Here is a 72089-nt window from a genome sequence, read left to right on the forward strand (position 1 = left end):
TGTCTTGTGCGGTCCCCGGGGAAAATTGATACCAGGCTGGAACATGAACTAGAAAAAGAGGGTGATTATTCTGCTACCTTCTTCTCTAAGCCTTTTTCCCCCTTTATTGCCACCCTCCGCCCCCGCTTTCCCCGTTGACTCCTGTGTATGTTCCCTGCTCACTCCTTTCATGCAGATAACCCACGCCCAGCCCCAGCCTTTGACAGCAGAGGTTTACAGCTGGCTCCTTTCTCTTCTCTTCCCACCTCTCCTCCCCAGGCAACCCCACTACCTGAGATGCTCGTCTGTCTTTGAGACCAAACCACTCTCCCTCCCAAGCTCCAGTCATCTCTACAAGAGACGGGGGTGAAGGCGGGGTGCCGAGGTCAGGAATTGGAGGCAACATAACCCAAAGGAGAAGCCAGAGGAGCTGTAGCTAAGAGTGCTGACGTGAAATCAAAACCAGAGGGATGGGGCTTCCCTGGTGGCGCAGTGGTTGGGGGTCCCCCTGCCGATGCAGGGGACGCGGGTTCACGCCCCGGTCCGGGAGGATCCCACATGCTGCGGAGCGGCTGGGCCCGTGAGCCATGGCCGCTGAGCCTGCGTGTCCAGAGCCTGTGCTCTGCAACGGGAGAGGCCACAGCAATGAGAGGCCCGTGTACCACAAAAAAAAACCCAAAAACAAAAAACCAGAGGGATGGAGAATAAGGTAAAAAAGATGAAATATGGTGCCAGGGAGCAGAGAGAAGTGGTTCGGGATGAAGACACAGGTGTCAAGGGTGGACTGGGTCCTCTTCTTTCCAAATGTCCCCTTCTCTTCCTGGATGCAAATTTTGTACCTGTTAATGTACCTGTAATTGTTTCTTGCTTAGCAGATAACAAGCTTCCTGAGGCTGGGGTATTATTAATTAGTCATTACTCATCCAAGTGTTCAGTACAATGCTGAATGCATACAAGGGTTGATGTATAAAATTTTTAAAACAAATATACCTTATCAAAAGCAGTCGTATAGCTTGAAAAATATCCTAACTTTATTTTTGTAGGTGCCCTGATGGCACTTTATATGTAAAAATCCTTTGATCAAAAACACAGTAGTAATCTAGAGCCTTAGAACAAACAGAAACCTCAGAACCCAAGGTCCCAGGACCTTTCGCTAAACCATGGCTTCGATGCCAATCTGAAAGGTATTCAACAGAGAACTTCTAAATCCATAGGCTGTTTCCATGCCATGCTGGGAATTACAGTAAAACATTTTAGCTAGTTCATATTTCTTGAATACTACTTATTACATCAAGAGCCTATTTCTAGAGTTTTGTATCCTATTTATAAAGTCCATAATTTCACCATTGAAAATTTGTTTCTGACTTTCATTATGCTAATTAGGAAAACATCTGGTGTTGAACAGAGTTAAAGATAACTAAAATCCCTAGTTGCCATCTGTGGAGGGTGTATTTCTGATTAAGACAAGAAGTAACTTCTACAGTTAGCTTAAACTATCATGTATATAATATCAAACTGTTCAAGATAAAGGATTCTAAAGAAAATCCCCGATATCCTAACACCTCTGGCTACTTAGGGCACCTGGAACTCTCTCTGGGCAGCTTTCTGGGTAACGAGCTAAAGCAATCTCCACTTGGTGGTCACAATTGTAATCCTTAAACATTTTAAGATACAAAGGTTCTAGACTTACCCCCTAAAGTGAGAAATAGCAACTTAGACCTTTAGAAGTATTATATAATGCAGAATTTCATTTTCTAAGGCAGTGATGGGGGGAAAGATGCTAAAGTTTCTGGACCCAGTTCCAATGTGGGGGAGGGGTTAGGAGGATTTCCACACCACTAAGTAGTTTTAGGGCACCAGTATGGTGTCCTTCAACTCAACTCAATGACGGTACCGTCTACCTGGAGAGAGCAGCAGATTCCATGGGTTAAGGGCTCAGTCCTACCAAACTGTCCCCACCCCCTGCAGACACCAATCACAAGTCCAGGTCATGCCCTGTGCTTCTGACAGACGCGCTTTAGATCAAAGAGGCACTGGTAAACTCACCTATGTATTCAGATGCATTCTTACGGGAAATGTCAATTTTTAGGAAAATAGAAGAGCTTTACAGTAGCAGTGGAGGTCCCGAACTGTGCTCGCTCACCACCTCCTACTACCCCCTAATTCCTGACTCCTTCCGTGGGGATCACTGAGGAACCTCCACAGCATCTTACAGCCCTTGAGAAGCCAATTAAACCCCTTTACTTTACAGTCAGATTTAGCAAAAAAGATAGTAAAATCGGTTGTAAACAGCAAGATGAGCCTATCTCACTGCCCTGAAGTCCTCCCAGCCCAGTGATGGCCTTTCTAACAAAGAGAAGGACAACAGTTGCTCATTGTCAGCTCTTCTAACAATGTTTGTGCACTTACTGTATGCTCCATACTGGGCTAAACTTTTATCTATATTATTTCTTTTAATCCTTACCACAGGCTTATAAGAAAGACTTTGTTAATGTGTCCAGCATGGAGATGAGAAAATAAGCTCAGAAAAGATAAATAATTTTCTGGAGTTTCTGCAGCTTGAAAGGTCGGAGCAAAGGCAGCCTGAGACCAGAGCCTGTGACTGTATAGACAGTGTGAGGCTGGGATAAAGTTGATGGCCGGTGTTTCCTCTCCTTAACAAATCTGCTGCTCAAGAACAAGACTTCAACTCTCACTCCTCACCATCCCTCACCTCCCCCAGTCCCTGAGGAATTACTCAAATGGTGGAAGGTTCTAGGGGTGGAAGGTTCTAGGGGAGTCCCTGAGGAATTACTCAAATGGTGGAAGGTTCTGGGCTGGAAGTTCATACAAAGACTCTTAGCCTTTGCTACAAGGATATTAGTGATTATCACCATTTCCATCCTCTTGGTTTTACGTACAAACAGTGGGAGCCCGGAGGGAAAGTGACTGAACCTGGGTCACGGGGGACTTTGTAACGTGTCAGAGCAGATCCCCCCTCTACATTTTCCATGCATGCTCTTGGGGAGTTCAGCTGTGATAAACGATGCCATTTCTACCATCAGACGAGAATAACAACCTTTTACATCAGAGCTGCGCCCTCCCTCAAGACTGGAAGTTTTCCGGAAAGGGTGATCAGGAGGCCTTTTTAACAGGAGCAGGACATTCGCAGAAATGCCAAGTGCTGACTTGTCTCCTCACACAAACTGAAGCAGCACCTTCCAAATATCAGCAGCTCAGGGAAAGACAATATTCAGTGGTATAAATTCAGTACCCACCTCCCTTAATGATAGTTGTTCAAAAGTATCTCAGTGAAAATGAGAGGTCGAGCTTATTTTCTTTTTCAACACCTGTTTGCCAGAGATGCTTGCTGTGTTTATCCAGGTCTGGATCCTTTAGGGGCTGGTTCCACTACGCTCATTATAAGCTGCTGTTGGACTTCAAAATACAGTAGTAGTTTGTCAGATGCTGGTGCTGAGGCTGGCTCATTGCTTTAGGAGCTACGCCAGGAAATCCCTAACTTTTAGACTTGATAATAAGATATGGTTTCTGTAGGTCAGGCTTGCAAGACTCTAAGATGTGATGTATGATTTAGATGCGGACGAAGTGAGAGAGATGACATAAGGACAATCTGAACCTCTGCTTCATTGGCTGGCTGTGCAGTCTGAGTAGAAATTCTGTCCTTCCTCTCTGAGCCATCCATGAAGAGAGGGGTAACATGCATCTCCAAGAGTTTTGTGCATATGTGTAGAATGTCCAGGGCACCTGCAGCATGCATTCAGTACTTAGCTGTAAAATGAGCATTTCCCTCTATTCTGTTTTGAATCTCTGTGTGAGAGAGACCAAGGTCCCAAGGTAAATCTCTCCAACTGATCACATTGAGTTGTCTGAACCTTAGTGCCTTGCCTCATGGTACAGGCATTTTGATGGTCAAGTCCCACAAAATGGTGAGGTCTGTATAATTAGAAGTATTTAAAAGTCACCACTTACATGTCACCATTTTAAGATTATTCCAGAAATTTTGGTCCCAGGTTGTGGGAAAACTACCAGCTGAGACCTGGGGGTCCATAAAGGGTGGTGCCAATCATTTTAGTAAATGGCCCTAGAAATGTGTGGAGGTGCATTATGTAGACTACATTCCGAAGCTCCAGGTAGACGTGACTTTTGGACGTGTAGACAATCCCCTACTGCGACTTTCTCTTAAATATAGGTAGAGTCATGTAGCGGCAGTTTGTGGGGTTTGGAGGGAAAAAATAGATTCCATCAACAGATGAGTGGATAAAGATGTGGCACATATATACAATGGAATATTACTCAGCCATAAAAAGGAACAAAACTGAGTTATTTGTAATGAGGTGGATGGACCTAGAGACTGTCATACAGAGTGAAGTAAGTCAGAAAGAGAAAAACAAATACTGTATGCTAACACATATATATGAAATCTAAAAAAAAAATGGTCATGAAGAACCTAGGGGCAAGATGGGAATAAAGACACAGACCTACTAGAGAATGGACTTGAGGACACGGGGTTGGGGAAGGGGAAGCTGGGACAAAGTGAGAGAGTGGCATGGACATATATACACTACCAAATGTAAAATAGATAGCTAGTGGGAAGCAGCTGCATAGCACAGGGAGCTCAGCTCGGTGCTTTGTGACCACCTAGAGGGGTGGGATAGGGAGGGTGGGAGGGAGATGCAAGAGGGAGGAGATATAAGGATGTATGTATACATATAGCTGATTCACTTTGTTATACAGCAGAAACTAACACAACATTGTAAAGCAATTATACTCCAATAAAGATGTTAAAAAAAAATAGCTTCGAGTTTAGGCTGTATGTGATTTTAGGCACATCCATATCTCTTAATCTTCTGGAGGCAGGAAGTGGACATTTAGTCTTTACTTTTGCTTTTATTTTTATTTATATGAGATGCAATAAAATGTTGGCTGAATACAGACATTTTGAGGATTAAATATAAAGTCAGTTTCACAAAAATGAGTGTTTTACCTGGCAGACACGTATGTGATGCTGAGGGACTAAATAATGATTGTCAACTGAAAGAGACACACGCCCACTACATAAGAGTTGTGAGTTTAAGTTTTATTCAGCGTTTTACAGAGGACTGTAGCCTGGGAGACAGGCAACCCCTCAGTATCTCTGAGTAAACTTCTCCAGAGAGGTAGGGGAGAAGCCAGTGCACGTGATTTGTGTCTGGGGAGTCTGTGCAGTCAAGTGTACATCTTGGTAAAAGATGCTCGTCACAAAGGACAGATATCTTTAAGTTAATGATTTTAGTGCTTTTCTATTTATGAGAAGATGCAAGAGTCTGGGTTCATCAACATTCTTTCCGAGATATACATTTACCTTTGTGACCACCTAGAGGCGTGGGAGAGGGAGGGTGGGAGGGAGGGAGATCTATGGGGCCTGCTTGTCCAAAGCACAGAGCATCCTGTTATCATCTTAATTTGCTCTCAGAGTGCACAGTCAGTCAGCAACTGTATCGGGTTCATCCTTGCAGAACTGGGTGGGGAGCAGAACTCTGTTTTTTGTTTACAATGACTAAGACCCGATGACAGTACATTTCATGTTACTTTGAGACACTAACATGTATTTTGCCTGCAAAGGCTTATGAAATGTGCACTGAGTTCTTGGTTAGCTTAAGATTAAACAAATATACAGTGACCATCTACTGTGGTCTTTCTTTCTTTCTTCGTTTTCTTTTTTGTATTGTGCTAAGCAATTTCAGATGTGTAACGTAGACTGTGAGACTCCTGCAGGGCACCTTAGGTTGGGACTAAAAACAAGCTGCTAAATGATCCTTAAAAAACACATAACCTTGGGCTTCCCTGGTGGCGCAGTGGTTGAGGGTCCACCTACCGATGCAGGGGACACAGGTTTGTGCCCCAGTCCGGGAAGATTCCACATGCCGCAGAGCGGCTGGGCCCATGAGCCATGGCTGCTGAGCCTGCACGTCCGGAGCCTGTGCTCCGCAACGGGAGAGGCCACAGCAGTGAGAGGCCCGCGTACCGCAAAAAAAAAAAAAAACACAAAAAAACAAAAAAACACATGAACTTGAACCTCATTTGCTGTAAGACAAAATAGGATGGCTGATTTCTACTTTTTTAATGTTTTAAAGGAACCATGTTTTAAATGTCTTTTCTTTTTAAGGAAAGTCTTATCTGATTTGGGATCTTTGCTATAACTCCTCCTTAAGCAGCCTAGGATAAAATATTGAAAGTTTTTTCTCCATATGGAAATCAAATAAAGTGATTTTTAAAATATGAATAATGGAAATGAATTTACTACGTGCAAGAATTAAATCTCCAAGGCGTGTCTTATTCATCAGCTCTCAGGTAACAATACGCGGTGCTCCTTAACAAAGGGTTAAGTTTCGTTCACTCGTTACTTGCATGACTTTGGGAAATTTACTTAAGCTTTCAGAGCCAGTTTCTTTAACTGTCATGTCAGGGTTGCTAACACCTCACAGGGGACTTTGTGAAGATTAAATCAGGTTTCACTTGTGAACACGCTCAGTGCTATGTCTGGGGTGGCATATGCCACAGTCTGATAACCCCTTACACTAAGCGTACCTACATGCCGTGCATCTGTGGGATGCAGAAAAATACCTTTCTTCTAGATCCTAAAGCCTCTTTCACCTCTGATAGTTAGTGATGTTAGGTTAGAGCAAGCCTGTGGACAATCTGAGGGTAGGTCTGATGCATGATGCAAAGAGCCAACAAATGAATTCTAAGAGAAATAGTAGCAAAGTTTGAATGGCTTCTAAGTCGTGCGTGTATATTTTCTCATGCAGTCCTCACTCCAGTGCTGAGAAATAACTCTGATTTGCATCCACGCTTTATCCATGTGAAATGGTCACAGGGAGGTTAAGTAGCTGTAGAGATAAGACAAGTCATTGAACTTTTTTGTCTGCGGTGTTCTTATCTTAAAAACGTAATAATAATGATAGCTCTTTCATAGGGCTGCTTTTAGGATTAAGTGACATGACACAAGTACAGCATTTAGCACAGTGTCTGGTGCAGGTAAACTGCTCACCAAACCTTGACCATTGATTTTCTTGATAATCACAGAGCAGCACACAGAATTCAAAAATGAAGTGGTTGTTCATTAAATATTTGTCCAAAAGATGTAACAAAGAATAAGTGAATAGCAATTTCCAGGAGCAGGAAGTTTAAACAAAAAGCTGACTCTGCTTTCAGTTTTTCTATAATGAAAGCAGGGCCCCTGTGTTTCTAAGTTGTTTTGAGGTGATGCACTAGAGCATGGTCATTGTATAAATTGTTCAGCCTTTGGAAAGAAAAACTCGCTAATCTTTTCTCCCTGCTACGGATCAGATATTTTTTCTCTTAAGCACATTTCAGTACCGTAAAAGATTATTGTCCTTCTGCTCAACAAGGACCATGCCTCTTTGATAGGCTATTAGCACCTTGACTGGTCACAGGCTAGGGAAAGCATCCACGTCTCCCTGAGGCCTGCCCTGACCCACACTAGCCAGAGTGATCTCTCCCACTCTCCTTTAATCATTCATTCATTCATTCATTCACCAAATATTTATTGCAAATCCACTATGTGCCAGGCACTAGGCTAGGTATGGAGATAAAATGGTGAGCCCAACCAGACATAATCTTTGCTCTCATGGAAATTTTTGTGTATTGGAAGATTTGGATTTTAATCAAGTAATCTCATAAATAAATGTAAAAGCACACCTATACAAAGTGCCCATAACAAGAGATGATGGGAAGGTATGGATATGTAACAGGGGGAAAAGCCTGGGTCCTGGAGGTCTGGGTGGGGGGCTTACTGAGAAATGATGGTTGAGCTGAGGTTTGAAACAGGAGAGAACGACAGACAGGTAAAGATGTGAATGTGTGGTGTGTAAGGAGAGAGTATGGGTGTGTAGGCATGCACTGAGAAAAGGTTGTGTTTTCAGAGCTTTTAGCTGGGGGAGACAGCGCTGTGACAAATGGAAGAGTAGAGTATCTGAGGCAGTGAGAAGTAAGGAGAGGGAGGCGGGGCCACACAGACCACGTGGTAAAGTCCTGTCCAATCTGCCACCGGGGTGTGTGTGCGTATGCTTGACTCCTTGAAAAATGCTGTCCAATAGCACTTTCTCCAATGATGTAAATGTTCCATATCTGCAGTCTTCAATTTGCCAGCTACTGACTGCGTATGGCTAGTCTACCAAAGAACTGAGTTTTTAATTTTATTTAATTTTAATCAGGTCAACTATAAAAAGACCCATGTGGCTAGTTTTTCTATTGGATTGCTTAGTTCTAGCATCTGTCCCATGGATGTCTTAGATTATAAAACTTATTGCATGATCACTCCCTGGTCTAACATTTTCCTATTCAAAGTGCCCAAAACCATGCCTCTCAAATTGAAGATGGATTTTCTATTTATGAGGAAGAAAAAGATGAGGAAAAAGAACAGAAATATAAGTTGAAAGAGGAATGATAAGCACCTTAACCTAGAACTTTCTGAAGAGCTGATAGTATCAATAATACAGATAAGCATCTCACTACATCTTACTGATGTAGAATTACGACCACTGATACTTCTATTACTAGGACTCGTACAAGCTAAATGTTTATTGAGGGTTTTTTCCATACCTGTCATTACTGTAAACACTCAATCATGTATTAGGCCATGTTATATTTACAGTGGTGCTATGAGATAGCCAGTATTTTTATCTTTTTTTCTGAGGAGTAAAGTGAGGCACAAAAGTCCCAGTCTCTATCCGTGTAGGTGTCCATGGTGTATCACTGACAGCTGTACTTTTCATCAACTGGAACAAGTTTGGAACAAAGACCTTCCTGCCTTCCAGGGTCACACATTCCATTTTTGGGTGTCACTGACAGGTTCCTGATTTGTGGCAAAATATACCTCCTTCTGATTCTGTCCATTGTCTAGACTCCTGCCCATGAAGCAAAGCAGGACAAATTGAAATCCAAATAGAAAAGCACCCAATGGCTTGTACAGATGAGAGAAAAGCCAGTTTCCATAGAATTGTCGACTCAAGCTCCATGGGACCTACCAAAAGGCGAGGGGACATTTGAAGGTCCCTAAATGGTCCTCTACCTATAAATACTAGAGTAAACCCCACTAGAGGAAGCCAGCACATAGGTGGCTTCAGGCAAGAAAGAGTGAAGCAAATGTACAGCCTCAGCAAACCTTCCCAGTTCTTCCTTTTCCTTAAATGTCACTTTCTCTGAGCTTTTCCTTTTACAGCCCACCTCTGGGCAGAATTAATCACTGCCTTGGAGGTGTTCTCTTAACCATTTATCTGCACCTCCTGCTTTGACTACTGTATTTTATTCAGCACTGTGCCTCTAGCACCTAGAATAACATATGGCTCAGGGCAAGTTCTACATATTTGTTGAGTAAGTGAGTAAAGAGCAATGGTACTGTTTTGTAAAGACTTGTTTGTATGTCAGTCTCTCACCCAAGAGTAGGAGCACCTTAATCCAGGACTGTGGTGAATGGCTGGCAAGTAATATCTGTTGACGTGACTCAGAGTTTATATAGCTTGTGCAAGTCAGTCACTGCCTTTTGGTACAGACATAATAGGGAAATCTAGTTCTAAAAACCATTTTGCCTCTGATCTACCTGAATCCTCAAACCCACACAAGTACTGGCTGGCTTCTCTTTCTAATGGAAAACTGTTTCTCGTCACTTCCTGTGTTTTCAGGTTGGGGAAATGGGTTTTTCCTTGTTCTTATACTTGGACATTTTTAATTTCTTATCTGTTTTATCATGTATACAAAGGGGTATATTTGTTCCCAGAAATATACAAAGTGAGGGTAATGACAACTGGTACATAGGGTAGATTGAGAACTTAACATGTTTTGTTAGAACAATGCCTAGGATACAGTAAGTCTCAAAAAGAAGGTAGGAAGGGAGGAAGGAAGGAAGGAAGAAAAGGTGTTTTGTAGTTGAGAGATGATAGAATTTTGGTCCCAGGAAGATCTGGTTTCTCATACTGTCTGAGGATGCAAAGTAACTTCAGTCTCTGAGCCTCCTTTTCTGCATCTGTGCAGTGAGGAGACCAAAACCCATTTGCAGAGTTGTTTTGAGAACAATCCAAAATCAAGGATGACACTAGCTGTACCCATAGAAGACACATCGCAAGGGGTAGTGTTTTCCTCTTCACTCTGCATTTTATCCTGTGAAGGGGTCCCACTTGGGCTGAGTATTAGATCAGGACCACGATGGGATGTGAAACCACAGTGTAGTCAATCTGATCATCAATCACATTGCTGCTTGCTGAAGTCTCCAGGATAAAGTAGTTATAAATTATTATTCCAGATGCTCTGCTGGCTGGATTTGACCTGGTCAGTAGAGATGAATAATCATGACGATTTTTGTTCTTAAAAAATAATAATAATAAATAATAAAAGCACTACATGTTTTTAGTAGAAATTTGGCAAAAAAGAAAAATGAGAATGGCCAACTAGACATTTACAGTAGTCTCGTCATTCAGAGAAAGCCACTCTTGCATTCTACTGCATTCCCTTCAACTGCATTTCCTTTACCTCTTCCTCTATCTGTACCTGTTCATCCTGTATGATTGATTATACACATGAGCTCCGTGAGGGTAGGGCTCTTCTCAAAGAGTTGTGTTGTTCAACTTTCTGTCTCTGACTCCTACCATCGTGTCCGGCACACAAAGCAGCTTCTAAAACACACTTATTGGATTAATTTGCATAACATTTTCTGTAAAGCTACATATCTTACATTTTCACTTGAGTGTTTTTATGCAGCACTGAGTATTCTTCGACACACCCATGTAAATAGGTGCATAATGCTAAACCTTTGACCATACTATGGTTTGCTCAATTAATTTCTAATGTTGAGAAATTTAAACACTTTCAATGTTTTCAAAATTAGGAATAATATCACCATAAATATCTTCATAAATAAATAAGATGGATTATTGAATGACAGTGTTCAGAATATTAGAACATAAAAATCCTATTTGACTAGTTCACTAAGAGAGACTCTTTAATATGGGTGCATCTAAGTTTACTTTGAGGCTATTGGTGTATATTGTGAAATTGCAGTCTAGAAGGAGTCAATAGTTTTTACTTCTAACACCAGCACGTGACTGTAGTCATTTCAACCTTGACTCATTGACAATATATATTTTCATTTTTGCTATTTTGTGGTTGGCACATGGAACCATATTTTTATGTTAATGATAATTGTAGTAGGGCTGGATTATATATTTTTATTAAAATTATTCAATGGTGTCAAGATAGTTTGTGAAGAGGTGATCTGTGTTGGCATCCAGAGTTTACCTACGCCTCCAGAAGGAAGAGCAGCACAGTTGGAAATAACTAAACAAACAAACCTTTCTGGCTTGCAGTCATGGAAAAAAGGTGGTAGAGAATGCTGGCTACAAGGAACAGACAACATTACTGCACATAACACAGGTAAATCCAATTAATCATATCTGTTAAAAAAATACAGATCTTGTTAGATACCCAAATGTTTGGTATAAAGCACCAAATACTAAATTTTTCGGTTCAGTTAATTTTGGATATAACCATAATGCAAGTCCTTGAGTACTTAAAATGTGGTCTAACTTCATATATTTGCTTTACCAAACATTTATTGATTATCAACTATGTGCTAAGCACCATGCTTTCTGTTTGAGATGTGCAAGTGAGAAAGACATGTGCTTCTCCTCAACTTTCTCATCTAGAGGAAGAGACAGAAAATTCAAATAGTACTGACTATGCAGTGTGAACTATGTTATAACACACTTATACACAGAGTACCTTGGAAACAGAGAGGGAGACACATCACTTTGCTTGAGAAAAAGAGGCACAGTAATTCTTGAAAAGACAAGTTTAGTTGAGAACATTCTTAGGGGATGAATAGGAATTTACTATGAGGTTGAGGATATAAAAGGGAAAAGGAATGACATTTTTGAAGGCATAGGAATGAGTACACTGTCTTTTTGCATAACTTTACTGTCTTCAATATGGCTATATGGTAGAAACTCAGAGATTCTACAAAGAATCTCAAACATATTTAGAGACCGGTATGGTGAAATAATTACATGGAAGTCTAACAAGACACTTCGTTTGAATCCTAAGGAGCTGAAATTTGTCTTGATGATGATTGTGAAATCTTAAGTAGTTTCAAATAATGAGATTTCTATTTTAGAAAGATCGCTATCTTTGCAATATTGAGAACTAATTACGTGAAGAGATGAATGGAGGGAGGATGATAAGTAGTCATGATAATATCCCAAGCATTCAGCAAGAAATGGTGACCGACCCAAGAGAGGACTGTGACGGTGAGATTGAGGGGCTGTCCCTTTTAAGAGGTACTAGGATGTACTGGTCAGTTTTGGCTAAGCTATACTTCAGTAACAAACCACCTTGATTTTCAGTGGCTTCCGGAGATAATTTCTCTCTCACTCATGTTGGTGTCTATAGTTGGGGCTTTGGTCCATGTGGGTTCTCACCTTTGGTCACAGACTGAAGAACCAATATCTATTATTAGAGCAGAGGGGAAAAGAAAGAGGATGACCAAAATGTTCAAAGGTTCTTAAGGCTTTTGCACAGATGTAGCATATGTCATATCCTTGCACACACCATTGGATGAAACAACTCACATGGCCAAGCCCATGGGGATATATAATCCTTTAGGGGAAGTGAATGTGTGAGAACAAAAATATAACCTGTCACAGGAGATCAAATGAACAGAATTTAGAAGTTCATTTGTTGGAGGGAGAGGGTAGGCAGGGCTTAGAGAAGAATGATCAGAGACACGGAGAAATTTAAAGTGATTACTATGGCTCTTTTTTTGTACCTGGCTGACAAAGAAGTGTGCTATTCACTAAAATGTTGAATTTAAGAGTTGACTATATCAGAATCTATATCAGAGTAGACTGAACAAGGAAGATAATGAGTTCAGTGTTGAAAAAATTGACCGTGATGTCAAGGGGGAGTGTTTCAGTAGGTATTTGTCCTATGGGTCTCAAGCTCAAGTGAATTTAATTCTACTGACATAGGTTTTGTATTCATCAAAAGTGATAACTACTGGCTCTTTGTTTACAATTCACTGAATTTAATTTTCATCGTATTAAAATCGGTAAAATCTGTTTTTAGGTGGCCAAATTCTTTCTTTAAGAAAAATGACAGAGAAGCAGTAACTTGGACTCTAGTATAACGAAAACTCCATCCCATGTTTTTATTTATGATGTATACTCTACATCCTTTCAAACAGATTCCAGGTAGAACATGGAGATAAAAGCTGTGATCTCTAGTCCCATTTTAACACACTGGAGCTATATATAGCTCTCCCACAGTTTTATTGAGATATAATTGACATATAACATTGTATAACTTTAAGATGTACAATAAAATGATTTGATGTACAGTTGACCCTTGAATAGAACTGGTTTGAACTGCACAGGCCCAGTGATATGCAGATTTTTTTCAACAAATATGTACTACAGTATACAGGATCTGGGATTGGCTGAATCCATACATGTGGAACCACAGATATGAAACAACCACAAATATGAAGCGAACACAGATACTGAATGCTGACTGAAAGTTATACTCAAATTTTCGACTGCACAGAGGGTTGGTGCCTTTAAGCCCCAAGTTTTTGAAGGATCAGCTATATTTATAATTGCAAAATGATGACCACATAAGTTTAGTTAACATTCATCACCTCACATAATTACTACTCTGGGGGGAGGCAAGCTGTTATCAGGAGCTCAGTTTCTCCAACTGACATGTCAAAGTTCTGTGAGGAAAAAAATAACTTAATCTGAGTTGTATACTCATGTATAACTAGCACACAGAACAGTCTATGACATGCAGTCAATACTAAGTAAATATTTGTTGAATTAATTGCATTAAGAAATCCTAGGTGCTATGATTTATCTTACTTATGGTTAAATTGAGGGTTATATTTGATGGTGGGTGCATTGGTAAGAGTTGTTTAGTGCTTTAATTCTTGGATGGTACTGCTCAATAAACAATGTATTCTGGTAAGAGAAATACAGCTAAGAATGCTCAAGAAAGTCTTCATGGAAGGTGAGCCTTGAAGCATGGGGGTGTTTTATTGGAAAGAGTTAAAAAAATGGATTCATAAATGTCTGATCGGTTTTTGCACATTCAGCACAAGCCATGCTTACTTCATGCATTGCCCAGCCAATTAAACACACCAAGAAGTGCAGTTTTAATAGAGCTAGGCACTTGGATTTATGAAGCCAGTGTTTAATGTAATTGTGCAGAATGCTTAAGCACACAACTTCGCAGATCCACTCTTGCATTTTGAATTTTGTTGTATTCTTATTCCTGTTTTGTCAATAAAGTTTCTCAAATGAATTCACTTTTATTTCCCCAGGTTACTACTCTATAACATTAAAGAAAATCTGTGCCAGAACTAATATTGGCAGAGCTTAATCTCAGCTGCCTGTGCTTTTAATTATTCTATGTGCCACTTTATTTTGCTGAGCCTACATGGTGGAAAAAATAGAAAAAATTGATAAACAGCAAAATGAAGCATAAATCCATATTCACACACACACACATATATATGTTGCACAAGCTCTAATACACACATGTGCAAGACTCACTTTCTAATTAATCCACGTATCCAAATTAATAAAGGTCTGGTGCTCATCTTAGTCCTTGCTGGGTTTAGGAAATTGGTACAAACCTAATTAAGCATGATTGAGAAAATACCACAATCCTAATCCTTTATAGACTTCCTTCTCTCAGCAACTTGATCTGTTCCATATCATTTATATGTCTAAAATATCTCTACTAGAGATACATTTTTTTTTCCCTCCTTGGCAGTACATCATCTTTGAAGCATTCTCCTTAGATAAATTGTCCTTCCAAGTCCTGGAATGAGCTGCCAGCATCCTCCATCACTTCCCTATTTTCACTGGATGGATATCAGTGACCTGAACCAGGGAGATACAATTCACTGATTAGGCTGGCAAATTTTGATTTTTTTTAACATCTTTATTGGAATATAATTGCTTTACAATGATGCGTTAGTTTCTGTTTTATAACAAAGTGAATCAGTTATACATATATATATGTCCCCATATCTCTTCCCTCTTGCATCTCTCTCCCTCCCACCCTCCCTATCCCACCCCTCTAGGTGGTCATAAAGCACCGAGCTGATCTCGCTGTGCTATGCAGCTGCTTCCCACTAGCTATCTATTTTAATTTTGGTAGTGTATATATGTCCATGCCACTCTCTCACTTTGTCCCAGCTTACCCTTCCTCCTCCCCATACCCTCAAGTCCATTTTCTAGTAGGTCTGCGTCTTTATTCCCATCTTGCCCTTAGGTTCTTCATGACCTTTTTTTTTTTTTAGATTCCATATATATGTGTTAGCATACGGTATTTGTTTTTCTCTTTCTGACTACAAATAACTCAGTTTCGTTTCTTTTTATGACTGAGTAATATTCCATTGTATATATGTGCCACAACTTCTTTATCCATTCATCTGTTGATGGACACTTAGGTTGCTTCCATGATTTTTTTCTCTCTTGGAAATTACAGAATTGGGACATGGAAACAGGTTTACTGAATCATGGGTTCCAGACTAGATGAAAAGACTCATGCAATACAGGGCTGCAGGAAAATCGTGGTTGCCAAGATGGAATACAGGCAAAAGAAGAGGAAATCTGTATGCAGAGGAAAATTTACATAGCATATATAAGGAGAGGTGCAATGTTAGAACAAAAGCATATTAATTTTTGATTGTTGCTGTAAACAAACTACCACGTTTAGCAGCATAAAAGAGCATAAAATTATTATGTCACAGTTCTGTTGGTCTGAAGTCTGCCGTGGGTCTCAATAGGCTAAAATGAAGGTGTTGGCAGGGCTGCATTCCTTTCTGGAGGCTCTGGGGAAGAATCTATGTCCGGTTCAATCAAGTGGTTGGCAGGATTCAATTTCCTGTGGATGTAGGACTGAAATCCCTCTTTTCTTGCTGCTTATCAGTGGGATGGAGGGATCTGACCTTCTAAAGCTTGTGGCTTTAGGTCTTTGGCTTGCGGCCTTCTTCTTGCACCCTCAAAGCCAGCAATGGTGAGTCAAGTCTTTCTCATACTTCAAATCTCACTTCCCCTTCTATCTCCTCTCTCCTTTGTTTTCTCCTTGGGCCACATCTGTCTTATTCCAGCCAGAAAAAAATCTCTCCTTTTAAGGCTTCGTGTCATTAGATTAGGTGCATCCAGATAATCCAGCACAATCCCCTTATTTTATGGTCTTTGGCCTTAATTATAACTGCAAAGTCCCTTCACAGCGTTAGATTGAATAGCCAGGGGATTGGAATCTTAGAGGATCATCTCTGGGCCCCGTCCTCCCACATAAAGAGAGAGCACGAGAGAGGAAGAGGCAGGGAGACAGATGCTTAGAGGGGCTGCTCACTTCCTGATAACATTCCAGTCCCTGGTTCAAGTCCTTCCCAAGGTGTTAAAGCATTTTCTTCCCTGGGTTTCCATGAGATGCTTCTATACCCTTGCAGTACCATCCTTGTTTGCTTAAGCTGGCTTAAAAAGGTCCTGTTAACAAATGAACAAACAAAGGTCCCCCATCCAAGACTTTTCTGACACCATTAAAATTTCCCAATATTAAATAACAATATAGTATTTAAGAAAGTGTGCCCTGGATTCATTACACATGGATTCAAGATCAGATATCCTCTCTACTAGAAGTCCGATTTCTCAGAGCCTCTGTTTTCTTATCTGTACAATTGAGATCAGGTAGATGCTCACTCATAGATTTCCCATAAGCATTAAACAGATATTGTGTGCAAAACAACCTAAATGTCCAACGACAGATGAATGGATAAAGAAGATGGGGTACGTATATACAATGGAATACTTCTCAGCCATAAAAAGGAATGAAACTGGGTCATTTGTAGAGATGTGGATGGACCTAGAGTCTGTCATACACAGTGAAGTAAGCGGGAAAGAGAAAAATAAATGTCATATATTAATGCATATATGTGGAATCTAGAAAAATGGTACAGATGAACCTATTTGCAGGGCAGGAATAGAGACACAGACGTAGAGAATGGACATGTGGACACAGTGGGGGAAAGGGAGGGTGGGACGAACTGGGAGATTAGGATTGACACATATACACTATCATGCGTAAAATACATAGCTGGCGGGAACCTGCTATTAAGCACAGGAAGCTCAGCTTGGTGCTCTATGATGACCTAGATGGGTGAGATGCAGGTTGGGGGGAGGGAGGGAGGTCCAAGAGGGAGGGCATATAGGTATACATATAGCTGATTCACTTCATTGTACAGCAGAAACTAACACAACTTTGTAAAGCAATTATACTGCAATAAAAATAAATAAATAAAAGCAGATGTGACAAGGTGAGTTAATCAGACTTCTAAGTTTATTTTTTAAGTTACCTCACACTTGGCCAATAGGAGATAGAGGAGGCAAGCTTGGTTTCCCCAAAATTTTCAAATACACAACCAAACACACATGTATTATATCGCTTTTCTTGTCTCTCTTCTTTCAACTCCATTCAAACTCCAGCCAGATTCCACCCTCCTCCCCAAGTGGGACTATCCAGTCCAGAGTCTACTACATAAAATATGACTCGTCTTATTACCATTGTATTAACATGATGGGTGACACATTCATTTTAAGGGAAATGGAAAAGTATTTCTGAATTTTGAGCACCTGGGGTCACAAGATATGATTTTCTGAAACATTTGTGTGTTTAGTGTGGAGAATGGCTTAGAAAAATAACACTGGACAGGAGCTGGGAGACCAGTTGCATAGGTGGAGGGGTGGAATGAATGGCTGTAGGTTTGTAGGTTTGATGGGAAGAAAGACAGAAGTTCCTTCCTGGTAGGGTCTACTGTGCCTGTGAAGGATGTGACAACATTGTCTGGTGAAAATACAGGAAACATCCTAGGGTATTGATAATGATTCTAATAATAATATTAATAGTTAACATTTATGGGGGCCTGTTAAGTGTTAGGTACTGGGTAAGTTATCTTTTAAGTAATATCACAAAGCAAGAAGCAATGTCAATAGCATCCTTTGAAACAAAACAAAACAAAAAATCCCCAGAGGTACAGATTAGTTAATGAACCAAACTTAAGACACATCACTGTGGAAGAAGGATCCAGAATTTGGTCATAGGCAATCTGGGGTCATAACCTGAAATCTTAGTGGCCTGCCTTTCTGGAAGAAGACCTGAGGGAAAGACCACAGGCAGGGAGGGATTTCTGCTAAGAGTTACTGCTCTCGGCTTTAATTTGTTGTTATTTTTTGGTGGGAAGAGGGAAGCAGAAGGATATGACAGAGTGGCCAGGAAAAACCTTTGCAATGTCCGAATGGTATGTTTCATGATATTTCTCTTTGACTGGTATACATGGACTCCACCTGAAAATGGTTCAATTCCCTCAGTGGAAAAATCTATATTCTTTTACACATGGCTCTCTCAATGAGCCTGGAGATCTGATGGACTGTTGCCCATAAAACACTTTCTCATCATCTGTGGTTTCATAAAGCTCATTAAATTAAGACTTCCAAAAGAGAGTGGATATCCAGTTTACACCAATGGATAAATTGAGATTGTACTTACAGTTTACAAGGGTTAGGAAGGCTGGTTCCAAGGCATGTTATATGTGGGTTCTTGTAACTGGAGCTCATAAAATTCACAATCAAGAATAATAGGTATTCTCTAGTAAGTACTTTCACAAATTCTATTAATGCTTAAGCAATATTAGTAGTCACTTATAAAAGGCTTTGAAGATGAAAACCATTCTAACTTTTCAGTTGCATTGCTACGTGAAATAGGGAGACGAATTTCTTACAAAGTCTTTAAGATAAGTTAATAATGAAACAGTGGTGTAATTATTATTTGGAATTTCTTCAAATTGGATTAATAATGTGATTGTCTTTATTGTTTTATTTCAAGATTTTGGGTTATTTTTTGCATCCAAACATTTAAACTTAATGAAATGCAAGTAAAATATTCATTTTATTATCTCTTCTCTCTCTTATAGATGTTTATACATGAATACATAGATATAGATGATACAGATAAATCAAGGAACTTTTAGTGACTTACAAATGTTTTCTTATATATTTGACTCCTGTATGTTTTATATATATTCTACTTTCCATTAGTTCTTTATCTAACTCCCAGTTGACCTTTTACATTTATATCAGGAATCAGTTTTCCAACAAGCTTTCTTGCATTCCTGTGGGTTGTTATTTTACCCTCATATTCACCACATATTTATTCAAAATATTTATCCACATGGTAATTTCCCCAATATTCAAACCCAGCCACAGGCCTGAGATTATCGGAAGTGACCTAGTGGTAAAATAAGTAAGCTCACAGCTGTCAAAATTGTAATTAACATTCCAGTCTTCTGGCTTTAAATTCTCTACTATGAAGCAATGTCAAGTGTCCTACTCAGAGTATATTATTAGTTACCTAGCAAATATTTATGTAATTATGGGTCTGGTTAATGTTCTTTGTGGGAAGAGGTATAAAATAAGGTCTCTAATTTACTATTCTTCACGGAGCTTACATTCTAAATCCCACTAAGTTCACCATGGTATAGTTATTGGACAGGAGAGAATATTATATTTTGAGAATGTTTTCAAAACTGAATAATAAAAATTAGAGAGGCAACTGCTCAAATCTTACTTATGGCACAAGTAACACCCGTGCTACCCACTGTCAAAGAATGATGATTTTTATAGTGCAAAGCAGTTTCTCCGTCCCAATAATTAGGGACTTGTGTATATTAAACATGGAGTTTTTATGTTTTCTTAGGGACTTAACTTTACACTCCACTGCAAAGACATTTTTTTCCAATAGACTATTAGTTGATAAGTGTCCTTTTGGGATTAGATTGTCTAGTTTAATTATTCTTCTTCTAAGATCTTGGATCTGTAACTTAATCTCTCTAAGCTACTGGCTTCTATTTTTTATTATATCATAATACTGCTAAATTGCTTAAACTCCTAGTAATTTTATGAGGATTATCAGAAGATAAATATTAATAACAATACAATGATTTAGCTTTATAGTTCACAGGCCTTTTTTGCCTTCCTTGTCTCATTTGATGGCAATTTTTTTTCATTACTTTCATTTTTCCTGGGTTGTAATTTAGATACCTTTAGAAATTCTGTAAATTAAATTATAATTATTTAAATGACTTACTACCAATATTCAAGAGAAGGGATAAAATATACTATATAAATATAAAACATACATCAGTAAAGAAAACAGAGATATAAAATTAATTATGCCAAATAGATAGATGACTTATCAACTAGATCTGCACCCAATTGAAATGCTGTATGGAAAGATAGTTAAAACTTACCAATAATCAAAGAAAGTCAAAATTATAGCAATGCGCATTTCACAAGCTACGAGTAATCTAGTTTAAAAATGTGATGGTGCTATTAATGAGTGTAATGAAACATCAAATAAATGTGCTGAATAAATGAAAGAATGAATAACCCCAGAAAAAGTGCTGATAGGACTCTAACACTTGATACAATAAGCTTGGTAAGAAAATCTGAAATCTGAAATAAAATATGTATAAGATAATCATGGAAATAGTCACACATTTAATCTTTGTTTCTTCACATTTAACCTAAGGGAGTAACACAGACACATGAAACAGTAAATGTTACTAACATACCGGAGGGGGGAAAGAAATTTACCTTTTTCCCCTCTTAGTGTTTTTCCAGCTGGGCCTGAGAGTTAAACTGACATACACAGATTAACGGGAGAGATCCCACACATTTATATAAGTTGTACATAGCACAGGAGCCCCATAAGGAAATGGTGAAGCCTATGGGCTTCTATATTAGATTGAACAAAGAGAGGTAATTATGGAAAAGCAACTAAACTCTGTGGGGAGGATAAAGGAAGATGTGAGTTATTTCAACAAGGCCTGTTTGTATGGAATTATCTTGGCTTCAACTTCTCATTCTTGATGACGCCGTTACTTTTCTTCTAGTATAGGGAGGGCTTCATTTATATGAGTGTTTGTACCTCCTTTTCAGGAAGAAAAGAGAAGATTAGAATGTCCTACTTGCAGTTGCTGTTTCTCAAGTGCCTTTAGCTCAAAATAATCCATATATGGAAGAGGCATATTTTGATATGGCATGTTCTGCCAACCTTCAGTGCAAAATTATAGCATTATGTGAATTGTTATGGGACATTATCCTGGTAAAATATTATAAAAACATGAAAATGTATCATGGTAGTTACAAATGGCACGTAGCATATGCTTATAAGCTATTTGTAAAAAGATGATAAGGGACTGCTATGAACAACTCTATACCCACAAATTGTATAAATTAGATGAAATGGACTAATATGTTGAAAGACAGAAACTACCAAAACCTGTACAAAAGGAAAAACATATCCTAAATTCACCTATACCTATTAAATTAAATAAAGAATTTAAAAAATCTTCCAAAAAAGAAAACATCCAGTCCAGATGGTTTCACTGATGAATTTTATCAAATATTTAAGAAGGAAAAATACCAATTCTCCACAATCTATTTCATAAAATAGAGGCAGAAGGAATACACTCCTAATTCATTTTAAGTGACCATAATTATCTGAACACCAAGTACTACAGCCAAATAAAGACATTACAAGGAAAGAGACCTATAGGCTAATATCTTTTATAAATACTATAAAATTCCATCATAAGGAATAAAAAACAAATTATATTGACCTAAAAGAGAGCTTTGAGACTATCATTAAAAGTATAACTGGATTATAATAGAACACATGGTATAATGTGTGATTATATTATGGGTTAGTATTATGGTTATGAATCAGGACTTAGAAACCTGACTCCTTATTTCTCCACTTACTCACTGTGTGACCTTGGCCAAATACACTATCTACGATTGAATTTCTTCATCTATAGAATAGGCATATAATGTACCTTTCTTATAAGTTTTTATATCAAATGATTAAATAATATCTGTGATACATTTAGAAGATGCTTGGGACTAGTTATGTGTTTAATACATAGACAAATAACTAAAGTCAATGCACAGACAAATCAATCAATCAACCTATGAGCAAAAAATTACAGAAGATACTGTTGTGTGAAAGTTAATTATCTGTAAATTTGAAACTTAGAACTTCAGTGACTAAGGGTTTGTTTAAAACATCCCTGTTATAAATAAAGAAATAAAGTTCAACATTGTATCTGATAATGAATTTGTGATGTTCCTTATCAGTACACTGATGTTCGTCTCAATTCACTTCCGAACAAATGATAGAAATTTTATCTTACATGATTCTTAGGTTTAATTTCTTGGGGATATTTTGTTCAAATGAACATCCAGCATTATACTCCTGAAATATCTGGATTTACTTCTAAAACACAAAATTCAAAGCAGATCTGCTGTTGTGGTGTGTTGGGTCTGAGTAGAAAGGATTCAGATTCCAAGTAAAATACAAAAATTAGGAGACTGTAGGTACAAACCAGAAGATGTTGCCAAGTCTATAAAAGTAGTCAGATACGTTATAAATTAATAAATAATAACTTATAATTTATAAATTAAATTAGCCAGAATCTTGTGAGATTAGTAAAACAGGAACTGAGTTTAGGACTGAGACATCTTAATGTCTCAGCTTTAGTTACTTTTCTTCTTCTCTCCTCATCCTGATGAGAACCAATCCAGTGCGTGGTTGACAAGGCAACAAGCCAGGGACCAAGGCAGACCTTTTCCTGGCAGCCTCCCCAAACTGAATTTCATACTAACATGACAGGGAGTTTGCAGTGGATTTGACATGATCCATTGCTATTCCATAAATTCCCTTTGACATCACAACTGCGGACGTTAACTCAATTGAAAGATTCCAATATCCCCAGGGGTGTCCCTTCTATGTTAGAGGTCTCATGAAAAGTTTATCTAAATAAAGCTTCCCTATCATAGGACTTCTATGCCTAGACCTTCCTTCTACAGAAGATATTGATATAAAAGGGAGTAAAAGTGTTAGGTATTTTATTTTCTTAGTAACTTTTTTTTTTTTGCTAAGCGGCTTCAGGGTAGGAATCTCAGGTTGTAGAGCTCCCAGATAGGAAATGCCACTTCCCCCCATCTGTGGGTGAAAAGCAGAAAGTCCCTGTGCTAGGCAAGATGCTGCTGCCTTTGAGTGTTAAGATGAATTATCCATCTGGCTTTAACAGCAGTGCTGTTAGAGCTTCAATTCAAACAGATGGATTCTTGGATTAATAACTTAAAAGGACCAGCTGATGTGTTGGCTTAGAGTATTTCATCAAATATAAGGTGTAAAGAGTTGGAAATAAGTGTGGCAATATTTGTAACCTAATTATTATCACCTTAGAGGACATCAAGGCTATCAGATGGTTTAAAAGAAATCAAAATCTTCATTGATCTCGATTACATCAAAGGTCAGCAAACTGATGGAGTAAGACAATTGTTCTGATTCCTTTTTAGGAGTCTATGGTAGGAATAAAAATATTCAAGGTGCCAAATAGTAAAAAAACAAACAAAAATCACTGTGTCTATGAATAGGATTGTAACAATGAGAATTGAAGAAGAGAAAGTGTTTTTTCATTGATTTGTTTGGTTGAATGATCAACTCATATATTCATTCACTCAGAGAATGGTTATTGAATATTTAAGACTGCAAATTTTCCTCAATCTCTTCTTCCACACTCCTGCTGTTGATATTCATATGTCCGGTACTCTAACTACATTGTGACTACATTACAGTTCCTAGAAATCACTATGCCTTTTTATGTTTCTAAATAGTTAAGTAGGTATTAGTTTGGAATACTCATTTTTCTACCTAGGTTTTCCAAATCTTTTTTTTAAGGACTTTGTTCAAATTTTACATCCGTGACATCAAGTAAGACTGCATAAGGTGATTAGGGTGCCTTTTGCAATGTTCCTAAAACCTATAAATTTGTAAATGCAACTATGCTAGAGAACTTAAGAGGAGAGTCATGTAAGTTACCTCTATACTAACCCCATTCTTACATAGGCATTTGAAAGAAAGAAGAGAGAAGAATCCATGGTGGAAAACTAATTCTGGAGGGGAAAAAAATTTAGGAAGTAGAAAAGAGCTTCACAATTCAAACTAAAATCCTCCTGGATTTTTGGGAAGATATTGCACCCAGAATACAGAGAACTAGACTGCTCAACAGAACTGAAGGCAAACATTTCGAGAAAAGGAGCCCTGAGTTGAGATGAATGGGCTGGAAACTGGGGAGTGGGGAGAAGGCACAGAAGGCAGAGCTCACTATGAAGCATTTGAGCTAATAAAGTCCCTAACTACCTACATCACGGGTAGGGGATTCATGACCCCTCTACCTTTCAAGCCCATTAATGCCCCATTTAGAATATCCAGGAGATGGATTACTGCACTAACTACTCTGCACACTGGATTTACAGGGAGGACTTAGTGCAATATTTTCTCCTCCCATAAATCATGCTGGGAATATTGATTGTGGTGCCCTATACTTATCTAAAAGTTTTATGTGATTATAAAAAAAAAAGCAGTGGTTGTTTCAGTGGAAGGGTTTGAAGAGGAAGGGTCTGGTCTAGAAAACACGTCTATGGATGTTTTCTAAATTATGTGAGGCCAGTGTTCTATAGTGAGGGATGAGTATATAACACAGCACTGCCAAGCGGGACTAATTTATTAGATGCTATACAAGTGCTAAACTGCCCTAAGTCAATAGTTTGCAAGACAGCAGAATGTTGGGCGTAATAAGTCATCATCCTAATGAAATATAGATTATTCCAAACCTGTTAAACATGCGGTAGGTGTCAGGAAAATTGTTCACTTTTCAGAGCTTTTCAAAACCATCTATTTCAGAGGAGGGAAATCAATAGACGTCTGTGGCTTGCCTTGTAGCCTGAATATATACATAAATGGAGATTTAAAATTGCTCTTTGACACCTGTTTGGGTTATACTGCCTTCACTGTTACTTAATTTTTGAAAAATAATTTTATAAGGAGTATGCTGAAGGGAAGAACAGAAGGAGATACACCTCCTCTCCCTCGTCTTCATTTTTCTCCCCTTTTCTTCCTCTTCTTCCTCTCTGTTGCCAAGGAGCATCTATTATGTGACAATAGATAGTAGATACTGACCTGGGTGATTTGTGTGGGCTAATCTAGGTAAAATTTAAAATAACGCTGAGAAATAGGTATTATTTCCTTATGCCACTGGCTAGGTAATAGATGCTCAGAATAATTATGTCATCTGCCCAGTGTTGAACATTTAGGGAGTGGAGAATTGGACATGGCATGCAGATATTTGAATGGACTCTGCCTTCCATTTGGAGATCTCGCCAACATTACAACAATCTCCCCACATGGACCCCAATTTGCTTCATGTTGCCAAAGTCCCTGTTTGCAAATGTCCTCTTCCTCTACGTGGCTGCAGGGGTGAGCCCCATTCCAGAGCAAGCACCTTCCAAATGGGGATTTCCCAACATGGCCTGTCATCAAAACAACCAGGGGTCAATGTCGCTAATACAGATTTCTCAGACCGCGCGAGAATTATGTGGGAGATTTTTAAGAGGAGGTCTGGAGACTTTTATTTTTCTTCCCATGGGGATTTCAAGGTTGGGAAACATTCAGATAACACACGTGTTAAGCTCCTTACTGAGATCTTTGGGTTCTGAAATCTGCCATTAAATTCTCATGTCCTCTAAGAAAGAAGTAGGGAAAAATTAGTTTTTCCTCTGTCAGTGTGATCTTTTCTCTCCAACTCATTGTCTTGCTCTCTTCATGACTTTTCATGACTCCATCAGTATATCCCTGGCCCACATCTTTTGCTCATATTATTGATTTTTTCCCTCATTTTTTTCTTTATTGCAGTACAGTTGATTTACAATGTTTCAGGTGTACAGCAAAGAGATTCAGTTATACGTGTGTATGTGTATATATACATATATATATATATATATATATATATATATATATGCATTCCTTTTCAGATTCTTTTCCATTATAGGTTATTAACTGATATTGAATATAGTTCTCTGTGCTATGCAGTAGGTCCTTGTTGATTATCTATTTTATATAGCAGTGTGTATATGTTAATCCCAGATTCCAAATTTATCCCTCCCCCCTTTCCACTTTGGTAACCGTAAGTTTGTATTCTATGTCTGTGAGTCTACTTCTGTTTTGTAAATAAGTTCATTTGTATCATTTTTAGATTCCATATAGTGATATTTTAATAGACTTTCATACAATCATTTGCTCACATATTCAACACATTCAAGGCATTTATTGAATGCCTATTGTATGACAGATATGATTCTATTTAATCATCAGGGCAAAATTCCAAGATATACTTTAATATGATCACCTCCTTTTACAGATGAGAGAATAGGAGTATCCTTTCATTTAAATTAAGTGGAAGGTCCAGAATTTGACTAAAGGTCTTATGACTGGGAGTTTGAATCTTTTCCATATGTATCAGCTCACCCGGATCCTGAATAACTCCTAATATTTCACTCTTATGAATGAGTTCACTTATTCACTTATTCATTAAAAAAAGTTTTTAGGAAATCTTCTTTTGTATTAGGTGCCAGAGATAAAATTGTGAGATTAAAACAGACATAAACCCTGGTTTCCTGATTCTTAGAGTACAGAGGAAAGCAGCAAAAAATAGTTATCCAAATAATACATGATTGTAATTGATGATAAATGTTATAAAGAATGTAATAGATTGCTGAGAGAGAACATAAGGGGAGGCAGGACATTGTTGCATTAGCACAATTTCCCTAAAGAAGTTATGCTTGAGCTGATTCTTAAAGCCTAAAAACTGGACGAAGAGGGGAATCTCATTGAGCACTCATAGCAGCAAGAGCATGAGCAAAGGCCCTGAGGCACCAGCACACATCGTATCATGAAGGATATGAAAGGGAGATGAGGGGCCAAGCAGAAAGACCGGAGGGGAGACAAAGGGCTATAGAGTCGGAAAGTGAAAAATTACTGTAAGGTTTTCAGGTTGTGTGAACATTTTGGTCTTTATTCTTAAGAAAGGGACACAGAAGATCATTGAGCAGGAGAGTGATGCAACCAGAAGAGTTGAAACACAGGGGGCTGGCCTCCACCCCAAGACAGCTCCTCGTCTAGAGTGGAGTGTGACCTCTTGTAACCTTCAGAGTCTTGCCTGTTTGACTCCCCCCCCCCACATTCACCTGCTCACTGCTCCTCTATGGCCATCCCTGGTAAAAGCTCAAAGAAAATATAAGCTTCCTGCTCTGTCCTATAAAATGTATGCAGAATCTATAGGTATATAAGCAGGTGACTATACCCAACATGATTATTAGAAGCTATGACTTTTGAAGGAGAGTGACTTATTTCTTTTGGTCCCAATATAAATTAAGCAAATATGGTGGATAGGAAGCTATCCAAGGTTCATATGAGAAAAGGTGGGAGAAAACCTGGAAACATAGATGAAGGTGAATCTAAGCAACATGGTGGGTGTGTGCAGAGGTCACGAAAGACATACATTACAGCAGACATCCAAGGACCCGGAAGTGTGAGGTGAAGCCGTATTCCAGAGAGATGGTTACAAATGACCAGAGAAGAAATCGGGATGATAAAAACAAAGGTAGAGAGATACATCTGGCTTTCAAACAGAGCTTTAGGAAACTAGACCTTTCCTTCAATCACATAGCATGATTGGGAGGGGCTAATAATGCAATTCTAGGTAATGCATGTGATTCACAAATATTTGGAATCACTGTTCCTCCCAACACCCCATGATAATAATTTTGTACAAATCCACACCAAATATTATAGAGTATGAACTCAAAACACATTTATTGGGACTTCCCTGGCAGTCCAGTGGTTAAGACTTCACCTTCCGATGCAGAGGGTGCAGGTTCGAGCCTTGGTCCAGGAAGATCCCACATGCCACAGAGTAACTAAGCCCATGCACCACAACTACTGAAGCCCGTGTGCCTAGAGCCCATGCTCTGCAACAAGAGAAGCCACTGCAATGAGAAACCTGCGCACTGTAACAAACAGTAGCTCCCGCTCGCTGCAACTAGAGAAAGCCTGCGCGCAGCAACGAAGACCCAATGCAGTCAATAAATAAATAAATAAATAAATAAATAAATAAATGCTTCACCGTCCAATGCAGGGGGTGCAGGTTCAATCCCTGGTTGGGGAGCTAAGATCCCACATGCCTCAGGGCCAAAAAACCAAAACATAAAACAGAAGAAATAGTGCAACAAATAAAGATTTTTTTAATGGTCCGCATCAAAAAAAAAACTTAAAAAAAAAACAAAACACATTTATCTTTCCTGGTAAACTGATGCTCATTTTTTTTTTATTAAATAATTTGCTTCTCTCTTTAAATACCAGAATACTCCAAAATACAGTTAATGTTTTTCAGTTGCTTTCCACATCCCGGAGCTTTTGAATAATTCATTTCTTTGTCTCTTATATTGTCATTTAAACAATAGGTTTTAGCCGTTCTATTCTTTTTTTGTAATTAAAAAATTCATGTGGTGTTCAATGCATGCTACTCCAGATCCTGTTATGCATGGTGATGTAATGTGTACCAAAAGAAAGTTGATGAATGAGCTTCCATTGTGTACTATTTATCAATGCATTTTTCCATGTATATGTTGCATAGAATTTGTTAGAAATAAAGGACATGTGTTGAATGACCTAATCTCAGCCAAGGAGTGGTGACATGTTTCTGAAATGGGCTTTGAAATGTGAAGAAAGGTCATATTTTGGCAAGGTAAGCTTTTAGCTGTGTGACCTTCACCTTTTTGTGCATTCACGGGGCCAGCAGTAACTATTCATATATTGGGAAGATTGAGCCATACCATGATACGCAGTAGGCTGTTAGCAAGAGATTCTTCCTTAATAATTCCACTCAAACTAAAGTATTTAATGATTCTAACCAAGGTAATAGCTGAAAGGATTTAAATTTTATTTCTACCACATGGTATTGGTGAACACAGAGGAATAAAATGCTGATGAAAATCTCCTCTATTTTCTCAAGGCTGCTAAATTAAGCTGGAAATAGCAAAGCAGAAGTATTCTTCACAGCCATCTTCCAAAGCTTCAACTAGCTCTACTTTCCTGAAATATTTCCCATCCCAGCTTCTGTACTTGAGCTTCACACTTAGACTTCTGGGCCCAGCTGGCAGTGCTCCAAGGAGTTTAGGAAAGAAAGAATATAATTATTAGCATTTAACATACAGTGAACAACCTAATTTTGAAAATTCCCTGCCTCGGAGGACTTACACTCTGAATAATAAATGTAGGAGACACTTTGGTACTTGGGGAAAAAAATAGTCAAAAATAAATCCTTCCAGGCCCAGCTGGTTTAGAAAATAAAATAGATATTCAAGGAGGCCTTTTTCCTTCTTTTCTGGATGAGTTTTCATTAAAATACTTACCACCATGAGCACTATTTTAAAAATATCATCAGAGTTTTCTGTAAGCAGAAACACCTTGTTCCAGGGCCCCCATATCATTATAAGGAAATGTGAAAAAATGGATTGTCAATACATGGTTTCCAGATAATGAGTTTGTTTCCAGTCTTTGTGCACAGAATTCATTATATCTGGAATAATTTTTTCCTTCCATTTACCTTGTGAACTCCCATTTGTCCTTCAAATCCCAGCTCACCTGACACCTCTTCTAAGTCACCCAGACTCCTGATGTGGAAAACAGAAAAAACAAAACAAAACAAAACAAAACACTGCTGCACACACAGAAATTTTTATCTTGTGATTTTGTGAGAATTAATTGAGATAACAATATAAAGTGACCCATCAAGTGCCTGCTGTACGGTGGCAATGCATAATAGCTATAAAGGTAATAATAGCTATATTATGAGTATCATCATAATTATAAGAGATGTCAAAACTAGAAAGGAGGGTGTATTAGGATATCTGAGTCCAGTAAAATGGTCTGAGCACTGCTGAGTCCCTCTCCTTCAATGTTCTGCTTCCTAATCTTCATATTAATTATTCATTCCTTCAGAAAATATTTATTAAGCAGCTACCATAGGCCAGGCACTTCTCTAGTGCTGGTCTGGTCATTCTTTAGGTTTGAGTTTAACGTTCCCTTTCTTTAGGGAAGCGTTTGCTTCCCACCCTCTCTAAAAGAGGGCTCTACTCAATTTGCATGTTTGCCTCCTTCACATATATTTGTAATTATATTTTTGCTTTGCTGTTTCCTTGCTCCATGTCTATCTCCCTCATGGACAACAGGAACCAGGACTTAGCACGGCACTCAGCCCGTTAGAATTGTCCAGTCGGTACTAAAGAGTGATTGACGTGAGCTGAAGGAGGGGTCTCAGAGCTGTCAAGTGGGAAGAGTCCGAAGAATGAAGCCGGGCTAGAAGAGGCATACATGTGAAAGTAAATATTACACAGGTAAGAGCAAGGAAAAGCAGTTTAAGGGCATATGAAGTAGAAAACTGAAACTATATCACAAAATGCCCCAAACATCCAATGCCTCAGGAAACAAGCAAAATAGAGCCAAAAACAGTGAGATTATTTAGAAACAAAAATTAGACAAGGAAAGGGACATGGATTGATGGGTGGCTCAGGGATAGAAAAAAGTAACGTGGAGCAGAATAATCTCCTTTTAATAAAATTCCCCACTCCTTCAACAGGTGGACTCGCCTACACACTTGTTTACGCTCACTGAGACCTGCCCACTATGATGGCACCTGATATTACTGACAGTTACCTTTTAAGCAGTGGGGTTGGCAGTGATTTATTTTTTATTTTCATCTTTTTTACAGATTTAAATTTTTTTTTTTTTTTTTTTTTTCCGTACGCGGGCCTCTCACCGCTGCGGCCTCTCCCGTCGCGGAGCACAGGCTCCGGACGCGCAGGCCCAGCGGCCATGGCCCACGGGCCCAGCCGCTCCGCGGCACATGGGATCCTCCCAGACCGGGGCACGAACCCGCATCCCCTGCATCGGCAGGCGGACCCTCAACCACTGCGCCACCAGGGAGGCCCAGATTTAAATTTTTTAATAGCCGTGTCAATATTATGAAACAATAAACTCATTTTTCTTTGAAATGAAAACAGACAATGACCGGATTCCAACTGTGATTTATTCTGGGAGATGCAGATAAGGATTAGTGTGATATTCTTCTCTGTAATTTTATGTATTTTTTTCAACTGAAACTGAAAATTTTTTCAATCAAAAAAAACATAGAGCAAATGCTACAGAACTGTTCCTGGTCCTCCAACAGTATTTATATGTCAGCACAGCGAGACAGGCTAGGGGGATGTGTAGGTCAATTTGAAGAATTGGGGCAAAGTTACAAACCTCGTTTGTTGATTCATTCATGGATTTAAGACATGGCATTGTGAATGTATTTTTTTATATGTCTATTCAACTGGCATATGAGACCCTGAGGACAGGAGATTTGTCTTATTTCTTCACTTTGTATAGAGCTTGATGCATTACAAATGCTTAATAACAGTTCCTTGAAAGACAGTGAATTTACTTAGCTCCAACCAGTTGTGAAGGCTTACCGTGCCAAGTGACTTCACTTTGTTCCTCTCGATAAGAGCAGTGTCCATTATTTCCCCCATCAGCAACATGATGTGGTCTGCCCTGCTCTAAGAATCGTGTTTTCAGATGACAGAAGTCCTTAGATACCTCAACTCATATGAGACACTTGAGCTTCCTCCAAATAGACACGAGGCTTCAGAATCTCATCACATGCTCCATTTAATTACTTGCCAATTCACAGTGTTGAGTTTCTCATGATGTTAATGCAGCCCCTGAGCAAGCGGAGAGAATGGTCTAAAGTGGCCTGGTATTTTAATGGGGTTGGGGGTTGTGAGCGTTAGATATAATTTAATCTATAGGAACTAATAGCTTTTGAAATAATGATACCTCTTGACTATCAACTTGAAAGCTATTGAGAGTAATTGAACACATTCCAACTCAGAGAAGGGCTGTTTATTTTTATGCTCTTGATTTAAAGACTGGAGCAATTGGCTTACACTTTAAGAACACCAGTGGGTGGCACAAAATTATGTCCTAATTTAGTTATCACTTTTAGAAAAAGTGTTAAATGCATGTAAGCTTAAAATGAACATGCACCCTGCTATAAGTATATGCCTTTATGTTAAAATTATATATGTCTTAATGTATTACCATATATAGTCACATATATAAATATATATGTACCATATCAAATACTTTAATTTTAAAAAGTGAGAAAAGTATGAACGAAAATTATAACATCAACAGACCAATTTGGGGATCCAGAGAAAAGAGAACTCTACCTTGGGGACCACCCACTAATAAATGGCTTGAACAAGAGTGTATGGGATAAATCCTGGCTGCCTCATAAGTTAGTTCCCAAACACAGAGAAAATTTTACCCTCCTTATGCTTGTTTTTCTAACGTAAAATGGTTTTCTCCAGCAACTACAGACAGCGTCCTCATGCCAGTTCTGTATAGTATGGAACTCTGCACGTAGCTCTCTTTAGCCCCTTTTGCATCTCTTTGTGGTGGCTGTATGTCTGTCTCCCACAAGGAATTGCTCCTAAGGCTCAGAACTGTGCTTTCAACTCAATCTGATGGACTCTGGGAAGTTCCAAGGATGACAGTAATGTTTATTTTGTTTGCTTTTTCTTGTGGTTCTTTTCATTTAGAAAATGTTTCTTGAGTTCTTCCTATGCACCGATGACTGGCTTATAAGAAGCACTTGATAAATATTAGCTGCTATATTATTGATAATGATACCTTGAAAGGATTGTAACATCCCACTAACGAAAGTCTTGAGCACGTTCTACATGTATCCTATTGTGCTTGGCATTCTACCACCATCTAAGGATTATTTCTTGCAACTGTTCTAAAATAGACAGTATTCTGTTCAATGAAATACTCATGTTAAGGTTATTTATATATGCATTATTATTTATATATACATTGTCCTACATTTATAAGGTTTTGATTAACAAGTGTCCTAAATTTTGGCCTGGTATATTCTCCTGGTATCTTTTTTTTTTTCTCTCTGTAATGTGACTTCCTGATTATGCAAGTAGAGGGATTTCTGCACACAACTGCTAAAGGGATGCAAAATTTTTAATGCAGCAAAACCCTACCTATACAAATAGTTGGCGAAATGTCCACCAGTGTTTAGGTGTGATCTGACAGAGTCCATGGAATCTTGGCCTCCTCCTGACAATAATTAAACCAGAAGAGAACAGTGGTTATCACATGATTGAATAGATAGGAGAATTCAGGAGGAGGAGTATTAACTATAGCACTGGCCGATGTTATTCTTGCTGCTCAGCATCTATTAACCTGCTCTCTGGTAACCTTAATTTAATTTCCTTTACTACTTGGAGGTTAGAGGGTATTAAATGCGGGCTTCCTCTAATCTATGAATGTTGAATGTGAAGGAAAACACAAGAGATGTCCTTGTGACAAGTGAAAGAGAAAAAAAAAAAAAAGCAAAGCCTAGGTCCATAAATCCTCTTTCTAAGCCTTATGGGTAAATATTTTATGTTAGAATATCGCATAAGCCTCAAAAAGTATCTTAGTAATAGCATACACAATATTTTCTTGAAATGTACCTACTTACTACTTTAACACAGGGTACTGGATCACTATAATGGAGATAGGCTGGGGAATGGCTGACCTGGGAATTTATTGTCACATGTTTGCATCAGAAGAAAGTAGTAATTTTATATTTGTATATTCCTTTATCAAATTCTTCCCCTTGTAACTAATTTTGTTCTAGTGAAGCAATCGAAAGGATGCTATTAATAAAAATGTTTTGAAATATTTGTGTGTATTGTCCTATTGATCTAATTACTGTTTTTATGACCTATAAAATTTTAAAAAGTCATAGCAGAGAGAGAGAGAGGGAGAGAAGGAGGAAGAGAGGCAGACACACACACACACACACACAGAGACACACACAGAGAGAGAGATGGAAGGAGAGAGAGAGAGAGAGAAAAAAAAGACTTTCCCGATCTCCTGTGTTATTGAATAGCAGTGTGACACACTCAAAGTAGTTTTGGATAAATCCATGAAGACAAGGATGTCTTTAAAACAATCAAGAGTGTGACTTTTGATGATGGGTTAAGTGGACTCGAATTCACAGAAGGCCCATCAAATAAATATATGAGAGGTGTATTTCAAGTACAGCCATGACAGCTTACTCAAGTTCTGATTAGGGTTTGTAGGGCTAAAGCCATACCTGATCATGAATTGCCATCTGGGCTTTGACATGCTGGTGTCCCAATGTGTTTGGCTCACCTGAAAAGCTTATTTAGGTATCCTTGAGTCTTCAGCTATTACAGCTTACAAAAGCACCACCCCACCATCATGACAGGCAACCATCAACTTCATAGCCCTCTCCTCGCATGGAAGTCATTAGACAAAAACCTGCCAAAGCTGCTCATACCAGCCAATGGTGGTAAGATGGGGGGAGGTGAATCAGGGGTCACTTAATGGACACTCTTACTTTCCTTCAAACTCCAAAAAAGTCTTGTACCCAAAACTTGTCAGCGAACGAACAGCAAACAACCAACAAACAAAAAGCATAAGGGTACTGAGGTCTCTGAGTGTCCCACCTGCCCTGATCCCAGTGGGGACCAGAGGCCCTGCAGCTCATGTGGCCGTGCTCCACATCTGGTTCTAACCAAGCAGCGGGGAGGGGATTGGTAAGGTGTTCAGGCAATGAATGAAACCAGCAGCTGGCTGAACGGTTTGATTGCAGCTAGTAAGGGGCAGTGTCCTGTATGTAATAATATTCTCGTCTGTTAAATTTACTAAATCTCTTCGTGATATAGTGCCAGGCCCTTGCAGTGGTGGGAGAGTCAATCCTCATGGCTTCAAAGGGAAGAGCTGATATTTGAAAAGGGCTCTCAAATGGCCCTGAACACCAGCACTCATGACTCCCCTCTAAAAGCATATCCCATGTATGTACCACTTCACTTCTTTTCTCCTCCTCTTCAAAGCATTCAAATCCTCTTCCTTCTAAGTACCACTCAAGGGTGCTGGTGCTGCATTTTGGAAAGAAAATAAGTATGTTTCTGCACACAAAGTCTTTAGATATTTCCATTCATTCGTAATAGATTTATTGCACATCTATCATTTACCATGTACTCTGAAGGACTCTGGACACTTAGTATTTTAAGAGGAGGGAGAATATTCTGTCCCCAAGGAATGCATCGTCAAAGGGACAGCTCATGAAATTAGAAAGAAGAAAAGAATGGGATGATCTATTATCAAATTATACATTATAAAATTATTGGTATCAAATAATTTAAGACACTAACTTTTCGAAGTTAACAACTTTCAATTCATTGAAGCATCCTTTCCATGGCAGCATTTTCTCAGAATTTTGTTTTGAGATATGATCTACTTATTTATCAATCTATATCTATATATAATAGATAAAAGAGCATTTTATAGGTGCCAAGCAGCACGAAAGATATTGGAGACAGAGATAAAACACTAATTCCTGTTTTCAAGAAGATAATAGCTGTGATGGATATAGGAATGCTTTTTGGTGGGGCCCCATAACAAGAGAACACAGTGCACATTAAGGTGGAGGGGAGGAGGAGAAAGGTAACTCAGTGCTAGGTGCACAAATGCACTCACAACATCAGTCAGGAAGTTAAGGACGTATGTGAAGCAGAAGCAGCGCCTGTCACAGTGACTGTTTTACCCAAAGGGAACTGCAGACAACATGCTAGTAACTCAAAACATGTATTTATTTCTTTAAACAATGTTTATTGGAGTCTAGTTGATTTACCATGTTGTGTTCATTTCAGGTGTACAGCAAAGTGACTCAGTTATACACATACCTATAGCCACTCTTTTCTAGATTCTTTTCCCATATAGGTCGTTACAGAGTATTGAGTAGGGCTCCATTTGCTCTAAGCAGGTTCTTATTCGTTATCTATTTTATATACAGTAGTGTGTATATGTCAGTCCCAATCTCCCAATTTAAAAACATTTAAGTTAAGCTGAAAAGAAAGAAACAGAAATACTGCAGGTCAAATTAGGTCTACAAACCACCAATTTGTGACTTGATTTAGAGTTTGTCAGAAGAAAGCAGACACCTTACACCTTTCTGCCTCCTTTTAGAGATGGTGTATGGCAGAAAGAATCAACACCAAGGCAAGCTCCATATTTTTGTCAACTTTGTATTTTCTAAATGGCTACTCAATGCTTTGTTAATAGCAGAGGATAAAAAACATTAAATGAATTGGAAAAAAACCTATTGGAGTCAGGCCTGAGGGGTGAGAGGGAGCTGGATGTGGCTCAGAACAGCTAAGTCTGGTAGAAAGCAATGTATTCATCTCTAAGAGTTTCCCTTTAGCTTAAAATCTGGCCAACTGGCTTCTTTGATTTCCTTCCTGTTAGTCCTGATAGAGCCTTAATGTTGCTGGGTTTAAAGGGAGCATCAAAGACAAGTGTCAAGGTTCAGTTTATTCAGCACACTCTCCCATCCCTGCTGTCTGCCTACAATCCTCCATCTGTGAAGTTAAAGTGAGCAGGGACACATCTGATTTATAGTTGCTTATATCCCGAGATAAGGCAAAAGTTCCTCAGATGTGAGACGTGAGGAAACGGTGCTTCTGTAGAGCATGGATTCTGGGACTCATCTGCGGCACTTGCCTCCCCTCCACACCTCTTTTTCATCAACATTTGAATGCTTCAAGACTTGGCTAAGCTTTGCTACTCTTAAAGCATCACAAAATCTACATTCTGCTACTCTCTCACCAGTAGTGATTTCCTCAGAAGTCATAAGCTTGTCCCTCAGTGCCAACTGAAATAAAAGAACACTAGCATCCTCCTAGAGCAGTATATGCCATGCCATCCACCAAAGACTGCACATCAGAGGTCTCTCTGCTTGGAGAGAGCACTTGTCTGGTTCTGGAAATGGCACATTCTCCTCCACCGAGCCCCGATCTTGCTTTCTCAGCCGTTCTAGTTCACACCTACTTACAATGAAGTATTTTATCTACAAAAAACCAAATACCTTGCCATTTGAGTTTTCTTAGTGATTCCCTCTTCCGAGCTCATCTTTTCCTTAATTTGCACATCTCTGCCAGCTTTTGGGTATGTCTATGCCTGAAAGAGCAGAGATGATGGGCAGGCATGACCTCAGACTCCTTAACCAGTTTGGAGCTGCCATCAGAAGTTTCTTACTGTGTGTGAAAAAAACACGCTCAGAGGGAACGAGTATCATTTTTTCCTTCCTGGGTTAAGCATTTGACACCCAAATCACTCTGAAGATTATATCCTGATGAACTAGGCTGACCACCAGTGAACCTCCAGGATTCATTTTGTTCACTGATTGAAAACTTAGAAAAATACTTCCCTACCGACTTCACTATATTTCACAGCAGACGAAATGCTGAGATTACGCCTCCCGTGTCCTTCAATTGGTGCACAGTAATTTTTAAAGGATGCAGCACAGAGAACACAGAATGATCACACTTTCTAGCATGCTGTTTGCAATGATCATGGAAAGTCGCTGGCCTGATATTAGAGCCGGATTCCTTAGTTTATTTCATCTAGGCTCATAGACTGGAACTGAATACAGAAGCTTTACTATTTGGTGGGGGAATGAGCCACGGAAAACTGAACAAAAGAAAAAATAAGACTCTCTATAAGTCTGTTAAAAAGAATCATCTGTTCCATGGAGGTGAAATGAGGAAAATGCAAAGGCAGATGTGGTCACTGTTTGTGTACTTGAGCTGCTTCTCCAGGTCAGAGATTAATAATAACAAGTTGGGTTTTTTATGGACCAGAAAAGATGCGGGAGAGGTAAAGATGAGACCTACATGAAGAACATCCCATGTTTGTCAGGAAAATGAGTCTGGACATCATTTTTAAGGTAACAGAGCTGAGGGAGCATATTATGCAAGAAGGAGGTATACTTGAAGATTCTATTTCTCTCTCTCTCTCTCTTTTACTTTTTTTGTGGGGGGGCGTGCTGCACGGCTTGTAGGGCCTTAGTTCCCCAACCAGGGATTGAACCCATGCCCTCAGCAGTGAAAGTGCAGAGTCCTAACCATTGGACCCCCAGGGAATTCCCAACTCTATTTCTCTCTTATTCTTTATTATGAAAGATTTAACACAATAGAGAAATGGTCTGAGCATTGAGGAGTAAAACAGGTTAAATATATCCCTTGTTCTGGATACTAACCCCCAAATATATTTGTCATTGATGTAATTGTGTCACGGCATTAAGAAGGGACCATGCATCCTTGCCTCTAGACTTAGGAATTTCTGCTGCCCCTGCCTCCCCCCAGCTGCCTCAGGTTACACTGGTTACCAGGGAGCATATTTATAGGATGGTGACATGTGTGTTTCTGGCAGGAACTGGCCTCAGAATATCCTCAGGCTTATTCCTATTAGGATCTAAAGATATTGTAGTTAATATCCAATGGGGAAAGGGAACGAGAGTCTTCTTAGCAGTCAGGAAGATTAAGACCAGTTACTGGTGATTGGCCACAAAACTTTCTATACTTAGAATTATTTAACATTTTAAAATCTCCCATGAGAATATCATTTTTGTTGTGGTCTCCTTTGCAATTTGTGACATACCTGGAGAAGGTGGTGACATACCTGGAGAAAGGCTGGAAAACATTTTCTTGTACCCGGGCTGTCTTTGCATCTCTTCGAGAGATGATTGTACCTCGTGATAATTGTACCTGCCATTTATGGGGTAATACATTGCATATAGATTTCCTATCATTCTCACAAAAACCTTGCAAAATATCACTATCATAGAAATGAGGAAACCTGCAGGTTAAATCCAATGATAACACATAAATGGGTACAATGGCCATCAGTTATCAAATCTATGCCATTAATAATATATTGTGCTAGGAACTTTACATGTGTTCTTAATTTCTTCTCCATAGTTAACCTACATTGTAAGGTTAATTAAATTAATTGTTCTCATTTTACAGATGTCAAACTGAAATCCATAAAGGTGAAGTAATTAAGGGTTTATACCAAATTAGATACAGGACACAAACACATGTTCATAGGCTGCAAAGTCCCTTTCCTTTCTTTTTCTTTTTTTCAAAGCCCATTTTCTGATCATCATTGCAATGCAACATTCTAAATAACTCCTCTAATTGCTAAATAAATCTGATATTTCAGGCTCCCAACACCTGACTGAGTCTACATTAGTACTATTAATGCTCTAGAGAAAAAGAGTATATTTGATTAAATTCAAAATAATGTGCAAATTAATATCCCTAATATTATTGGCAAATTAATTTAATTGTAATAAAATGAGACTAGTCCATAATACTTCTGTAGGTAGGTTTGTTTGTTTTTAATACTTACATTTGTATTATTTGAGGTCCCAGTAGGACACATGGAAAAGTGTGGACCAAAGAGTGATTCATGGAGGGAACTTTATACAAGTGTGAGCAAGGTTAAGGAAGAAGAACAGGGGATGATGGAGCATCCTATCATCCCTGGGCTTGAAAGTTCAAAGGCATTCAGTGGTCACTAAAACCTGGAGAGAGCAGGAGTTGTAAAAAGAGGTGCCCTGGAGGGAGCTGGGACCTTCATCAGGGCACTATGGCCACTCAGAACCTTGGCCTGGCAGGGAAAGAACCAGAAACATGAACCTGGGGGCCTCTACCTCCTGCCATACTCAGATTTCCTGTGGGCTTCCCACAGTTCTTACCCACCCAGAGGTCGTATGGCAAGACAGGTCAGAGGATGCCCCTGGGGGCATAGACAAGCGTGGAGAAGGGTAGAAAATGGATCTGGAGAGACCAACAAATAAAATCCAACACAGTGTCTACTTTCATGGTCGGTTGTTATAGGACTGTAAGGTTAGATATTCTCCTGATTGGACAACTCTGGAATCAGAACAGATCTGCCTCACCCAGGCTCACTGGCTGTAAACAACAGAAACTGACTTCAGCTGTCTGTTTTAGAAGAGATTTTCCCAGAAACAGACTCTCAGTAAAGAATATGGATGCAGGTCATTTTCCAAAGGAGGGTTTCCAGGGAGAGTTGCCAGATAAACTACAGGACATCTGGTTAAGTCTGAATTTGCAATAAGCAACAAATAAATTACTAGTATAACTGTGTCTCATCACATCATGTATACTTATTTTAAAAGCAAACCAAGATAAACAAATGAAGGAACAAAAAACTGTTGTTTAATTGAAATTCGTATTTAAGTGGGTAAATTATATTTTTGGTTTTCTAAATCTGACCAGAAGAAGATAGTGAGGGGGTGATCAAGGCATGTAAGGGAGAAGACCAAGCCAGTCTGCAATTTCAGGAGTCCCAGACTGAGCTAGGTCCTGCGGGGAGCTCTGGAGCGTGCAGGAGGTCTCAGAGTTGGTCTTTCCTCAAGGCAAAGGCCCCTGTACTTTTGCATCAAACCAGTTAGCCATTAAGGGTGGGCTCTGTCTGTAGGGGTCAAGGTAGGGGGAGATGTAAAACTCAACTCTTAGGTACTTTCAGAGCTTTCTACCAGTTGGCAATATGGCTCCAATGTCCAAAGCATTCCTTAGAAAGTTCGAGGTGTGATCACTTAATATCAGTCATGCAGAAGCTGAGGGCTGAATGCAAGGATGCGGTAAAATGGATAGGAAGTGAAATGATCATGGCAGTAACAGACACTACAACAGATCATGGCACTACAACATCTTAAGCAACATGGCTTTAACTAGATTTAAATGGCTCCAGGAAACTCACGAGATAGACTGGAAACTGGAGACCCCAGCAAGCTGCCCCTTGGAGCCTAGGTTCTTGGAACGCCAGTGGAGGTCACCTCCTTGGGTCCGTCTGAGCTAGTTGCATCCAACAATGTAGCAACTGATTCAAAGAGCTGGGAAAGAGCTTCTGATCAGCCATCCTAAGTCACATGTCCACCCTCCCTCTGGATGGCTGCTCTCAAATGGAGGATCTCAAGCTAATATAAAGTGATGTTTAGGTGCAGGCAGGCAAACAATGACAAACATTGGATACTCAGCCATGCACTCATACAGTAAATATACATCAGGCCCCTATATTGTCTTCTTTCACACTGTAAGTGACAAATATCAGAGAAAGGAATAAGTCATTCATCTAATTATTTCTTTCATTAAACATCCAGTGTGTACCCACTACATGTCTAATGTTTTCCAGAATTGTCTAATTCTATCTTTGTGAACATTGTCAATTCAGCATTTAGATTTGTCTTTTTAAAATGAAAATCATGGTGAGCTTCTGTTCTCAAAAGCGTTCTCATCACATTTGGAACACACCACCAAGTTCCCGACGTGATCTACCAGCGTCGCCAGGCACGGCAGCCTGTCACCTCTTCTACCTTTATTCTTATGGCTTCCTTGCTTCTCTGGCTTCAGATAATCTTGATTTTTTAGTCTTTTTTGAACACAGGAGTCCCACTCCCACCTCACGCCTTGATATTTTCTGTGCCTAAAGCATTCTACCCAGAATATCCATACGATTGATTGTAGCTTGATTACTTCATTTGTGTGTCTGTTCATCTCTCATCTCCATAGAACATCCTTCCCTAAACTCACATTATTCACATTCTACAAGAGCAAATCCATCTCCATCATCCTTATCCTCTTAGCCTGCTTTATTTTTTCCTCACAATTAATATCATTGAGAATATAACATATATTTATTGGCTGCCATATATATGTATATATATATATATATATATTAAAAGATGGTTCATATATATATGAACATCTCCAAGAGGGCAAGTCCTTTGTTATGTTCATTGCTGATTCTCAGCCTCTAAAACAGAATCTAGCACTTAGGGTATGTTTAATGTATTAGTCAAGATAAAGAAGGGAATGAAGAATATGGAAGGAAGGAAGGAAGGGAGGGAGGAAGGGAGGGAGGGAGGGAGGGAGGGGGGATCTTAGAGGAACAGATGCAGAATGTGCTAAGTGTCAAGTACCTTTGCTCACATCTTCCTGCTCTTTACAAAATGATCTTCTCACCCACTTGCTAAAATGAAAACTTTTCTGTCTCAGAGGTGTGTTAATGTGATTGGATCATTGAATCTCTGATTCTGGCTCAGAATCTTCCTCCCCTAGCACCCCCATCTTTATTCCATCAGTAGCACTTTCTTCCCTCAGTAACGCAGTGTCAGCAGCTTCTCCAGCTTAAGAAGCCATGGACTGATGAAGCTTTAATAGAGCAAGGAATACAAAACTTAATTAAGGAGAGTGCAGAGATCACATCTGATTTACTAAGTAGTCTGGGCTTTGTATATGCAATCCTGACTACCAATAAGATGTATTATGAGACATATAATATTGGTATCAAAGAGCAGAAATCTGAAAATTGGGGGAGCATGTAAAACATTATATACTTTTAAAGTATTACCATAATTCCTAGAATACTGAATGGACTATGAAAGCCATAGTTCATGACACTGGGACCAATAACAAAGAAAGAACTCGAATGTTTATTGTACAATACTGAAGTATGTTTCTCTAATTTTCCTTTTTCCTGTACATTTCGGCGGCTGACAGAGTTTAACAAAAATATGTTAAATATTGGGTCATGCATCACTCCCCCTCCTTAAAATTGGTTTCTAGCAGTGAATCATGCTTGTGGAAGGCAAGGCGATTACTGTGGAAATCAGGGCTGCTCACAAGGCAGATGGTAGGGCTACTCTTTCCCAAGCCGACTGAAGTTAAACGCAATCATGTGACTTGATTTGATCAATAAAATGCCTAGAACTTATAAGCATCACTTCACTCGTGAAAGTGGCACAGCTATGGTGGTGAAGAGGCTGACTCGGTAAGGGAACAGATTCTCCAGCGGAACTACCTCGGCTAGAATCTTATGACAGTCACTTCCTCCATGAATAACCTTGGGGCATGTGATTCAAATTCTCTGTGGAAGGAAAGAAATTTCAGTTTCTTCGTTTTTAAAGTTAGGATCATATGCCCACTTAGAATAGTGCATTCCCCAGTAAATGTGAGCTATGTTTGGTAAAATAAACAGTTTTGAGGCCATGGGTGGTAACAGGAACAGGAAGGGCCCTGAGCCTGATCAACCTGTGGTTCCTGCTGATGAGGTCATGTACATGTGGACACACAAAAGGAGATAATCCCAACCCTTGGCAGTTACCGTATTTCTAGACGGGATGTTTCTGGTGCTAAGCCTACGGCGGCCCACAACTCAATATCCACACATCCCTGGAGGATCAGACCTTCAGGCTCCTCTGAGAGTGTTCCCAGTTATTTTGGGGGACCCCCCCAAAGGGTCATGAGTTCTACAAGCCAGGTTGCCACCTGCTCTCACCCCCCAGCAGTCACCTCACTTCTCCTTTCCTGCTCTGATTCCCATTCCCCCTGTTTCCCACTCATAAGTTTTTGGACAAGACTCAGAGCTTCTGGCCCATGAGGACAGGGCTATGACTTGAGCCCATGAAGTCGGCCATGGGGTTGAGATTACCTTTGCCAATCCCTGCTCTTTGGGACACAGTCTTAATTAGTAATGATTGTTATTTTCTGTATTGTTCTCTGGTTCTAAAACAATGAAAAAGAAGACCCATATTCAAGTTTACAATGACTAAATTAGATAAAATACTTCACTGAAGTGTGCGCTTGTCAAACAGGAATCCCACACCTCCCAACCCATACATTGCTTCCCTGTTTTTAACTTTAAACACAAACCACAAATGGGCACATGGCAGGACAGAACCGCACTCTAACTCATGTGTTCGTCTCTGTCTTTGCAATCTCTGGGCCATCGTTGCTCACCTTGAATCTTCTGTTTTAATGTGGAAACACACACCACTCAAAGCAAGCTCCATGATTTCGAACTTTCAGAGTTACTCTTGAAACAATCCTGTGTAGCTGAGTCCATGTTTGTGTCAGGGTCTGATTCTATAACTGAGAAGTCTAAGAATTGACCTGCATATGGAATGCAATGTCTACTTAAAGATGAGTAATAAGAATGTGCTAATTTGAAGCAAGTACATGTGTGTGTACACATGTTATGTGTGTGCCTGTGTGTACATTGAACTCAACAGTAACTGAGGCAGTTTTTAAAACTTGGACCAGAAAAGTTGTGGGGGTTTTTGTTTGTTTGTTTTCAGTGAAGGGTATCTCATGGCTGAAGTCGTTTAGAATTTCTGGTCATGGTGAAACTAACAGGCAGACTCACTTTTGGTCAGCCGTGTTATGATTTTTTCTACATTTTCTGCAGACAAGGTGCTCATCGTGGCCCGCCCTCTGGATAGGCCGCTCCCACTGCTCTACCTGCAGCTCCTGCCTGCTCCCAGCTTCCCTTTCTGGGGATCCCAACCCTGTCTTCATTCCCTACTGACGGATGGAGAACCACTTTCTCCTTTTCACAATACCTCATTTGACTCCCTGGGCCCTGACACGATGTGGCAACTGCCCAGATATTCTAGAAATCTCTCTTGACTATTTGCAGTAACTTCTGACTGTCATTATCTGGCCTGTGCTACTCAGGTCGCCACGAAGTGGCGGAAAACTGAGGCCATGCTGTCCCGTACTCCTTCCTTTCTGCTTCTGGATCCTCCACGCTCTGAAATCTCTGCTGTCACACCATTACAGACACGAATGTCCATGCACAGGAGGGGAGACGGTTGCTGATTTACATGGTGCATGTATGTTGGGTGCAGTGGGAAGGGTTACAGCACAGAAGCAGTAGCCAGCAAACACGTGTTGTCTCTTGAGCCCCATGACGGCATGCCACCTATGTCAATAAAGCTGAGAAAAATCTATAAAATGCATACAGGTATACAAATTTGTATACAGACATACATGCATACATGTGAACTTGGTGGTTTGCTCTCTCTCCAAACATCTGGGTATATAAAAAAGAATGATGAGAAAAAAAAATAACACAAAAAACAATGAGCTTCATCATGGCTTTACTGTCAAATCAGAACAGCTGTCAGAACTGTGATAAGAATGTGACTTTGCGATAAACTCTCAGGGGTGCTCAGGAGACAAAAGGGCCATCTGCCTGAGACACGCTGTAAAAGACTAATAGTTTGAACCACAGTTCAAAATATACCTTAGTGGAGACATTTTAATTATATACCTTAATATAACATTTTTGAGAGCTAATATGTTCTGTGCCTCTTAAAAATTCAGACATATGCCTATCCGTAACGTCTTTTTGTCCAGGAAAGTGGTAGGATGGGATGGGACTGATGGTGGTTGGGTGTCTTCATTGTGTGAGGATATTTACAAATGATTTCACTTAATGCCCTCTCCAGTCCCATAGTGTTGATGCTTATGTCCCTGTTTTGTAGTTGCGGACACCGATGTCAGCCATATGAGGGAATAAAGTTTAAACCACACAGCTTCTTGATGGTAACACTTGGGTTCAACAAGCCATAAAAAGACACAGATACATTGTTGTCATCTTTCTGAGGAAGGACAGATTACGTTTTCCTCTTGTGGGAGTGACAGTATTAAAAACAGCTTCATGGAAGAGATGGTTATTTAGACAGAACTCAAATAACAATATAAAGGGGTTTGAAGAGAAAACTGGGGAGGGGGTTTTCTAGTGAAGAAAATCATGAGGAGAACAGAGAGGAAAGGAGCATAGCGCCTGTAGAAGGAACAACTTGATATCAGAGATGGGTTTGAGTAGAGTGTAAGGTACATGAAAAGGAGCAAAGAGTAAGACAAAGAGTGGTTGGTAAGGTAAGATCATAGAGGGCAAAGACTAGAGTCTGAAAATGTTAGTTATTCTAGGCAATAGCAAACCACGAGAATACGTGAGCTAAGCAGTGGTGTGATGAGTATTTGCTTGGCATGTCAATCTGTCATCAATACATAAGATACCCTCAAGTAGGAAGTCCCTTAAACAGCTCCTTGGGAAATATGATGGAGATGGAACATTAGGAACATTCTGGAAACAGAAAGCTTAGGTTGATTCTACCTCTAGGAACAGATAACTGGTGTTGAGTCTGTATCACACGCCATGTCATTTCATGCTTTTCCAATCTTTCCAAACCCTTCAAAATCCTATGAGAATGTAAGAAGTCTGGGAGATGCCACCCTCCTGTTTGTTGAGGACGAAAATAAAATAATTTGGTTGAACACACAACCTTGGCTCTGACAAAAGAAGAGTCAAAGGTGACATAGAAGTTTAGAATTGGAGAGTTTGGGGGTGGCCGAGGCTGGCATTTATCAATATCTGAGCTTGGCCTTCCTTCCTGAGCACAAGGGTGGCCTGCACTTACCAGCTCCTCAGTGAGATACAGGACTTTCCCTTGAAATGGGGTAAAATGTTCAGTAAAATATGTAGGTCAAGGTAACTTGAGGGTCATGCCACATAACCGTTGAGCTCCTGGCTGTAGAGGAATGCACCACTGGCTTCCACAGGAATTTTAAAATAAACCTTGTATTAAAACACTGAGATTTAATACACTGGTGAATATTTCCGTTACAGGAATCAGGATGGCCCTGTTGAAAATGGACACCACATGTGCATAAAGTAATATGGCATCCTGGTTAGAAGCCTGAATTCTGGAGTCAAATATAGCTTTTCCTCCCAGCTCTAGGTTTGAGGAATTGATGATTAAGCCAGTGCTTAGTAGTTTAGGTTCTTTAAATAGTTCAGGTGCTTTAAATGCTAAAAAATATTAGATATTAGATATTAAAAATATTATATATTTTTGTTTAAATGAGGCAAAGGGTTAAATAAATTTCCTGAGGAAACAAAGATAAGAAAGGGTGAAGCCAAGTTTCACCATCAAATCATAGGCATGTGTGAATATTCTTGTTTTGGCATCTGTAGGTGAACTATTAAGGTAATTATTGAAGTCTAAACCAAATTTCAAAAGAAGGGGAATAACACATTTTTTAAGCAAGGACATAATTACCTTGTGTAACTATTGCCAAGGGCTAAAATAATAAACCTAGAAAATGCTCTTAAGATTAAAAAAAAAAAAACTCTGATTCTTTTCACTAACTTAACCTATTTCCAGATAAACTTCCCTTTCAGATATTTTGTCTGTAAATTATCAATAAATACTGTCTTGGTTCTTTACTGTCCTGTAACATAGAACAATTATATATCCACACCCTGCCACGTCCTGGTGGTTGGTGGAAAATATTTTCCTTACCCTTTGGTTTGGGGCTTGGCCCCTGGCTCACTTGGCCAGTGGTTATTGCAGACATCATTAAGGCAAACTGAGGCTTAAAATGTGCTTTGGTCGTGACAACGAGCTTTTGTCCCTCTGTCCTTGCCTAAAACGATCATGCAACATTTTGCCTTTAGTTCCAGAAGAAGAAGACAGACAGGGCATACCTGGACCCAATTCACAGCCTAGAGACACATTCAACAAAAGGCAGCTTCAATGAAAGGCAAAAATAAATGCTTTTTTTGGTGGTGGTCAGCACTTAGCATTACTGTCACACTAGTTTTCCAGACCACTCACCTGCACTGCCCTGTGGTCTTTCCACTGTGGAGAAGTTATCTGTCTACTGCTTCTACACCCCCAAATTGCTCCTACCTAAGAGAGGATCTTTTGTGCCTTCCTATCTGCTCTCTTTTCTTTTTACTAATATTTATCCAGTGCCTAAAAGTGTTCACTGATTGTATCAGGTGCAACAGACACAGGGATGAATGAGGTGTTTATTTGTTTCCCTGGAATCTCACAGTGTGGAACCTTTACATGCGCAAATCTGTACCAAGCAAGGTTTTCCTTCTCTCTGCTTTCAGTACCAACGCCATTCACCATGAAGGGCCAGCCATGGTATCTTTAAAACTTAGCCTTGAGAAAACTGCTTATCACAGCCTGAATCCTCAGACTGCCTTTACTGTAACTTAAGAGAGGAAGAGGACACGTCTGGGACCCACCCCAGAGCAGCAACTGATACTGCTGACAGAGAAGTACTAATACCTGGTAAATTAGAACACGGGGCTCACGCATGGCTCAGCTCCGAATGTGAATGAGCGTAATTGCGATTTAGCAGTATGTGAACGCATAGATTGGAATGCAGATGAACTGAAAAATTGGGTTGATGCTTACATCTTAACTTACCGCTGCATCAAGTTGAAGAAACACCAAAGTGTTTAATCAGCATCTCTGTGCTTCCACCTCTGAGTTGACATAGTTTAGATGCTACCCGGTTCCTTCCACCCACTCTGCTCTCACATAGCAGAGGGAACTTATATTCCACACCCCTGATGCTTTGCTTCATGCTCAGTAAAGAACCATCAAGTAACTAAGCATCCTTAATAAAACATTCACCTTATTGTGTTTTATTTCAACTATTTTAAACATCCATCTCTTCCCATATATAATTACATGCAAGTATGCCCTAACAACTAGCATTGTGCCTGCCATGTTAAAGCTTGAAATAGATGGTTTTTAAATAAGTGTATGAGTGACAAAATGTCCTGTAAAGGGTCTTGAGAGATGAATAAAATTGGTGGGGAAACACATTCACTTGCCAAGAAAAAAGAGTTTTCCTTTTAACTTCTATTGAAGTTGGTTTTCTTTCCAAAGCATTGTATGAGGAATAAGACTAATAGGAAATGAGTAAGTAAGAAAGTAAGTAAATATATACATGTTTTCAAACACAATTACAAAGTAAGACATGAATACCAAAATAAATTGGAACTAATGCAAGTGATGTCTGTTCTCTTTCCCTTTATGCCCTCAAACCACAAACTAAATTACACTGTACTCTTTAATCTCTGGCATTGTCCAAACTGAGGGAAGCAATTTGGAAAGGCTCATACATAATTTATTAAAGGTTCCCTGTGTAGTGTACTTTCCCTAATTTAATAACATCACACTCTTATAATTTGACTTTTAATATATTAAGGTTATTTATTAAAATTTTAATTAGTCCCAAAATTGCTTTCAGCAGACTCTAAAATCCATTTTAATAACAGAACTGAACAAAATGAACTGTTTTAAGTCCCTTGTATCTTAGTGCCAGTTTTTAGAAATTGCACTCAAGTACAAGTATGAATGCACACACACACACACACACACACACACACACTCCCACTGGTGCCGTGGCCAAGGATGGGCTGGAGCCTAATGTCCAGAGGAGAGGAGGACTGCCATTAAATTTGTGGAAAGCACTCATGTTAAAATTCTGTCCCAGGACTAATTGTGTACATCATACAAAATACTCAGACCTTCTTTGAACACATTAATATCCTTGGGGAAATATTATTTTCTTTATTTATTTTCCTTCACAAGTAAGTTTGAATTTCAAAGCAGGAAGTAAGATTAAGCCAGAGCTTGTTTTCAGAAACCTGTAATATCAACAAATGGGATAATTCAAAAGCATATTATTATAACACACACTAGAAGCCCTGCTTTATGAATTCAACATTTTCCTTGCCTACTTTATATATCAAGGGTGTCAGTGTATCAACCACAGTGTGTTTATGAAGAGCCAGCTTAGCACCTGGCACATCGTAGGAAGCTGGTACGCATTTCCTGAAGGGCTCTCTGAAAAGTTTACGTTGCTGGGAAATTTTTAAAAATGCATTTCTATGTTTTGTTTCCAAAGGTCTATTCCTTTAACTCTTCAAAAACATAGTGTCATTCTCCTTTGTCCATAAAAGAGATTTCAGACCCCGTTCAGACATAATCTGGCTTCTGTTTTCTCTCCAGCCACTTCCCACCCCACCTAGTTAATTTTGTAACTACATGGACACACTCCTTCTCATTCCACCTTGCAGGCTAGTTTAACTTTTCTCAGAATTTTCTGCTTCATTGAACAACTCCCCTCTCTTGTTGCTAGAACTCAAAGGAACACATCCCTCCTTCTGGAGCTTTTGCTGGGCCTCTTGGCAGAATTACACAACTTGGCATCTGAGCAGCTGCAACGCCCTACATACATTTCATTTCTTATAGCAATTTCCATAAAGTCCCATGGCCATTCCAGGGCAGGGAGAAGTGCCTCATTAGACATGGAGCTTCTTGAGGTTTGCAGACATCCGCATTTGTATCAGCAACAGCTGACACAGTAATTTTACATAATAATTATTGGATAAATGACTGTTCGGTTGAAATTGAATATGGATAAATGTATACAAAGATATATGATTGCATTGATAAATGTAGAATTGCAATGTAAGCTCCAGAAGTAGTTCTTTGGACTAACAATAAAACGAAACAACAAACAAAAGCAAGAGAAAGTATGTGAAGAACTCTGCAAAGTAAGCAAAAACAAGTAGATTTTGAAGATGAGTCAAAACATGGAGAAGTGACCTCCCAGGGGTGAGAATCTTTAATTTTTTGTTTATTTGTCCCAGAAGTCAGCCCCAGTTGAGGAAAGGTGGCACAGTGATGTTGGCTAAAACTACAAGTGAAACCATGTATTTCTCAACCAGAGGAGAGAGGAAAACTGGACCCTGGAGACTGGAGCATGTGTAGATAATTTCTGATTACAGTATTGATTATTTGGGAATGGATCCCTTAAATCTATGAATGAGCCTGCAAAACCCTCAGGTTCATCTCTGAGTTCTGCATGTGTGAGATAGACTCATACTTATATAACAAAGGTCTGTGGAGCTGAACTGACATTGGAACCACAGTTCATTCCCAAAATAAGCCCAGAACTACACATGCATGTAATGTGTAGTGAAGAGATACAAACCAATGTACCACAGGCTTAGAGAACCAAATTGATATAAAAACTGATCTGAACTCAACAGCTCATTCCCATTCTACATGTGTATAAACAAGACTCACACCAGGAGAATAAAGTTTGGAGGCTTGAACTGAGATTTGAGCTACCACAGACAGAAGATGTGACAGCATTTGTTGTTTGAATGTATCGGGATTGATTGCCTGCTAAAACCAAAACGTCCACGTTTTCCATAGGATTCTGACAGTACCCAGGATGCACATGACACAGCATTTATAGAGCACACATTAAATTCAAGTTTACTTAATAAACAAAGACAGAAAAACAATTTTCAAGTGAAAACCAATCAATAGATGCCATCCCCAATAGGATTCAGATATTAGAATTATATTTTTTTAAAAAGACTGTAAACCAGCTATTATAACCATGCTCCATGAAGTAAAGGGATTAACAGATGTACACTACTATATATAAAATAGATAAACAACAAGTACCTACAGTATGGCACAGGGAACTGTATTCAATATCTTGTAATAACCTATAATGGAAAAGAATCTAAAAAATGATATATATATATATGTATATATGTGTGTCTATACATATATATATATATATATATATATGTATATATATATAACTGAATCACTTTGCTGTACACATGAAACATTGTAAATCAACCAAACCTCAATTTAAAAAAATTAATGAGAAAAAAAATGGGCCCCAATCCATTTCTTGGAAATGGCATTAGGGGCACTAATAATACTGACAACAGACTTCTCAATAGTAACAACAGTAGAAAATTTAAAAAAAGAAAGAAAGAAATGGGATTGCTTCCAAAATGACATTCATTTGGCCCTAAAGTAGAGGTTTATGTGTCCATAACACAATAGAAACCACCTGGGAAAACATTAAATGATGGGCTAGATTTGCTTTGTAATTTGAATAAAGGAGTCATGAAGCTTTCATGGCCCAATAATAAAATGTGATGGCTACTCCCACCAGCAAAAAAAAAGAAAAGAGAGAGGGAGACATACTCAAATTCAATGAAAAAGAACTTCTCAGCTCAAGTGAAGTTCTCAGTTATCTAAAAAATAACCAAGTGAAAATATTGACCTGAAAAGTATAGAATCTGAAATAAGAATTCCCTAGATGGGCTCAATTACAGATAATAGAGGAAAAAGTCAGTGAACTTCAAGACAGACTAATAGGCATTATCCATTCTAAATAACAAAGAAAAATATTGGAGAAAAAATAACGGGACCTAAAGGCCTGTGGAAATTTTTCAAAATGTCTAACATACATGCAATTGCAGTCATAGAAGTAAAAGAAATATATATTAGCAGTGAAAAATATTTGAAACAATACATAACTGAAAAATTTCCAAATTTGCCAAAAGGTTTACATTTAAAGTTTAAAAAGCTCAGTAAACTTCAAAAACAATAAACTCAAAGTTAATCGTGTTTAGACAATCATATTAAAATGCTAAAAATTAAAAATAAGAAAAAATCTTGAAAGCATCTAGAGCACATGACCTATAACACACAGCAGACTGTGAATTGAATAATTGTGAATTTCTCATCAGAAAACACAAAGGCCAAAAGACAGTGACAAAAAAATTCAATTACTCAGAGAAAGCAATGTCACACCAGAATCCTTTATCATTTCAAGCAAAAATATTCTTCCAGAATGAAAAAAAAAAAAAGACAGTCTCAGATAAAGGAACACTGAAGAATGTATCACCTATAGATCTTTTCAAAAAGAAATTCTGAAAGTTCTTCAAGCTGAAGGGAGAGAACCAGAGTATAACATGCATCTGTGAGAATGAAAGAAGAACAAGAGAAATGGTCAACATCTGGGTAAATATGAACAACTATATATTCCCATTTATGTTCTTTAAAATACTTATGCACCTTAAAACAAATATTATAACATTTCTAGTGATGTTCTCAATGCATATATTATAGATACACCACGTATGACAAGTATAATACAAATATAAATGTTTGTGAGGGAGATAAAAAAGACCCATTTCATTTCAAATTTTCAATACTTTATGTGAAATGGTACAATATATTTCTAATTAGACTGTAAATGATTGAATAGACATGGTATAATCCCCAGAGCAACCAATAAAAAATACAGAAATAACCAAAATGCCCGTAAAAAAATTAAAATGGAATACAAAACATGATTCAAATTATCTAATAGAAGGAAGACAGTGGGGAGAAATGAATAAAAAACAGATAGCAAAGTGAAAACAAATAATAAAATGACAGGCTAAAATCCAACCATATCGATAATTACATTGCATTTTAATTGTCTAAATATTCTAAATAAAAGCAGAGGTAGACAAAGTGGAAAAGAAACAAACAAGACCCTAATGTAATTTACCTACAAGGGGTATTTTGATTACAAGGACACAGGTAGTTTGAAAGAAAATGGATGACAAATGATGGAGCATGAACAGTAAGCGTGGCTGGTTATGTTGATATCAGATAACATGGACAATGAGAAAGTGTTCTGCAGAGGTAAAGAGGGCTATAGCGTAAGGATAAAAGGGATACATAAGCAGGAATTCATAACCATTATAACTGTCCATGCATCTAGCAAAAAATCCCTCAAGTTATACAAAGCAAAATTGACAAAATTAAAGGGAGAAAGAGAAGATTCCACAATTATTGGTAGTTGATTTTATTACCACTAATTGACGTAACAACAATTTAAAAAATCAGTAGTGACATGTAAAATGTAAGGAAACCCAACAAATGCCTTGATTTAATTGAAATTTATGGATCACTACACCCAACGAATGTAGAATACACACTCTTTTAATGTGAACAGATACATTTGCCAAGATAGTTGCCATGATGGACAATAAGACAAATACCAACATTTTCTAAAATCATACAAAAATATATTCTCTGATAAAAAGGGATTTAATTTAGAAATCAATAATAAGATAGCTAGAAAATTCCCAATTATCTGGAAATGAAGCAACACATTTCTAAATAATTTATTGATTGAAAATAAAATCTCCAGAGAAATTAGAAAATACTTTGAACTGAAGAACAATACAGCTAAAATGAGGGAAACTTAGAGCTTTAAAACGCTTAGGTTAGAAAACAATAAGAATATAAGATCAATGCCCTAAGGATCCATTCTAGTAAAAGAAAAAAAAAAACCTGAAGTAGAAGAAAATAAATAATAAATTTTATTTTAAATCAAGGAAATATAAAACAAAGAGGAAATAAAGGTAAATAATATCTTGAAAATATCAAGAAAATGGCCAAACTAAACTGATCACAAAAAGGAGAAATTATCAATGTTAAAAGTGAGAAAGAGGGAATTACTGCAAATTTTATGAACAGTAAAAGAATAAGACAATACATCAGCAACTGTATATCATCACATTTGACAACTGAGGTCATAGGGACAAATTTCTTGAAAAATATAACTTACCAAATTTGACATAAGAAGAAAAAAACTTGGAGACTTATTGAAAAAGTTGAATTTGTTAGCAAAACCTTCCTAAAAAAGACAACTCCAGTCCAATTTGACTTTGCTGGTAAATACTATCAAATAATCAAGGATAGGGTGGTAACATAGAAACAAAATTTATATATATGTATAATTAGACTATATATGTTTAAGATGTTTTCTAAATTTAAATATCTGTAATAACCCCAAATTAAAATATCCTTACAATATATCCATATATTTTTTGTTAAAAACATAGATGACATAACTGTAAAAACTAAAATGTAAATATATACTATTTTCTTTCCTTTTTTGACCACATCCACATCTCCTCTTCACAATTCCTATTACTAAGACTGTTATCTGTATCTCCCATAACTTCTGTACGCTTATACACACATGTGCTTCTAAGTGAAACCATCCTATAATCCTCCAAAGTGCCACATATCTTGTATTTCTCAGTGAGCACTTAGACTTGATTATTTTTAATAGTGATATATGTGCTAAAAAATGGCTCATTTAAACTAATAAATGAATACTCTTGATTATTTCCACCCGAATTCTATCTATCCTTCAATACTTAACTCAGATGAACACCAAGCTTCTAAGTGAACATATGAATAAATCAGTGGCCTAAAATCATATTCCATCCAGACCCTAAATCATAATTTTGCCAGGGTTTCTGCCATGGGTCTCCCACCCCTACACAATGACCAGGTAGATCTGTGTCTTTGTTGAAAATACCAGACATTGGCAAATAATTTATTTAAATAAAACCAGTGATCTTGCATTATGTATGTTTTCATCTTTGTATCTGTATTGATGTTCTTCCCTTTAGCTGATGAGTCCTTTTCTTTCCTTAAAAAACAAACAAATAAACAAAAAAACCTTCATATCCCAGGTTTTAATTTTTGTTTCCTGGGATTTTTGTTGTCTCTGCAAGTAGCTTGCTGCTTTTCTGGCACATGGCAGACATAAAAAAAAATGTGAAATGAATCTGAAATTTGAAACAAGGGCCCCTTTCAAAAACTATGAAGGGATGACTTAAGAGCTGGTATTCTCTGGACATTTAAGTATGTTTCTTGAAAATTAAGCCCTCACTTTATCCTTTAATATACTCTTCTAAACCAGATTTTCATAATATATTTGCAAAATACCTTTAATGTCAAATGAATCCCTATACTCAACTTCATTATCATAAAAATGCCAGTTCTTCTGTAGTAAGGAAATCCAATTACTTATGACTAAGGTGTTTGGATGAAAATGACAAAACCAACAACTCTTAGTGGAAATAGGCCAGATTTTTCTATAATCTCACCAGGGTTCCTCTAAGGCTCTATGAATACGGAAAGAGGGAACCAGAAAAGAAAAGGCTTTGCAAAGCATAGACCACATTAGATCTTTCTCTAATTCAATTTTTTGGCTTTCAAGACTAACATCAGAGGGGGATTATGCCTAATGGTATTTTCTTTTTGATCAATTTGTCAGACTTGAAGGGAATGAGAGAAATTAACAAGGACCAAGATGAAAGGTCAGTAACAGAAGAGAATGCTTTTTGGGAGGGTTTATTTGTCAGAAGGATTTTAGTGACCAGAGCACAGGGTTTTGATGTAAGAAGGATCTTTACTGAATCGGGGCTGGACCATGATGCATCCCCTTGGGCAGCCTACCCAGATGCTACAGCCCTCATATACCTCATCAGTAAAATGAGAAAAAAAGAATGACCACTTTTAGGTGGCTTTGTTAGGGAAATAGAATGAAGTCCATTGTTGTATGCAAAGTTGCAGTATAGAGTAGATGGCATTGGGGAAATTCGAAAGGCAATTTCTGTCATTAAATATCACTTACTAAGTTAGAAAGAGAAAGTGTGAGAGTGAGACAAATCTCGGTTAAGATCCTGGATCTGCATTTGCTAGCTTTTTGATCTCGGACAACTTACTCAATTATTCTGCACCTCCATTTTCTGGTCTGAGAAATTGAGATGACAAATCTCAGTTCTGAGGTTGTCATGACTTAAATGAGACCGTGAATGAAACGTCTGGGACAGGGTCAGCAGCAGAACCTAGACTCACTTTGTTTCTCTAATGCCCTTCCTCATTTCTTCACCAGAGGCAGAGAATGAGTTGAGAGTCATCATCACAGGAAAAGGTTCAGGGCAGAGCCTAACACCCAGAAAGCTTTCTTTAAAGGTAGATCTTATTACTGTGAGTCTGAGTACAAACCCTCTTCTTTCTGAAAGCGTTCCTTTTCTTTATTACTTCCTCTCCCAACTAAAACAAAATTATACCCACTGCACTGATCTCCTTACGTCCTCAAAACCCAAGGAACAAATTGTTCCCCTCATCTGACTTTCCCTTATTGAAATGATCCATAGAGAACCTTCAGCCTTCATTTCTCTGTCTGCTAGAGAATGTTTCAGAGACCTGGTCCAGGAGAAATACAGATCTTCCTAAGAAAATGAATGAGTTGTTTACACGTGAAAGTCTCTGGGGGAAATAATTTGCTCAACGTTGTCCCTGCAGCTGGCTCTAGGAAAAGGGACTATCTGTTTTTCAGAGCTTTCCAGCACCAGCTTTATAGTTAAATGATGTTAAGATACTGACATCCTATAATTCTGGGACCATAAAGATTGAAATTTTCAGTCTGCTCATCTAAAAGTTAACATGCTGAAGGTCTATAATTTGAACTCTTATTTCTACATCTGACAAATCTTTGGATATTCCTATTAAATATCTAGAATCTACATATGGCACCTGACTGGCCAGAGACCCCTCTGGGCTTCCTAGCAGGTCTCTTCCCCTTCCACCCTAGAACCTAAAAATAATAAATTCCTTATAGTTCCATGTGATGTCATGCTGAATGCGTTGAACATCTATCTACACATTACTTTTTAAATTTATACTAGTTATTTATCCCTTTAGCTAAGCCAATTTTATTTGTAATATAGCATAAGAGGATAAGTGCCTGATCCTGAAATAACTAGGGTTTTAACCTGACACAAAGGCAACACCTAGTCTATTGCTGTATACTTCCATGCCCTCCATTTTAAAAATCACATTTCTAGGATTCCATCCTCCGGGAAGTCTGCTTGGATTAACCAGAGATACTTATCCAAACACATGAATTCTCAATTAAAATTTTTCTTTTAGCGAAGCTACGATATGTAAATCTTTGAAGTAAATGTTCTATTCTTTAATCGGTTTGTTGAGACTGCATGTTCCTAGATGGCAACATCATCGCTGCAGTCTAAATAATCGGCAAAACAGGGGTGCAAAGCTGTGTGTACTCAGGGTATAGAGTCTGACAGACGGTGTACAACTTAATAAAGGCACCACTAGGTGGCGGTGTTGCCTTGCATTCTAGGGCAAGGGCAGTTCCATGCTCTCCCCATCCACCATTGTTAGGGCAAAATCAATAAAGCCTTTCCAAACAGATGCATTAGTTTCTGTCTAAGCAGGTGAATTGATCAGTAATTTCTACTCTGATAAAGGCGATATATTTTCACAAAGGCTATGAGAAATAAAAATACCTCTCTTTGCCAACGACGTATAGGGATTTTCCCAAGAGAAATACAATTTTTTTTCAAAAAAAAAGAGAGTATTTTGACATGGAATTTTAATCTATTTTGTAAAATGTGGTACATGACATCAATCTCTTGGCCTTTACATTGTCATTAACCTTTACTATCTTTTTTTTTTTTTTTTTTGACCACGTGGCATGGCATGTGGGATCTTAGCATGCTGGGGTTCTTAGTTCCCTGACCAGGGATGGAACCAGTGGCCCCTGAGTGGAAGCCCAAATCCTAACCACTGGACAGCCAGGGAAGTCCCGCTATCATTTTAAACTCAGGCTATATCTGAGTTTCAGTCTCTTTATACATAAAGATGAGGAGTTTGGTATGTATTATTGCTAAGGTGACATCGTAATTGGAGGTGATGCACCTCTCAGGTGTAGGTCTGTAGGACCTACAGTCAGGTTTTAGGTTCTGCCACTGCACGTCTCTTTGCCTCTGGCACCGTACCCCAGGGGCTATGAAATATGAGGTGTGGGAATGGTACGATGGGCTTGTCTAGGCAAAATCTACTGTGAGGAAGGGGATGCATGTCTTTTTGATTTCGAGCAGCACTGTCCAACACAAATACAATGCAAGCCACATATGTAATTACGTTTTTTTCTAATAGTTATGTTTTTTAAGTGAAAGAGAAAGGTAAATTAATTTTAATAATACATTCATGTAACCCAATATATCTAAAATGTTATCATGTCAGCATGTAATCAACATAACAAATTTATTAATGAGGTTGTTTACATTCTTTGTCATTTTACTAAATCTTAGACATGAGTGTGTATTTCACACTTTTAGCACACTTCAATCTGGATGCTATATTTTCCTAGGGAATATGTGATCTCTACTGAGGTTTCATAAAAATTGCAGTTGCAAAAGTAAATCCACATACCCAAGTTTTTGCAAACATAATGAAATGTTTTCCAGTAACTGAATATCAGATTTTTAAAAATTTAAATTAAATTAATTACAATGAAATAAAACTAAAAATTCATTTCTTCAGATGTGCGTGCTGTGTAGCAAGTGCTCAATAACCATGAGAGTCTACAGGCTGCTGTACTTAAAATTTAATGCATTGCAACACACTGAAAATAATCTCCGTGGGTCTTACTTACTATAAATACCGGAGACACTCATTTTATAAACTCCTAAGGAATTTCCAGAACTGAGAACAACTGTATCACTGGCATAACTCATCTCCCCAGCATGACTGGACATCTTTTGAAAGCAGGTACCTTATATTTATTAATTTTTTAAATTCTAGCACAGTATTTGTCACACTTCAGAAATTTGATAAATATGTGTTGATTTAAATTGAATAATGAATCTCTTTACAGGTAGAATATATTCTGTGAAAATTAATGAAATTCATTAATTTTTATTATGATGTTCCTGGCATTTGTCAAAGATGACTGCTTGTTGATTGGTATCCAGCTAACCTCTCCTTACGACCCTAAAAGTCTCAATTTAAATGAAGTTCACAGAAACGGCCACCATCAGATCCTCTGACTGAGAGACATAAAAAAGAAAAGAAACTTGCATCTTATTACATTTATATTCTTCCCCTGACAATTATCGAACTTTGCAAATCTCAACCTCATTACCTTTGGATAGGAGCCAACTGTCTTCAAGGAAAGAGTACTAAAAATTAATGATGGTGAGTTGCAGGGAAAAAAAGTAGTGGAAAGGAGACATGCTTAATGATGACATATTACTGCAGAAAAATGCAGGAGTTTGCACAAGTGCTGTTGACAGGAGTTGGACAGGGGATGCTGTTAGCTCAAGTGGGCAGAGTTGGGAGCCTCATAGGTCCCCTCGAAGCTGCTTTGTGAAACTGATCATATTTGATATGCACCATTACTTCCTGTTTGGTGAGGTTCAGCATGTAATGGGACCGTGTCTCAAAGAAAGAACTGCAGGGGGAGGCGTCTTTCTCTATTTCCTTTCAATTGAATCTAGCTGCGTCTGAGTTTAGCACAAACATACGGAACATTTGAACACCCATACACCCGGCTCAACATCTTGGGTGCTGAGATGGCTGCATTATTAAATTTCTTGCCCAGAATAACAAAATAGTTTTTACTGTAGTCAGGAGATAATGGAATCTGAATGAAAAGCATTTTCTCTTTTCCAGCATAGAAAGGGTGTCCATCGCAACATTATCAGAGGAATGTTCCCTCAGCATGCTGTATTCAGATGCTTTGTTTTCTGGAGTGGATAAAGGGCACTTGGGGTTTATTTTGAGAGAAAACGATGGGAGATATAAAGTTTAGGACAAGCATCTGGAATTTGTAAATACACCCACACCCACTTTACCTTGTCTATCTTGAATTCCCATGAATCTTAAGGGAGTGACTTCCTCGTGATCCTTTAATGTTAATGGGATTTCATTTATCCAAACCAAATAAGAGGTTTATCCAACTTCTTTGGATAAGTGAAATAATCTTTAATAATCTAAAAAAAGATTACTAAAATTAAAGTGGGATTAGGGAAATAGATTGCAGAAACAGCCTTGATCCTGCCCAAATCCACAGTCAATCGTATCTGCAAGCTCATCAAAGCAGGAGCATAAGGCAGGAAAAATAATCAATATATCAAAGAACATTTCATTGTTAGCCAGGCTTGACAATCAAACACTGAAACAAAGATTTGAGTCTCAAAGCTGACCATTCTCTTTTTAGAATCTTTTTAGAACTAGGTCTTGTCAGGTCAAACTCAGGAAGTGAGAGTAGAAGAAGAAACACACACATACACACCTATAAGTGGAGCATTTAATACACAGTGACCCCTGCCTCTTGGAGATATGGCCCAATCCATGTTAAGATATGACCAATCCAGACATCTTGGGGAAAAGTGGATAAGAGAGGAATTCTTTCCTGTGCATTCTCACACAGTTGATGAAAGAAACCATCTTTATTTAAAACACACTTGAAATTGCCAAGATTTAGAATGGAAGGAGAATTTTCAAGGCCTCAGCAACCCTGCATGTGATCCCAGTCTCAGCTGTCTTCCTGCAATTGGGTTGAAGAGAGTGGTTTAACACTTTGATTCTTGCTGTCCCTGTTCTGGCCCCCAGGGGTCGCTCTTCCTTCCTCATTTTTCCAGCCCAATCATGCCCTCATACATTTTCTCTTTTATACTTAGCAATGCTGAGATGGACTGCACACACTACCATTCTTTAATAAGTAGCAAAGCCCAAAATAAGGAAAATAAACAAAGATAGTACACAAAATATAAACAAAGACAGTACACAAAATATGAAAAGTTCAGTTCTATCTGAAATAAACGTTTCTGCTCATCCTGGCTATGTCCATGGAATCCCTACCTGACCTGTCACAGCACAGATGAACTCCTTTGTTACCTCATTTGTGGATGAATTTCTTCCCCAGAGTACTTGTTTTAGTTAAATTACAACCATTTTGTAGCCTCACTTTCTGTAGAATCACTTACAAGGCTGTCTTCCTTCCTTGCCTGATGTTGAACTCAATGCTAGGCTGTGTCTTGCCCTACAGCAGCGTTATGCAGAGAAACAAACAAACACATAACAAAAAACACACGTAAAACACACTCTTCAAATTGAAGTCTACAACTTATTAGATATGTGACTTTAGACTCATTTTATTCATCTTTATAATGGAAGTAACCATAATATCAACTTCATCATTCTTGAAAAGGGTTGAATGAATCTCAGTTTTCCTGGACCTAAAAAATAGTAAGTTATTATTCATGTTTGTTAATTGACTAAACTACTGAATGAATGAAAAATTCATGTGAATGTCCACAACTACCTATAAACATCATGCAGGTGTGTATTTATTTTATTTTTTACAAATTTTGAGATAATTTAGATTCACATGCAGTTGTAACAAACAATCTGGAGAGATCCGTTATATGTACGCTTTATCCAGTTTCCCCAATTGTAACATCTGTGTAGTGATTTTAAGAATCTATGTATTCCCCTACTCTAGCCTGATAGCAGGGGCTCAAGCTCAGTGAAATTTGAATTGGAATGGCATGAGCTAGGACTCAGAGTGAAAAATCTTGGCTCTGGCATCTTTATAACTGCTTCTCACCAAGTGAGCAATGAAACTTCTGAAGGAAAAAAGGACGAGCATGTTCCTAAGACCATCTTGCTTCTCTCCATCACTTATAGGCTCTGGCTGCCTCACCTAAGCCATCTCATGATTTGTATCTAAGACTTGGGTTGACCAGTTGCTCCAGCAGCACTGGAATGAGTATGTTGTTTCTGCTCCGAGGAATTTGACAAAGTGTCATTCAGGCAGCAATGGCAAAAGGAATGTTATTCTCCATCCCTGAGGAGAGTTGGATGCCACAATCACAGCTGGAAAGCTGGGCACAGCTTGTGGACAAGTACTCGAAGCTCACAATCTGCCCTGCTAGAGCCTTGCCAGAGATAAGGCAGCTTGAACTAAAGGAAAACAGAGCAGCACAGGAACACTGAGTGTTTATATTGATAAGTAATATATACACAGTGGTTCACATTTAGGTTTGTTTTATTCAAGCAAAATGCCAGTTCTAGTGGATTGAGTGGCCCCAAAGAACTCAACTCCTCAAAGCACCATGCAGTCCTTCATTCATGGATTTTCTTCCCACTTCTCAATGCTACTAGAAAGGCTTTACTCTACTTTAAAAATACACTGTATAATGAATAAGTGAATTCCGCTTGGAAAGCTTTTCTTCATGGCATTTTCTCCACACCCTGAGCCTCTCTCTGAGCTGCCAGATACCTTGCACTTAAACCTTATAATATTGTAGTTGTTTACATATACATTTCCCTCTATTCTACCAGCAGCTTTTTAAGGACATGGACCATTTAGTATACAAAATTTTATTTGCAGAACTTGGTGATATCCAGTACTTAGTAGGTGATCAATTAATGTTTGTTGATATAAAGAAATGAAATTATGAAATTCTTATTCTACTGCTTTCTTATTATTTTATTCTTTAAATTGAAGTACAGTTGATTTACAACGTTAGGTTAGTTTCAGGTGTACAGCACAGTGATTCAGTTATACATATATATGTATTTTTTTCAGATTCTCTTCCCTTATAGGTTATTACAAAATACTGAGTATGGTTCCCTGTGCTATACAGTAGGTCCTTGTTGGGTAACTATTTTATATATATTATTGTTGAACTAGATAATATGGTCTCTATTCTTAACAGAATATGTGGTGAATTTACAACAAAAGGTAACATTTAAATTAATGCAATTAAATCCACAGTTTATGACAGTCATGTCTCTTGCTAGTCTTATGAAAACAGAAAGTGTCATTTGCTAAAATTGGCATTCCTAACCTGAATGGTTTGTTTGATGAGACTGAGAGTCTGCAGTTTGCAGAAAGGGTTGTATACCAGTGCTGGACTTGCTTGATTTCACACGGCCTTTCCCCATTTGCAAACTCCTGACATTTGAGCTTGACATCCCACACCTGGTCAATGGACGTTGCCATGAAAGTTGAGAAAGCTGAAAAAGAGATGCTGGTTACTTCTATAAATATTTCCTCTATAATTATTTGAGTTGATGGACTTTATTAGCTCATCTCATTTGGACACAAACTTTAATTTCTGCAAATTGACTTCTAGTTCAGGGCTTGTTTCATTTATTTCATTACAACATGGGCAATTGTTAACTCTTACTTTTCCAAGGGGTTATGTGTGTCTTATTACAGAACACTGCTGACTCGGGTGAGAGGTGTCTCCATTTTCTAGTTAAAATTACTGAGGCTTATTGATTTGTTCAGATAAAGGATCTGAGCTTAGATCTTCCAGCTCCAAATACACAGCTCAGCTCTATTTATCCAAAGCTTCTTCACACGTCTACAAATGCAAGTAAGTGGGAAAGAGTGCCAAAATTTCAGCCTAATTCTGGAAGCTGGGGTGGGAGAGGGGAGGAAAAGAGGAAATAAAAGGCAATGACTTTTTGGAAGCAGAAACCCCTTCAGATTAATTTATGATAGAAGCTGCTTATCAAGCAAAGTCTCTAGAATGCTCAAGGCTCTCAGAGTGTCATGCTCCATTTAAGACATTATTGAAAGAAACGGTCAGTGACAAGTATAGCACTGGGGACGCTTTGGGAGCGATTTATATGCCTAAAAGATGGGGTCGGCTTTCTTCATCTGATGTTGCTTTTTGCTTCCTTTCCCATCAAGATAAGATGACAAACATGAAAGGCATCAGGATTAGGGGACCTACGTTTTACACCTGTTCTGGGCAGTATTAGTATCTACTGTCACTACTCATTGGTGACTGTTCACAATAGATTGTAAATTAATTAAAACTAACTAAAATGAAAAATTCTGTTCCTCAGCTGCACTAGCCACAGCTGTTCCAGACACAACACCATTAGTTACTATCTATAAAATCCTGGGCACAGTACTTACCAAGCATTCAATTCTACATTCGTAAAATCTCTTATTCCACCCCCCGCACCAAAAAAAAAAAAATACATGAGCAATAAACTCTCATTAGATTTGGAGATTCTGGGGATATAAATCCTGGTTTATTTAGGTTACTGTCTTCAGAGGCCCATACAGGCATGATATACACTAGCTACCCTATATGTGCTTGTTCAAAGAATAAGCAAATGTATGGCTATTTTTGTTTTCCTATTAGTGCTAGGATTTGTCATGTTTCTCCAGCCAGTTCTATTCATTTACTAGGAAATCTATTCAACTGCTAAGAAAAGGGACAAAAAAGATTTAACTGTGCATTAGCCTCATCCATTTATTATTTAATTTTATTTCCTTCAATAAGTCTACAGAAGAAAATAGTTCCATATTAGGAGATTTGCCCAGAAATAACCAGTAAATGGAAGTAGCAAGAGGCACAGTCAGGTTCATCAAAAAGGAAGCTCATGTGTGTCCTCTCACCCCAGTTTTCTTCTACAAGTTAACATACCATTCGAGGAGGACCAAGAATAATATGTTCTTATTTAGAATTACAACAGGTTACTTGCAGTGTTTAACATTTATATAGTGCTTCTATTTCTGAAAATAAAGTTGTCCCTTGACCTTAGGGATAACACACTATCCTCATGTTCTTCAAATCTTTCTATTTGTCTCCTTTCAAGTTTTCTTTCATGGGTTCATCTTCCACTGATCCAGACTCAAATGTAGGAACGCCTCAGAGGTCTTTCCTTACCTTCCTTGTCATCTCCAACCATAGCTTCCAGGCTGATTACCAAAATCCATATGAACAATCCTTTATTAACAATATAGATGATGATTTCATGAGTTTGGTTTCCCATCTCCTCCACCTTTTCACCTTTCCTCAATCTTTTCCTCATTGTTTTCTAGGTTCATACTTAGAATTTACTACTAAAATGTTCCCTCTTTATAATCAGATTATGACATTCTTCTGTCTAATGCCCCTTAGTAAATTCTCATTGCACTCATAACAAAGTTCCAATGCTCCACCATCCTGAATGAGGACCCATTTAAATTATATCAGTCTTCTCGTCCACTTCATCCACATCTTGCTCTTACTGGTGCTCGTCCCTGGAATGTTACTGTCACTCACAGCTCTTTGCATTTCAGGTGCCTTCATAGACTTCCACTCTTGGCATTAAATATTTATATAAAGTCTGTCTCCTAATTATCATGCCTCAGGACACAGCTTATTTTATAGTTCTTTTCCCCAATTTGTATCTATTTAATTCATGTGTTTATTAGTTACTGGTGCTTCATTCTTTGCCCTACTAGAATGTAAACTCCAGACTGGCCTTTTTGTTGTTTAACTTGCTCTCCATCATCACCTCAGCACCTTGCACAGAGTAGGCATTGAATAGATACTGATGAAAGCATTATTTGGGTAATATTATTAGAAGCTTTTTTTGTACTATGAGGAGTCATGTCTATTATTTATTGGATGACTTTACATCCAATCACAAGTGTTTTCCACTAGGTAATCAAAATATCTTTGATACAAATAAATCAGGAAGAGATCTTTGATGTCATTAAGATGGCTTTATCGCCAGGGATCCCAAGGATGCCAAAATCTATCTCTGCCAATCACTTACTCTTCCCCAGAGGTTTTCAAAACAGATGCGCATATAAACCACAATAGAAAAGAAAAGGTGTAATAATTAGCTGCTTCCTGGCTTTATTCATATAATCCCAGGGCAAAATTTGGTAATCTGGACCAGAACACCAAGTCTGGAAAAGCATTCACTCCTCTAATCCTATTCTACTCATCTAAGCATTAAAAATGTGCCATATGGAAGGTCAGGTGACTTAAAAAAAGGAAGGGGAGGAGAGGACAGGGAGGGGTAGAGAGTCCTCCTCCCTTGCTATTGTAGACCCTGACACTTCAGCATGTAATTGGGAGAAGACAGAAACCATGTCCAAACTGAGGACCTTTAAATGACTCTGACCCCATCCACTCTACAACACAGATCAAGTGGCACGGAATTTTTTTTCCTGTGCTAACAAGAAGGAAAAGCAAAAGTGAGAAACATTAAGAACATCTGCTTCCCTGTAATCTGCTCTCTGAATGGTCTTTGCAGGCATGAAATTTTATATTTTCAGGTAAAGATGTCAGCGACTGTTAGGTTGAGGGATGGGACATTTTGGATGGGATGGATAAAGAGGTCCTCTCTGACAAGGTGATGTTTGAACAGACACCTCACTGAAGTGATGGAGGAGACTATGTGAACTTTGGAGGAGAGAGAACTCCAGGCAGATCCTCTAGGATCAGGAGCAAGGGCCTTAAGGTGCAGGGTTGCTAGATGCTTCAGGAGGAGTACTAAGGGCTGTGCTGCCAGAGCAGAGAAAACGAGGCTGGAGCGGTAAAGGAGGAGGTCCGATAATAACCAAACAACAGAGTATACAAGAATTTAGGGACTTTAAAAAAAATAAATTTATTTATTTATTATTTTTTGTCTGCGTTGGGTCTTCGTTGCTGCACACGGGCTTTCTCTAGTTGCGGCGATTCGTTGCGGTGTGCGGGCTTCTCATTGCAGTGGCTTCTCTTACTGCGGAGCATGGGCTCTAGGTGCACGGGCTTCAGTAGTTCTGGCTCGCAGGCTCAGGAGTTGTGGCTCACGGGCTCTAGAGTGCAGGCTCAGTAGTTGTGGTGCACGGGCTCAGTAGCTGTGGTGCACGGGCTCAGTAGCTGTGGCGCACAGGCTCAGTTGCTCCGTGGCATGTGGGAACTTCCCAGACCAGGGCTCGAACCCATGTCCCCTGCATTGGCAGGCAGATACTTAACTACTGCACCACCAGGGAAGCCCATGAATTTAGGGACTTTGAGTTTCCTTTTGAGTGAGACAGGAAACCATAAGTCATGTGGAGCAGAAGAATAATTGATTAAGCATCCATTTTTAAATCAAAAATAAAAGAAATGAGACTATGAAGTTAAGCAAATGGACCGAGTGAATTCGGTCAGTAAGGGTGGGACCAGCGTTTGAACTCAGGTCTTCTGGAAGTGCAAACAGTACCATTCCAATGGCTGCTTCTCATAGAACCGCGTAGCTTGAATCAAGGCAGAACATTGGAAATGCAATAAGCAAGGAAAAGTCAAGCTCAGCAAAGGAGCCACTGGACACAACAGAGCTTATGATGTCATGTTTGTGGTTTTAGATTTTTTTTTAAATTGTGTGGGTACCCTATCCCTTATAAGATAAATAGATGTAAGAAGTGTCCTTATGGTCATTTGGGGTGGGCGGGATGGTAAAGAAACACTAATGACTACATTTATCCTCTGACTCCCTTCGGGTCTGAAATGGCCCAATTTCACTCCCCCTGACTGACTTCTGTCCTGACTGCACAGGACAGAGGACAAATCAGGACCACTTACTTTGTCAGTCAGGTTGCAGGACTGCTAGCCATGTCCAAAATATTTGTCTTTGTTGCGAGTAGCTATTTCATGGCTTCACTAGCTGAAGACTTGATTTAATTTTACAGTCTTGAGAATACAAAATAAATAAGACTAAAAGCCACCACGTCAGATACATCTTTCAAGGGTTCTGCCAAAATCTGTCAACCTGAGCCTCTAAATAACCAGTGACAAATGTGGTGTTGACATATTTTTTCTTTTCCCAGTGAATAATTAACAGCAAATGTCAGGGAAGGCTGGTGAAATAATTTCAAACAAATAAAAACCTACTTCCAACTCATCTCAAGCATCCATAGCCCTCTCCACTGTAGACACACTTATGAAACAAAGCAAAGCCTTTGCAAAATTATCAGAAGACGGGGGGCCTTCTAGGTTTGGTGGAATTCTTTCTCTCTTAACATTGTCATAGTGAAAATACATAGAGAGTAACGGTGTGGAGAGGTAGCTCAGTGAAGGGCGCGTGGGGGCAGTGTGGTGTGAAATGAGCAGGTCCTTTTAAGCCCAATACACACAAGTTCAAATCTTGGTAAAAACACCTTCTCTTATTGTGACCTTGAGCTCTTGAATTCACGTCTCAGTTTTCTGACTTCTTAAACAGGAGTAATAACCCCTCGTTTGCAAGGCTGTTGGAAGTTTGAGATAACGTGTGCTTACTTTGTGAGGGTCAGAACAAGTGACACTGACAGATTCTCCAGGAGTAAGTGGATAGATTGGTGAGTGAAGATGCATGGTACATCCCATCACACCTTGCACACAGTAGGTACCCACAAATTGTGCTTGTTCCCCTTCATTTTGCATTGAATACCTCTTCTTTGATAAATATTTTTGTCTATATTTACTCCACGTTGTGGGGAGAACTGTGGAGTGAAAGACAAGTTAATGAAATTTTCTGGGGTTATTCTTCATCTCTCAAATGGAAACTTTAGAACCTGCTACAGAGGATGCTTTGTATATTAAACACAATTTTAGTTAGACCATTATACTATCCAGCTAAGAGTAAGTACTCAGTAAATGTAAATTACATTTGAGTTATCCAAGCTTCATGTTTTATTTTTCTTTTTGATCACCAAATTTAGAGTTTGTTCCTCCTAATATTTAAAAACAAAAGCTTTTCTCTGAGTACCACTAAATACCTTTCATAGCAGAAAAATTGTAAAAATACAGTTCACCTTGGTAGAGATTCATTAACTAATTTTACATCTACTCTTAAATTACATAGTTTGCACAAACTTCATATCAGAAGAGAATTAGCAATAAAGACTGACATGGAAATCATTATGCTTACTTCCTGATGGGAGATCTATAAAAACCTATGACTGTTCCTTGCCCTAAAGATTTTTTTAAAAGCATATTTTTTAGTTAAAAAAGATGATTTTAAGGTTTATTTCCACAGCTGCCTTCCTGATGAAAATAGAGTAATTTTGCATCCAGATGAAATGTCATATTTTTAGAGTGGTACTTATCAGTATATTTGTCAATTAATGTTTTTAAATTGGTTCAGCTATAAACAAACTAGACCAGACAACCATTTTTACTTGGTATCATGAAAAAATCATCTTAAAGTGTTTTTAATTTTCATTTGAAATTTTGTTATTTTTTTAACTTTTTATTTTATATTGGAGTATAGCCGATTAAAAATGTTGTGATAGTTTCAGGTGCACAGCAAAGTGACTCAGCCATACATATACATGTATCCATTCTCCCCCAAACTCCCCTCCCATGCAGGCTGCCACGTTACATTGAGCAGAGTTCCCTGTGCTATACAGTAGGTCCTTGTTGGTTATCCATCTTATTTTTTTTTTTTAAGATTTTTTTTGATGTGGACCATTTTTAAAGTCTTTATTGAATTTGTTACAATACTGCTTCTGTTTTATGTTTTGGTTTTTGGCCGCGAGATATGCGGGATCTTAGCTTCCCAACCAGGTATTGAACTTGCACCCCCTGCATTGGAAGGCGAAGTCTTAACCACTGGACAGCCAGGGAAGTCTCAGGTTATCCATTTTAAATATAGCAGTGTGTATGTACATCTCGATCCCAAACTCCCTAACTATCCCTTCCCCCCACCCTTCTCCCCGGTAACCATAAGTTCATTCTCTAAGTCTGTGAGTCTGTTTCTGTTTTGTAATTAAGTTCATTTGTATCATTTCTTTTTAGATTCTGTATATGAGGGATATCACACAATATTTCCCTTTCTCTGTCTGACTTATTTCACTCAGTATGACAATTTCTAGGTCCATCCATGTTGCTGCAAATGGCATTATTTCATTCTTTTTAATGGCTGAGTAATATACCATTGTATATGTGTACCACATCTTTATCCATTCCTCTGTTGATGGACATTTAGGTTGCTTCCATGTCTTGGCTATTGTAAACAGTGCTTCAATGAACATTGGGGTGCATGTATCCTTTCGGACCATGTTTTTCTCTGGATATATGGCCAGGAGTAGGATTGTAGGGACATATGGTAGCTCTCTCTTTAGTTTTTTAAGGAACTGCCATACTTTTCTCCCTAGGGGCTGCACCAATTTACATTCCCACCAACAGTGTAGGAGGGTTCCCTCTCTCCAGCATTTGTTGTTTGTGGATTTTTGATGATAGTCATTTTGACTAGTGACATCTCATTGTAATTTTTTTTAATTAATAGTAATCTTTTATTTATTTATTTATTTTTATATTTATTTTTGGCTGTGTTGGGTCTTTGTTTCTGTGCGAGGGCTTTCTCTAGTTGCGGCAAGCCAGGGCCACTCTTCATCGCGGTGTGCGGGCCTCTCACTGTCACGGCCTCTCTTGTTGTGGAGCACAGGCTCCAGACGCGCAGGCTCAGTAGTTGTGGCTCACAGGCCTAGTTGCTCCGTGGCATGTGGGATCTTCCCAGACCAGGGCTCAAACCAGTGTCCCCTGCATTAGCAGGCAGATTCTCAACCACTGTGCCACCAGGGAAGCCCCTCATTGTAGTTTTGATTTGTATTTCTCTAATAATTAGTGATGATGAACATCTTTTCATGTGCCACTTGGCCATTTTTATGTCTTCTTTGGAGAAATGTCTATTTAGGTCTTCTGCCCATTTTTTGATTGGGTTGTTTGTTTTGACGATATTAAGCCTCATGAGCTGTTTGTAAATTTTGGAGACCAATCCCTTGTCAGTCACATCATTTGCAAATATTTTCTCCCAATCTGTGGGTTGTTTTTTCATTTGGTTATGGTTTCCCTTTCTGTGCAAAAGCTTTTGAGTTTAATTAGATCCCACGTGTTTATTTTTGTTCTTATTTCCATTATTATGGGAGAGGGATTGAAAAAGATATTGCTGAGATTTATGTCAGAGAATGTTCTGACTATGTTTTCCTCTAGGAGTTTTAAAGTGTCCGGTCTCACATTTTGGTCCTTAAGACATTTTGAGCTTATTTTTGTGTATGGTGTTAAAGAATGCTCTAATTTCATTTTTTTACATGTAGCTGTCCAGTTTTCCCAGCACCATTTGTTGAAGAGACTGTCCTTCCACAGTTGTGTAGTCTTGCCTCCTTTGTTGTAGATTAATTGACCATAGGTGGGTGGGTTTATTTCTGGGCTTTGTATCCCTGTTCCACTGGTCTATATTTCTATTTTTGCATGCAATTTTCTTATATTTTTTACATACTTCTAAATTTAAGGTTCTTTTACAAATGTACCCCTTTACAGCAGAAGACAGCCAACTATGGACTACAGCCTATTTCTGTGTGGCCCTCAAAGGTAAGAATGTTTCTTACACATTTAAATGATTTTTAAAAATCAAAAGAAGAGCAATTTTTTGTGATAGGTGAAAATTACACAAAATTCAAATTTCAGCGTCCATAAAGTCTTATTGAACACAGCCGTGCTCATTTGTTTACATAGTATCTATCACTACTTTCTTGCTACTTGGTGAAGCCAAGCAAGTAATTGTGGTAGAAATTGTATGGCCTGCAAAATCTAAATTATTTGTTATCTGGCCTGAACAGAAAAAGTTTGCCAATCCCTGCTCTACAATTTATTAAAAGGTTTCCATATATTCAAACATAAAGACTGAACCAATTTGACAGCTGAGGCCCAGAGAATTTGTGCCTTATCTAAAGGCACATCCCTACTCAGAGAGGTAGTTTGCACTGGAAAGTAGATTTTCTTGTCAAGGGATTTGGTAAATAGAGATGTGAAGAAGTGTTTATATCATTATATTAAAAATGCTTTATAAATTGCATGGGGAATTTATGAAAATTCACACTTGCTAAATATGAATTTATCTGTGAATGTCTAGAGACTGCTATGCTTGGCAAAAGAATTCCTTCCCAATTCAAATCAAATTTGTTTTCTTCTTTGTTGGTTAAACATTTATGAGCTACATTTATTGGATCCTGAATAGTATTTTTTTTTTTTTTTTTTTTTTTTTTTTTTTGCGGTACGCGGGCCTCTCACTGTTGTGGCCTCTCCCGTTGTGGAGCACAGGCTCCGGATGTGCAGGCTCAGCGGCCATGGGTCACGGGCCTAGCCACTCCACGGCATGTGGGATCTTCCCGGACCGGGGCACGAACCCGTGTCCCCTGCATCAGCAGGTGGACTCTCAACCACTGTGCCACCAGGGAAAC

Source organism: Mesoplodon mirus (genome assembly GCF_964341445.2).
Source record: "Mesoplodon mirus genome assembly, chromosome: 16".
Classification (NCBI taxonomy): Eukaryota; Metazoa; Chordata; class Mammalia; order Artiodactyla; family Ziphiidae; genus Mesoplodon; species Mesoplodon mirus.